This window comes from Triticum urartu, chromosome 2A, assembly GCF_056163025.1.
Source record: "Triticum urartu cultivar PI428250 chromosome 2A, HENAU_Tu73, whole genome shotgun sequence".
Taxonomy (NCBI): domain Eukaryota; kingdom Viridiplantae; phylum Streptophyta; class Magnoliopsida; order Poales; family Poaceae; genus Triticum; species Triticum urartu.
Window position 1 is genome coordinate 577,426,596 of NC_141874.1, and position 70,913 is coordinate 577,497,508.

Below are 70,913 nucleotides of genomic sequence, written 5' to 3' on the forward strand. Positions count from 1 at the left end.
AGTCCAAAACAAGGGCAAAAGTGTTTGGAAAAGTAGATATGACGGAGACGTATCAGTTTACATCATATTGCTTGAGTTTATTCCTCTACATCATATCATCTTACTTAATGCCTTACTCTGTTCTTCATGAACTTAATACTCTAGATGCAGGCAGGAGTAGGTCGATGTGTGGAGTAATAGTAGTAGATGCAGAATCATTTTGGTCTACTTGACACGGATGTGATGCCTATATTTCATAATCATTGCCTTAGATATCATCATAACTTTGCGCTTTTCTATCAATTGCTCGACAGTAATTTGTTCACCCACCGTATTATTTGCTATCTTGAGGTCTTATTCTTCAATCCCTAGCAAATCAACAAGTTTGAGTGGCTAGAGAGAGACCGGGCAAGAAAGCTTGAAGGGCATCAATGGAGGAGAGAGAGACAAGAGGTAAAAAGGAAGGGGGGAGAAACACCCCCTTATATAGGTTCCCCCAAATCGAACCATTGCAACAATTTTTATACTGCAGCGGTACAACCGCCTAAGTCATCGGTACAATCGGGAATCATGGGGTACACTGCAGAAATGTGCCAAGCGAAACAACCGCTGGTCGCACCGGTAGTACCGGCTGTTCGGAGTCACCCGGGAACAACCGGTCCACTACTGCCCAATAACCGCCTCATCGCCGAAGGGCATCACCTCCACAACGGTGGTTGGGGCGGTGCAACCTCCTGACCATGGTTTATGGGGTGGCTAAGTCTAGGGTGGTACAACCGCCACTGGACACTAGTTGTACTGGTTCATAAAAACTGTTCGGGAACTACCAGGCCACCACCGCGCAACAACTGCTCCACTGCAGAACGGAATTTGGTAGTTGAGCGGTGCTGGGTCGGAACTGTTGGAAATATGCCCTAGAGGCAATAATAAATTGGTTATTATTATATTTCCTTGTTCATGATAATCGTTTATTATCCATGCTAGAATTGTATTGATAGGAAACTCAGATACATGTGTGGATACATAGACAACACCATGTCCCTAGTAAGCCTCTAGTTGACTATCTCGTTGATCAATAGATGGTTGCGGTTTCCTGACCATGGACATTGGATGTCGTTGATAACGGGATCACATCATTAGGAGAATGATGTGATGGACAAGACCCAATCCTAAGCCTAGCACAAAGATCGTGTAGTTCGTATGCTAAAGCTTTTCTAAATGTCAAGTATCATTTCCTTAGACCATGAGATTGTGCAACTCCCGGATACCGTAGGAATACTTTGGGTGTACCAAACGTCACAATATAACTGGGTGGCTATAAAGGTGCACTACGGGTATCTCCGAAAGTGTCTGTTGGGTTGGCACGAATCGAGACTGGGATTTGTCACTCTGTGTGACGGAGAGGTATCTCTGGGCCCACTCGGTAGGACATCATCATAATGTGCACAATGTGATCAAGGAGTTGATCACGGGATGATGTGTTATGGAACGAGTAAAAGAGACTTGCCGGTAACGAGATTGAACAAGGTATCGAGATATCGATGGTCGAATCTCGGGCAAGTACAATACCGCTAGACAAAGGGAATTGTATACGGGATTGATCGAATCCTCGACATCATGGTTCATCCGATGAGATCATCGTGGAACATGTAGGAACCAACATGGGTATCCAGATCCCGCTGTTAGTTATTAACCGGAGAACGTCTCGGTCATGTCTGCATGGTTCCCGAACCCGTAGGGTCTACACACTTAAGGTTCGATGACGCTAGGGTTATAAGGAATAGATATACATGGTTACCGAATGTTGTTCGGAGTCCCGGATGAGATCCCGGACGTCACAAGGAGTTCCGGAATGGTCCGGAGGTAAAGATTTATATATGCGAAGTCCTGTTTTGGTCGCCGGAAAAGTTTCGGGGTTTATCGGTAACGTACCGGGACCACCGGGAGGGTCCCGGGGGTCCACCAAGTGGGGCCACCAGCCCCGGAGGGCTGCATGGGCCAAGTGTGGGAGGGGACCAGCCCCAGGTGGGCTGGTGCGCCCCCCACCAAGGCCCAAGGCGCCTCCAAGAGGGAAGGGGGGCAAACCCTAGGGCAGATGGGCCCTAAGGCCCACCCCAGGTGCGCCTCCCCCTCTCCCCCTTGTGGCTGCCACCCAGATGGGATTTGGGGGCTGCCGCCACCCGTAGGGAGGGAACCCTAGGTGGGGGCGCAGCCCCTCCCCTTCCCCTATATATACTTGAGGTATTGGAGGCTGCAAGACACACGAGTTCTTCTCCTTCTTGGCGCAGCCCTACCCCTCTCCCTCCTCGTCTCTTGCGGTGCTTGGCGAAGCCCTGCTGGAGTACCACGCTCCTCCACCACCACCACGCCGTTGTGCTGCTGCTGGATGGAGTCTTCCTCAACCTCCCCCTCTCTCCTTGCTGGATCAAGGCATGGGAGACGTCACCGGGCTGTACGTGTGTTGAACGCGAAGGTGCCGTCCGTTCGGCACTAGGATCTCCGGTGATTTGGATCACGACGAGTACGACTCCTTCAACCCCGTTCTCTTGAACGCTTCCGCTTAGCGATCTACAAGGGTATGTAGATGCACTCTCCTTCCCCTCGTTGCTGGTTTCTCCATAGATAGATCTTGGTGACACGTAGGAAAATTTTGAATTTATGCTACGTTCCCCAACAGGAACAACAGCCAAGCGCCAGATATAGGGAACAGCCAAGCACCTGGCGGTACAACCGCTTGACAATCTCCTGGAGGAGACAAACCCTAGGATGTCACCCATAGGGGCGGTGGTTGTGCTGGAACAACCAGTCAAGCGGTACAAACGCTTAGACATGCGGTACAACCGCTGGGCAATAAAAACCACTCTCACGGAAAGACATTGGGGGCCTCTCTCCTTAAACGGAAGGATGTATAGTGGTGCAAAGGAATGTGTACGTGCATTGATTCACCCAGTACCTTCCGATGCGGATTCCCTCTTAATAGTACGGGTTTCCTACGACTAAAGAAATAAAACACGTCGAAAACACCGTCTTCGATCTTTTCCGTCTAGAGGGAATGCCAGACCGTCTTGCACCAAACAAAGTGCACCTGAGTAACTTGGCACACGATTAGTCCGCAATGTAAGTTGTCATCATCACCAAAACACACTGAGGCAGGAAATGCCCTAACACGGGTCTGACCTCCCCGTCCCGCTGTTGGAGATATGCCTTAGAGGCAATCATGTATAATGGTATTTCCTATGTGTTTATGAATAAAGATAGTCCTTGAACATTGTCAATGATGTGTATCAGCAAGTACGTGACTTGTTTGTGGGACTATGCATTGTATGATGACTGTCCTAAAAGGTCCCTAGTCGAAAGGGCTATGTGGACGCGCAGCCAACTGGACTAGCATATGACACGGTCGATGGCTTGGTCTCACTAGCCATGGAGCATCGGATGCTAACCGGATAATATGGACTTGGAAGGATCTGGTCGGATTCGACGTAGTCGGATCCGAGTCAAGATAAGGTCCGAGTCGGACAGACCCAACTATGAGACGCAGTGATATGTCATCTGTGAGTCTCTAGTACAACATATGTTCTATGTCCTAAGACCTGAGCTGACGCATGTACTCGGGATGGTGACAGACTTGCTTTGGGCCGACCAAACGCTACTCCGTGACTGGGTAGTTACAAAGGTAGGTTTCAGGCTTGTCCAGACCCATGCTGCGAGACATGGTCGAGCAAGATGGGATTTGCCCCTCCGACCAGGAGAGATATACTCTGGGTCCCTCGTGTGATCCGATCAGGATAAGCATGGCCATGCGACAAGGATTATGAGATAATCCGGATAGTGGTCGGCATCACTGGAACGAGAAAGAGGTTGGGCTAGCACAAGGATGACAGACTCGCCTTGAGCTCGACAATATATATCCTGTGGCAAAAGGAATGGAAGTATGATGTACAGGTTCGCTAACCAGGTTCATAGTCTGCTTGGTGTTGGCATGCCTTGCTAGAGACCGCTACCAACCGTACAGTTCGGAGTTGATCCGAACTGCGACCAAGCCGACTAGAACCTAAGGGGTCACGCGCTTAAGGGAAGGAACCTAAGAGGTCAGATCCGAGGACACTGGTCGGATGTGATCTGAACTGTATTCGGATTGTGGCCGAGTAGACTTATGGGCTTTAGGGTCCATGCGAGGCCCAAGTGTTGAGCCCGCGACGGACGCCTATATATATAGTGGAGGTGCCGCACACTCACCAAGTTGATCGCTTGGGCGTTGTCACTAGGGTTTGCATGTGTTGCGAATAGACACCTCCACTCGCCGTCGATTGTGTGATCGGATCTAGCAGTCCGTCGCACGACGTTCCTCCTGCACGCGCGGATACCGTTAGAGGTGGTGCACTTGCGCCGCTCCGGCGAACCTGTACGTGGGAACCGACCACCGGTTGTACGAGGGAGATCGGACGAGGAGGAGACGATCCACGCGGACGCGCTGTCCCAACTCTTCTTCCGCTGCACGGCACTACGCGTCCAGTGGTAACGAACTGTAATCCTTTTCCCGTAGCATGTTCTTGATTGTTCTGTGCGTAGGAAATTTTAATTTGCAGTCGACGCACCCTACCGTAAATCCCAAAAGCCAACACCCGCATGGGCCAGCACGCGGGCGCGATCAAATCTGCGGCATGATGGTGGCCCCGCTCGCCCGTGGTCCTCCTGTCATGGACCGCCGAGGCGAGTCGCTCGGGTGTACGCCGTCCACCCCCGGAGGCAGCATGCTACCACGAAACATATGTCGTGTAGGGCATTCTCGCCCGTGAAGACTCGCACGAGGCGGGTACTCCAGCATCCTTTATAAGACTAATTCTCATAGTCAAAACTCTTGTAATGGCAAATTGTGGTAGACAAGGGCGAATTGTTTTATAGCTTGGGCATGGTCAAAGTGTGTTTTGGATATTGTCACGCGTGATTGTAACATTTGATTGAGTAATGCAAGAATTATTTCATAAAAAATAATCAGTTCGTGCACTTTTCCCACGCCCTGGTCCGCGGAAACACCTGCCGGAAGAAAACACTGCAGGCTACGGCTGCTGCACGCTGCATCGAAGCTGGCCCGGCTTCAGAGAACGGCATGATCTATCCAAACACTCCAAAAATGCTAAAAAAAACACTCCAGAAGGATTCTCAAAAGAACAGTCCAAAAGTTACTGAGATCCAGTTGACACATGCAAAACCATCGGTTTCCAATATTTAGGTCTAACTCAAATTCAAACTGCTTTATCACACCAAATTTTTATACTAAACAACATTAATGTGGCAAGAAAGAGTAAAGATAGAAATTTCACTGCACGAGCACACGCACTGACCGACAGACACAAAGGACACACGCAGCGCAATCCACCGACACACCACCAACTCCCGTACAGAGGTCCACCGCGAAGAAGGACTAAGCGGCTATGCCAGAGCGGCGGCCACGGCCACGGCGACAGGCAGGACTGCGGCCCATGGCAGACACGGGGCGGCGGACGCCGCGCTCTTCTTAGAGTTCTTCCTCTGGTCGGCGGGCGACGCGTCCTCGGCGGCCGGTCCGGGCGCGTCCGCTACAGGCCGGTGGCGCGCCTGCTTCTTGGGGGCCTTGGGCGCGTCCGCGACAGGGGCGGGAGCCGGCGCCGGCGCCGGGGAGTCCGCCGGCTCGAAGAGCTCCACCGGCTCGAGCACCGTGTCGACGGCGTAGATGGCGATGGGGTCCTTGTCGTAGACGGTGGACTTGACCCGCGCGGCGTGGTCAGAGGCGTCCGTCTTGATGGTCACCTGCTCGCCCTCGTTCTGCACCGTGAAGTTGAAGTTGTTGGCGGAGCCGTCGGTGGCGAGCGTGTTCATGACGCCGTTGTTGGACTTGAGGCTCCGCGGCGCGTAGTACACGGGCACGGCGTGGAACAGCAGCAGCGACGCCTTGCCGTCGGCGCTGAGGTTCTTGTACCTGGGCATGAAGGACCTCACGGCGTCGTCGCTGGGGCAGAAGGCCGTCACGCCGCCGTCCCCGGCCGACTGGAACGTGGAGTGCGCGTCCGGCGAGGCCGCCACCAGGGCCGCGAACGCCTTGCACCCGCCCTTGGCCATCGCCGCCGTGATGTTCGGCGGGGCCGGCGGGGCAACGGGCGCCTTAGCTGCCGCTGCCGCTGCCTTGCCCCCGGCCGCGGAGACGGCGAGGGGGAGGAAGACGGCGAGGACGGCGGCGGCGAGGTGGAGGCGGCGCATCATGGCGAGTGTCGGCGTGGGAGTGAGGGCAGTGGAGTGGCCGAGTGGGAGAGCTGTGCAGTGATGAACTATGACCACTGACGAGTGTCGAGTGTGATAGGGTGCGAGGTGAGCTGGCTTTGTGAGGGCCTGCCCTTGGGGTTTACCACCAATATCAGAGATTGCCATTCAGGTTAAAACATCGTGATTTTGTGGTGGTTACCATTTTTCCTTTTTGGCAAACTGTGGCGGTTGCTTGATCTCTTGTTTTCTTGTCCCCGGGTCCTGTTGTCCATTTCTTCAACTCCTTTGCCCATTTAATGTCCCCTTAATTCTACTTAAACAGCAATATGGTCAGAAGGAGTTGCCATCGGTAACCTACTCCCTCCGTCCTTTAAAGAGTATATTTTCAATTTTGTTGAAGGATCAAACTATCTCAAAATTTGATCGAGTTTATGCAAAAATATATCGATGCTTGTGAAACTAAATAGGTATATGACAAAAATATATTTTATCATGAATCTAATGCTACTAATTTGATGGCATAAATATTGGTTTATTATTGAATAAATACGGTCTAACATAAAAAAGTTTGACTTTCCAATAAAGTTCAAAGTACACTCTTTCTTCTTTCAAAGACGAAGGGAGTATAATGAAAGTTTAATTTTGTGAACCTAGATAGATATGCAGTAAATTTTGAGGTCCTCAAGTTATAACCATTGCAGGTACTCGTTTAGTACTAAGTGCAGGACTTACAAACCGACAATTCAAAATGCTGACATATTTACTGGGTTGGAGAGTGGAGTGAAAAATATGTAAGCATTGTGAGGTATCAATTACTGGTGCTCTTAAATACAATCACTGAGGAAACAGTACGTTCACGTGGCATTGATTGATACTAGTCCTTGTATACCACATCGATATAAGGTGATCTTCAGAATTTTTACCTTGTATGTTTTTGTAGTACCTATTTAATCATAGATTACATAACATGTATTATCCATGTACTTGAACATCAGCCAGAAGCGTGCCATTTTCCATGCCATCGAAACGTCTTATCAATTTATAGGATCTCGTGTTCAAAAGCTAGCAGAAATTAATCAACCACCGTCAGCATAGTGTAGCTTGTAGATTTTTATGACTCGTGTAGTAGAATAATGTTCAACAGTATGTTTCTGTTATAGCAAGACTAGTTCAGTTGTTTTTAGGAAGTTAGGTTAATTTATGGAGTAAATTGCAAAAAACCACTACATTAGAGGACGCTAAAACAGAAAACCACCACCTTTCGTTTTTTTTCTTCAAAAAACCACCACGTTTGAGCTATAGTTTTCAAAAAACACTGATCACACGGTTTGGTGCGTCTGAGTGAAAAACTGACCGGTTGGGCCCGCTGTCAGGTGCCACGTGGACAGGGGAGACGGCGCCCGTGACGTGCGCTGTTAGATGGCGTCGCACATGACCTAACGAGCCGGCCCGACCCAGCCATTTCTCCCGGATCGCATCTAGTCGTCCTAGCTCACTTCCCGCATGGCGACCGGCGGTGGCGGCGGCGGCGTTGCCGACGGAGGCGCATCCGGTGACGGTAGGGACGACCGCGACCTCGCCATCGTCGATGTTGGTGGCCGCCCCGTCCTTCCTCACTCTCCAACGACGCTCCCTGGTACGTTTGGCGCCTCTCGGTCCGCCGGCGTCGGCGGAGATGAGCGCGGCGAGGATTGCAACAGTTTCAAGTCCGACGACATTGAGGCACGTGCGGCCGTCAAACTGGCCTAGGTCTGGAAGGCCAATCCAGGGCGGAGCCACCACTTCACATCTGGCCTCGGCGGCGTGGAGTGAGTGTTTCCAAAATTCCCTTTTTGATTATGCCAGTGTAGTTGAACAATTTGAGTGATTATGCTAGTGTAGTTGAACACTTTGGGTGATTTGCTAGTGTAGCTATACTCTTTCCTCTATATGAATCTCAATTTAGGAATTAGGGTTTGAATCTCATTTTCAACAGTTGAACAGAATAATTGTGATGAAGTGAATGTACTATGAAGTGAATATGAGCTTAATTGTGGATAACTGAATTTAGTTTTAACTTAGCTCAGTTGTGTTAACTGAATTTCTGAATGATTTTTACTGTTAACTGAATATGAACTTAATTGTGGTTAACTGGATTGACTGTTAATTGAATTTACTGTTAACTGAGCTCAACTAACTGAACTGAATGCAATCTTCTGTTCACTTTGTTGTTTCTCTGAATGTAATCTTGACTGTTATCTGAATTTGTTGTTCACTGAATGGTGTTAACTGAATGTAATGCTAACTGAACTTGCAGTTGGAACCATCACCTGTAGCAAATGTGGGAAGCAATGGCATAGATACACAAGCTGTGGTGATCAATTGAAGCCAACCCTTGCTGCTAGGAAGAACAAGCACAAGGTATAATAATTAATTGTTGTGCTTGCCATGTTTAGTTTTGTCTATAATATTGTACTGAAAAAATAATGCAAATCCTTGACATGTTTTAGGAAGCAAGAACTGCCCCTCCATCTGGTGCAAGAGCAACTACTGCAGCTTCTGGTGCTCCTAGAACTGTTGTTGCTCCTTCTAGAACTGCTACTGCTCCAAGAACTGCTAATGCTGCTCCTAGAACTGCTGCAGCTCCCAGAGCTGCTACATCCTCATCTGCTCAAACAACTGCTGCTTCCTCATCTGCTCCAAGAACTGCTGCTGCCTTCACTGCTCCAAGAAGAGCTGGTTCTTCTTCATTTGCTCCTCCAAGGCCTGCTGCTGGTGGTGCATCTGGTTCCACAAGGGTCAGGAAGAAGCCAAGCAAGTTCAGAGACTACTTCTATGCTAGTGGCAATTAGTTAAGCTTGATATGTTCTGTATTTTGGGCAAAACTTGTGCTGTGGTAGCAAGTTAATCATGTTATGTTCTGTATTTTGGGCAAAACTTGTGCTATGGTAAGCTATGGTAGACTTGATATCTTGCTGTCATGTTGGCAAGCTATGGTAGACTGGACATGTTGAACTTGCTCTTGTTGATATCTTGTTGTCATGTTGGCAAGCTATGGTATTTGGGGCAAAACTTGTTGTGATGATTATGATCTTTTAATGATGTTGCTGTGATGATTATGCTCTTCTAATGATTATGCTCTTTTAATGATTATGATCTTCACAAAGTGGTTGGTTCCTCTTTAGGCTAACCCTATCCTCTCGACAACCGTCGACGAAAGGCACCAGACTTTTTAGGCTAACCCTATCCTCTCGACAACCGTCGACGAAAGGCACCAACCTTTTTAGGCTAACCCTATCCTCTCGACAACCACCGTCGAAAGGCACCAACCTTTTTAGGCTAATCCTAACCTCTCGACAACCGTTGACGAAAGGCATCAACCTCTTTAGGCTAACTCTATCCTCTCGACAACCGTCGACGAAAGGCATCAACCTTTTTAGGCTAACCCTATCCTCTCGACAACCGTCGACGAAAGGCACCAACCTCTTTAGGATAACCCTGTCCTCTCGAAAACCGTCGACGAAAGGCACCAACCTCTTTAGGCTAACCCTATCCTCTCGACAACCGTCGATGAAAGGCACCAACCTCTTTAGGCTAACCCTATCCTCTCGACAACCGTCGACGAAAGGCACCAACCTCTTTAGGATAACCCTATCCTCTTGACAACCGTCGACGAAAGGCAGCAACCTCTTTAGGCTAACCCTATCCTCTCGACAACCGTCGACTAAAGGCATCAACCTTTTTAGGCTAACCCTATCCTCTCGACAACCGTCGACGAAAGGCACCAATCTCTTTAGGCTAACCCTATCCTCTCGACAACCGTCGACGAAAGGCACCAACCTCTTTAGGCTAACCCTATCCTCTCGACAACCGTCGACGAAAGGCATCAACCTCTTTAGGCTAACCCTATCCTCTCGACAACCGTCGACGAAAGGCATCAATCTCTTTAGGCTAACCCTAAACATTTCATTCCATGACAATAGAAATTTAATCATTTCATTCCATCACAACAATAATTTATAAATAAAATTTCATCAACAAGATCAAACTAGACCACACCGATCACATCCAACAAACAACTTAGTGTTCACATCTTACATAATAATCCATTACAACTAAACAACATACTAATAAGATTTAGATTAACTCCATTACTGAAAACAGAGTACTTAGTTCAACAGAAACAACATAGTTCAACACAATACAACCAACCAAACTTAATTCAACCTTGTTGGCCTCATATATTATGCCAACAAATTACTCACTCATCACAGATTTCTTTGATTTTCCTCATCTTTATCTTGTTTGCCTCCCCATCCTTAAGCAAATCAGCTATGATATACTCTAGCTTCGTCTTCTCCTTCTTCATCCGTTCAATCTGTTGAGCACCTTCATCTGCTACATGTTGCTTCCAATTCCTAACAAGTTCATCATTACTCTGCTTAATCACTTGCAGTGTTGTCCTAAGCTCAATATTGCCTTTCTCAAGTTTAGTCTTCTCTTCCTAGGCTTGAACTACAACATTCTCTACATCACCATCCTGCATAATCTTCTGATAATTCTCTCTCATCACATTCTTGTGAATTGTAGCAAAAAAATTGCTTGCTTCTTTGATGTGGTTGTGGTGCTTCTTTTGGATTAGCTTCTTCTCTTCTCCTAGCTTGAGTATGAGCTTTTCTTTAGTATCATTCTCTTTGCTACTCTGCTCATACGTATCCCAAAGTTTGCGAAGTGCATTTTTCATGGGTTCTGGCCATTCTGGGTCAATCCATTGAACCAGACCACAATTGTCACCTTCCTATAATAATTCAGACAAAACCAGAGTTAACAGCCACATTCAGAGAAGTCAGTTAACACCATATTCAGTTAACAGCTACGTATATTCAGTTAAACAGCTACATACATTCAGTTAATAGCTACATATATTCAGTTAACTGAGCTCATTTAAAACCAGACACATTCAGTTAAGCATTGATTAAACTTGACACATTTCCCCCTCAAAACAGCTGATAAAACAACATCTTCAGAAAACTAAGTACACGACTATATTCAGTTAACAGACATATAAACCTATATTCACTTCACTGAGCAACAAAAAAGGATTTGTGTAATGTACATGTACAAGAGAGGACCTGCCACTAACCTGATTACCGCATCCATAAAACCTACGGCCAGTGTTGGTTCCTTGGAACACAACAGCCCTATGAACAGGAAGGTTGTGACAGCACATCGGTCCTCCGGCAACAATACCGCACCACTCCGGGTCAACAATGGTCTGTGGGATCTACAATATTGCAACAGTGCTCAAATCCCAACTCAAATCCGTGAAAACTAAGCTCAAATCGAAGAAAACCCTAACCCTAAGTCAAAGAGAAATGATACTCACGTAGGTCTCGTCCGCGTGCGAGTTGAAGAGGGGGGACATAGAATCTTCGCCGCTAGTTTCGCCGTCCTTCCAGGACACCATCGCTGCGGCGGCCGGCGGCGACAAATGGATGGCGGAGGCGGTGGCAAACGCGTCGCGGGCATAGAAGAAGGCGAGAGAGAGGCGAATGGACGAACGGGTCAGGCTGGGTCGGGCCGGCTCGTTAGGTCATGTGCGACGCCTCTAACGGCGCGCGTCACGGGCGCCGTCTCCCCCTGTCCACGTGGCGCCTGACAGCGGGCCCAACCGGTCAGTTTTTCACTCAGACGCGCCAAACCATGCGATCAGTGTTTTTTGAAAACTGTCAGCGCAAATGTGGTGGTTTTTTGAAAAAAAAACGAAAGGTGATGGTTTTCTGTTTTAGCGTCCCCTAATGTGGTGGTTTTTTGCAATTTACTCTTAATTTATGTTACTGAGAATGCTTAGCTAAATCAACTTTGGCAAGAATCTGGCGGAAATTATCCACCATAAGAACTCAGTGGTTGACTCCTGATATATGTATACTTTAGAAGTTGTTAAAATTGCTACAATTGATTTCCAGAGTTTTCATGAGAAGGTAGTGTTCACAAGAAATTTAGTTTTTATCCATAGGATGATAGGGATATCTAGGGAGTAATGGTCAGAAACATGGGAAAGGCTAGTGTACCACCTGATCCCTACGGGACCATCCTTTGTGCCTTATGATTCATCAATCAAAGACACCAGAAACTCGCAGAAAATAACTTACATTACAATTACCTTTCCTCGAGACGCTGACACTCTACGGAACAGTCTTGCGCACACCATCTGGGCAAACTATGCAGTTAGTTAATCTCAGCCCTTTGCGCAAAAAAAAAAACTCAGGCCCTTGGGCAAGCTTCAAGACATCAAACTGTGGCAGAGCCCAGAGCTTAAGAAGAGGGCACCAGTCTAAGACATGACTTCAAGGCCGTCGAAAAGAGCTTTATTGATTTGATTAAACAACAGTAACATCATTACAATCCACGGAGAGCCGGTTTATTTCTTCTCTAGCTAACTGAGCAAGTTCACGAGCCACTGTATTACACACTCTCCCCACTTGCATCACATTGACATCGGCTGACAACATCGCCTCCGGTTGCATACGCGCTCATTCAAATAGGCCTAAACTAAGCCAGGCACATCGATACCTTTATTCAGATCATTTGGATCAAAGGCCTGAATTTATTTCCCCATCCAGCCAATCTGTGGATCTCAACGGCGACCGGTTGAAACTTCAGTCGCCATTCACACCTTACCAATGGTCGGCGGCACCGGGGACTACAACTGTAGACGGTCACAAGAAAAATACTGACCGCTCCGCGCGTTTGCGCTGCCACGAACTGAAACTGGGAAAAGAATGAGCCGACGGTATATATAAAGTTATAAACAGATACGATAGAGAATGCTTCTTCTTCTTCTACCAATCAGCGCGCCGTTTCTTTCTGCTCGCAGTTTTCCTCCGTTTGCGACGCCATCTTCTTGATGTCTTCCACGAGGATGTTCCCTTCTGTAAGGCACATGAGCAGATAACATCTTAGATATAGGAGGAGCAAGGAAGATGGACAGTGATACTGATACGCTAGTACAGTAGATGCAAGTGTGTGTGCCAGGGCTGAACCTCTGTCTTTGGAAAGGTTGCTGATAAGCTCTTGGACACCTTCCTTCCCCATGGTGTCCTTGAGATAACCTGCGGCTGCTTCTACCTCTTCCGGAGTCACCTTGCCGTCACGGTCCCTGTAACAAGATCAGTTTATTATTGTTCAGCAAGGAAATATCAAACATATTCCCCTTGCAGTCCAGTTCCTTGGTTACTGGCATACGATATAAATGAGCGAATTATGCTTATAACCGAAAAATATGACCGTGCATAGTTTTTCTCCTCCCGAGTCGCCCCTGTGTGGCGGCCAGGAGGCTCCCAAATCCCGTCACCCGGCCTCCCCTTCTCCTCCTCCTCCCTCGCCGCCGCCCGAGGGCGCGGCAGGGCGAAGCCTTGCCATCGCCGGCGACGGCGGGGACTCGGGGCCCTCCCGCTCGTGAGGGGCTGGCGCGGGCCGGCGCCCCCAGGCCGGAGCGTGGCGTGCGGCCTGGCGTCACGGCGGGGGGTGGCGGTGCTCCGGCGATCCCATACCTCCACGGCAGGCGGCTTCAAGGTCTGGGGCGTCGCGATCGTCAGGGATGGCGGCGGCGCGGCCGGATCTGGGCCCAGGTGTGGGCTTGGTCTCCAGGTCGCGGTCGGCGCGGTGGCGGGTGCGACACGTCGGCAGCTGGGTGGATCTGCGGATTCCATCCTTGTTTGGTCCCTTGACAGCGCGGGCAACTCCGGGGGAAACCCTAGATCTCCTTGGGATCGAGCGATGGCAGTGCTTTTGCGTCGTAGCCCCTCTTCAGGGCATCGTTTTGGAGTTTGCTGCGGTTGAAGGGACCAGCGACGCCAGCGGCTCACGCCCGGTGGCGCAAGTGCCGATGAAAGTCGCGCCAACTATGGTCATGGCGGACGATGGCGGCGTCTTTGATGTCGTTTCCTTGTCGAGGCATCGTCGTTGCAGTTTGTGTCATCAGGCTCGGGATGCTCCGGGGGAAACCCTAGATCTAGGTCTCCCGGATCGGACGATGATGGCGTTCTCTGGATCGCTTTCCCTCCTGAGGGTATCGTTTTGGAGCAAGCGATGGCTGGAGGTGGCAAGAGGAGCAGCGGTGTTACATCTACCGCAAGGCCGACGGCAGATCGCGGCGGCATGGCATTGCGGAGTTTCGGCGATGGGCGCGCGTGGATGGACACGCGCAGGATGGTGGCGTTGTCTGACGCCATGGTGGCATCGACGGCAAGCCTGGCAAGGTTGGTGCGTCACGACCTGCTCTGGAGATGGATCGGTGGTTAGTGGTGGCGGCGGCCTCTGAGAGTGCGCCAGACCGGTGTGTGACCCAATCCCGGCATTGTGGCTTGGTTGGGGCATCCGGCTTTAGATGTTAGAATTTGGTGCGATGTCTGTTTGGTATTAGGCTCGGACATTTGGCACCCCTTCGTCAAGGGGATATGAGTAGCGACAGGTGTGTTGCTAAGATGGTGGCTTCAGGCATACTGATGTATTACTTTGTAAGGTCCTTGTGAATAATTAATAATATGGTTGCATGCATCGTCCAGATGCAGAGGCCGGGGGTATATCCTCCTTTTCGAAAAAAAAATTACCTATCAAGCACCTGCCAGCGGTTGCCTATTCGTGCATCAACATCATCAATCTCTTTCTCTAATTTCTGAAGCATAGCATCAACCTGAAAATGCAGCGAAACAGAATGTCAACAGTAGTCCCTTCGTTATCGAAGAGAAAGGGGAGACGCACAAACCTCGGATCTGAAAAATATAGGTTCCAGGTAGAAACCTACCCAGTATAACGTGATTACAGCTCCGAAACACATGGGTTTTGTTTTTGCATCCTTGTTTGGTTTTCTTGTCTTTCGTTCTACTACTCAGTTATGTACAACAACACAAGAGATTGCTTCAAAACTAGGTCAGAACTCAGAACAGTTCCTGTGATAATTCAAATGATACCTCTGTGCCATTTGGGACGAGGCCAGAATGTGCAGACAAGAAAGTTGAAATTAGTGATCACTAGTATATCTAAAGTAATTCTATCTCTTCTCCAACAAAGCACAAAATAATCCAACCATGTTCGCTTCTCTTTTAATTCGCACGGAGATGCTTTTGCGGGCAAAGGGCGTGGCATGTGTGGGGTTGTAATCACCTATTCATATGCTTGTAAATAAATTTGCTACTCCCTCCGTCCCATAATATAAGAGCGTTTTTGACACTTAGTGCTTTGTTGGATAAGCAAACATTTGCATCTTCTCAGAAAAAAAATGTTAGCTTCTTTTCTAGGCTTAGGTTTTCTGGTCATATTTTAGTGATTTCCAATAGCTACTTGCCGACAGCAAGAAGACCATACTATTAGTCTTGGAAATTGGAACAAACTTCTTAAGGTCTGGATGTAATGAACTATCCAACTATTATAACCTGCAAGCGAAAGATCACCAAAGCTCATTACTAGCTGAGCACAAATTGTCACTTATAAGTTATAACATCCTGTAAGCCAGTCAACAGTTCATGTATATCTGTTTGAGCTGCTACATACACTATATTGAACTTCAAATAAGGGATGCTTCTGAGTTGAAGTTCTAGTTGAACTTTAGACACGGAAATTTTTTCCTTACCTTCTCTATTAATGCTGAAGAAACTTTTTCTCCTGCAACTAATTCTGCAGCATGATCTGATTCCTCCCTGGCCACCCTATATGCTCTCCTAGCCTCTTCTTCATCCACTGTGCCCTCCTTTTCCAGCATGGTGTTATATAGTTCTATCTGAATTCCACCAAATAGGGTTTTCAATATTACATAATGCAAACTGGTAGCTCATAAAAGGGTAGTATATCTCCAACTCATACCTCTTTATTTACAAGGCTCAGAAACTCTTCTCGCTCTTTGGTAACAGACTGCAATGAAAGACAAAAATTAAACAGGTGCAGCAGAGCATTTATGTAAGTTTTTTGTTGAAATGCGCGTAACAAGTATTAACACGAAAATAAGTAGAGTCGTACAGAAGCAGATGCGAGCACAGCCAATGCTTGACTGATGTCACCAAGGTGGTCATTCTTCTCATGTTCTTTTGATTTCTTTAGTTCCTCTCCTTCCCTAGCAGTAGGCTCAGTCATTTCCTTCAAAGCCAAATCTTCCTTAGTAGCCTCTTGTTCGTCTAGCTTTGCCTTTTCTTCTTTCTCTTCCTCCTGGGTATATCATTTGTTGTGAAGAACACATGCATTAATAATCATTGCCGCTTAGTTGAAACATAAAACAGTAGAACTGAGAAAAACATATAGAAAACCATTGTTTCTCCATCCAGGTTGTTTACAAAGCAGCATAGGCAAAACATATTAGAATTGGGGTTACCAAGGAAATAGAAAGCCAGCTAGAAAAACTGCATCTTCAAATCAACAAAGTAATTACATGAAGAACTGATTTCTATTGCACTACTAAAGAATACAAAAATGAGTTTGTGTAAGATGGGATCTTATTGTGGTGGTATTTTTTATTTCATGTTCTTTCAATAGAACTTTCCTACTCTAAGTTTTAAAAAAGCAATAATTTACCAATCTTTTAAGTTCAGTAAATCTAAGTGAAACATAAACCAGGACAGAAGATATGATCCTTGTACAAGCGATATCACATTTCTATATTTCAAAAGCAAATAGTCTGAGAAAAACAATTAAATACTATAAAGCTATGGATTATCATCCTAAACTAGTTCAACATATTTATAACCTTGAGATGAGGTTCCAAACTAAGAATGGGGCCAGCTTTGGTGATACAACCAAGAATGTGAAAATAAGGGGAGATCTGTGTCTGGCAAGCCTACACAGAAGACAGCCAGGAATACATGTTTATAGCACATTAGTGTACCTTGATAAGTTCCTCCTGCATCTCTAGGAATTCCAATTTTCTCTTCCTTTCAGAAACAGAATCTTCAGAAGGCAATGCTGTTCCAACTGTACCCACAACTTCATCTGGCAGAGAAGATAACGTTGCTACAACAGCCTCCTCAGGTTTCATTTTCCCAGATACAGTAAAAGCTCTGACATTTTTTTAGCACAGGTTAAAATTTGAAGATAAGCATCCAGTCAACAGGACAATTATCACCAAAATTACCTTGATAGAATCAGAAGAGATGATGGCACAGACTGATTGAGTGATAAATCCAACCAGTCTTTGAGCTGAACGTAGAAGGAAATATTCAAATTCTTGGCCAAAATTGGTACTAGGCAACTATAATTAGCAAAAACTGAAAAAATAGCAGGATATATGGTGCGGGTGGCAAAACATTCACTAATAGAGTGCCAATACAATAACATATAAATCCCCAATAATAGGCACCTGATGTGCATTTTAATGCCATGACCTAGGCAACACCATGGATGACTCATCAGCAGTTTCCAAACAAACAAACCTGATGGCGCATCTCCTCTGTTGACAATAAATCAAGGTGGCCACGTTCGCGACAAGCGTGTTGGAGCTCCTCCTCAGAAAGAGACTCCACACCCTCAGCCTCAATCATCTTATCATCATTCATAATGCTGTGCATAAACACATAAACATTATATTATGGTTGAATACCAAAAATCTAAATTGGCACAGTGGATGAGCAAACTATAAAAAATAAAACATCCAGTTTTCTATGTTTTTTTTTCAAAAATCAGGTAGGCGAGCTGTCATTTCATTAAATAAAGAGTATGAAACACTACACCGGCGGACAAGGCCAAAAACCACAGGTTTACCGCATGCACACTCCTCCCCAACAAAAATAGCTCTAGTCCAGTATGAAAAAAAAGGGCAGCCCGGTGCACGTAGCTCCCGCTTGCGCAGGGTCCAGGGAAGGGTCCGACTACTTTGGGTCTATAGTACGCAGCCTTTCCCTACATTTCTGCAAGATGCTGTTTCCAGGACTCAAACCCATGACCTCATGGTCACAAGGCAACAGCTTTACCACTGCGCCAAGGCGCCCCTTCCACTAGTCCAGTATAAAATCATGCTTAAATGCTGAAGATGCAACTCTTAAATTGAACAACAGATTTGGATACAAGATATGTTCTACATCATCCACTGTATCATTTTTTTCTCTGATATCACAACATTTAGAAGCGATTTAAGGACATACTCTCGTAACTTCTTTCGAAGCATGAATCTCAAGTAGTTGTCTGTACCGAAAGGCTGAATTCCCATATATTTACACATGTTTACTAACCGTGATCTGCAGAAAAATGTAAGTGTGAGCTGGTAAAATCAAGGATTAAGTAAACATTCAATGAAACACCAACCTGTTAATGTTATCCAAAGTCAGCTCATCGTTAAACAACTTTGCAAAGCTCAAAATTTCTTCATTGGGGACATGTCCACCTTTCCTGACCTGGTTGCAGAGTACATCACCAAAAACCATTAATATGGCACACCTCTTTATCTATGCTTGCGAGATGACACGATAAATTGAGCAAATACCTTGTCCAAAAATTTATCCAGGTCTTCAGCTGTCTGTTTCATATCCCCACTACGTGATGTTTGCACTTCTTTTGCCATTTCCTTCGCTGTATCTTGCAAGAATTTTGCATATTCCATCCTTGCTTTCAATTTCCTCTTTAATGCCTCCTGTATGTAGGAAAATGAAATGCAGTCCTGAGCATGTATGTCTGGGTTTAATAATTTTGCTGCCAGGACAGTGTACAGAACCTAGGTCATTACCTCTTCTTTCATCTTGTCCTGGAAAGTGGATGGCAACATGTTTGGGAACAACTTCAGGAACACTGGCAGCAAGAGCTCCATGAACGGAATGATGATGAACACAGCAAACGGTACAAGCCTGAACATGTCTGCTGTTGTGCGTGTAAGCTGTTGCCTCTCTCTCCTTGTAAGGCTCTTTCCATCAGCAAGCTTCACCAACAATCTTGATGAAATTCTAACATCTGCCCACAGTAGCTTAGTGCCCAGCCAATAATGCTGCAGCGTAGAAACAAATTCTTCCTTCCAATGCTTCAACTTCGCAGCCCAGTCGGCTCTTAAACCCACAAAACGAAATATAAATTAAAACATCGAAGCAAAGAGCCATCCATGAAAATGAGCAAGGCAGCAGATATACTTCAATTCAAAGAAGGTAACAAAGACCTGCTCATTGAAGCAATAACACGCAGAGCAGGACCAATACCCAGAAGTGTTGCCCAGAATTTCTGTATGATCGATTGGTCAGTCTTTTGGACTTCCTGCACCATTGCTTTGGCTTTAGCCTTTGCAGTGCTTAAGCCTTCCACCGCCTGGTCACACTCTTCTGGAGACGCCTCCTTTTCTGGTTGGTTCTGGTCCTCACTCTTTCCATTCTTAATACCAGATTTCGGCTGCCCAGCTGTTTCTGACGCTGCGCGGACTGACTGCCGGAAATACCTGGCTCCCAAGGGGAATACAGAAATATGTGCTTTGGATTCATAAGAGGCAAGAGGAACGCCAAGGGCTGGGCGACGCAGGAACCCGTTACTAAGGCCCAAAAGGTATCTATTCCTTAAAGTAAATTGCTGCTTCTCATGGCTAGAATCCCCCGAATTCTGCTGCGGCACATGGGATACAGTGTTGTGCTCAACATCACATCCAAATGTTCCTTGGCCGGAAGTAAACTTAGATGAATGTAATAGGCGAGGCCCATTAGTATGCTCAAGAATATACTTCCTTCTCCTGATGATTGCCCTAGAAGCCATTCTTGATTGCTGCTTCCTTTTCTCACAAGAATGCCTGGTTCATGCTTCTCCGAGTAGAACCCTGAAACATGGCAAACATCTAGTTATGGGTGTTGCCACATCTGAAGTATATATACGCATGCAAAAAGAAAGAGATAACACAAAGTTTGCCAAAAACATAAATTGTACTAGCATTCATGGTCTATCGGTTTTTGCATAACAGCTATGAGAGTTCAACAATTCCTAAACAAACACGAAAACAGGATATTCCATGTCTGAAAATACCAGCATTGTTCAGGACTTGGTTATATACACTTGTCCAGAACCGGCATTGTAGAACTGCCAAAAGAATTGCCAGCCATAATTAGCTTACAAACAATACAACCCAAACAATGCACCCTGCGTATCAATCCATAATGGCAGCAAACATCTCCAAGTAGTGGACGGGAGGAAATCCAGACAGCGGCTTGTTTTGGGGATGTCCAAAAACGTTGCTGGGCATCTATAAATGTACATCGCCAACAACTTCACAATTTGGCCCAAATTGCAACAGCTAGACGAATTTGTTAACGCTAATTGAGTCATCTGATTCACATTGTTTATTACTATTATGATTTGGGACATTATTATTCATATGGTGTCATAATGTCCATCAATCCCAGTCACTGGATTCGAAATATCAGGCGAGGCCCGAAGAGTAATCGCATCTCACACCCATTGATGTCTGATGGATAAAAAATTCAAAACCTGTAAATTCCGCAATCACTTAAGCACCGGAGCCACTGCACTGCACTGCACACCCTGCCGGCAAGCAAGCTGGCGGGCGATCCATTTCCGCCAAATCGCCAGTCGAAATGCGCCCGAGCCGCGGTTACGGATACGCCCCCGAAAAGGGTGGAAACACCACCGCGCGCGCGGTCAAACGGGCCGCGCCGAGAGCCACGGGACTGGGAGTGGGAGGGACGGGGAGGACGGGCGCTCACCGGGGCAGTGGCGGCCGATCGGCCTGACGGCGGACCCCGTGGCGCGACGCCCGCGTTGGATCCGGGAGGGACGGAGGAGAGGGGGGGCGCGGGGCGGAGCGAAGGTGGTCAGGAAGCGTGGGAAACGAACGAACGAATTGGAAATGCTGGAAAAGAAAGAGAGATGTTGCGGTTTGGAGGAGGAAAGGGAAACGGGTATCCGCATCTCTGGTGGGAATCAGTGAAGTGGAGCACGGCGGAGGAGCAGTTGCCATGCCATGGGCTCGCGACCCCGAACTGCGGCAACCAGGCCGAGGGCCTCGCGCCTCGCGCCACTAGTGCATGGATATTGTTTTTTAATAAATTTTGTATTGTTTTTCTAGTTGATCCACGGCAGTCAGAGCTCGTTTTTATAAAACCAACATCACATGAACAGTGACAACAATCAAATACAGCACCCGACTTGTTTTAGGAAGTCACTCAAGTGGTGTAACCAGTTACAACACCGATTAAAACTAAAAGATTACATGGCTAAATTTGCATGTGAAAGATATTGTTGCCAAGAGTAAGCAGTCGCATTTATCGCTTGGTTCACTGAATTGATAAAGTCTGAAGAATGAGGTCGGAGACGATGCTCCTCAATTGTGTGTGTGTGTTGGGGGGGGGGGGGGGGGGGGTGGTTACGGTCGTCTTCATTTTGGAAGATCTTCGCATTCTAGCTTCCCATATTTGAGAGGATGGTAAGTAATTGAATCGATGGACAACTTAAATAGACGAGGTTGGTTGGAAATTGAAATTTCCCGAGCTTTTGAATGTCAAATCCGGAGATGGTGCTAATGTTTTGCTATATCCTTATCGTTAGGAGTCATCGAAATAGATGCGGTTGAAGTCTCCGATGTCGCTGGCAAGGTTTGTCTTGGAATAGAGAAATGGAGCTAAGATGGCAGTTGGTCCAAGGCAAAGACTAGACCGAAGAGCGCACACTATCTAAGGCTCTAAGCTAAGGCCAAACCAAAAAAATATACACCATAAAAAGAAATTTGTTATCTTCATCTTCCAGAGGACCGTCTTCAGAAAGGGGATAACACAAAAATACACATGCACATGCACCCTGCTTGAATCAGATCCATCAAGGCGAATTAACTTGTTAGCATATACATCCAAGTTTGCACGCATGAGGAAGGTAGCGACATCACACATAGCAGGTGCACCTGAAGAGCAGTGTCAAAGATCTTCGGGACCATCTTTGGTCCTAGCCCGGGTTTTAAAGAAGTTTACCAGAGGATTATAACACGTTACTTGGCCCGTGTAGGAGACTGTGATGGTATTTATTCTTTGACCCATGCAATAGCTCGGTCTTAGTCATGGATCATATTCCCCCACTACTGATAAGAGGGAGGTTGGGATCTGTGGAAACACACACGTGATTGGATGGTTGGGAATCTGAAACTATCCCTTGGTGGTAGAGTAACCAAAAGCAAAGCATGTTTCACTAACATTCCTGTGTATCATTCATCTATGTGTAGATTGCCTAAAACCAATGTTGGTGGAATGGATGAAGCTATTAGAAGGTTCTTTTGGCAGGGTAATGGGAAGAAAAGAAAATGTCATATGGTAAGATGCCATGTTATATGTAGACTAAAGGAAAAAAAGAGGCATCGGCATCCATGACCTAAAAAGATTCAATATTAACATGTTATGTAAATGGTGGTGGAACTTGGAGAATATGGAGGGATGTGGCAGGTGATTGTCATGAATAAGTATAACATAAAGCATAATATTTGCCAAAAAATGGGTTTGTGAATGATTCACCATGTTGAGCAGATCTGGTCAAACTTAAACAATTTTACATGAGGGGCAGGCAAGTGGTGGTTGGGGATGGGAAACAAATTGTCTTTTGGCAAGGTACTTGGTGTGGAGATACACCTTTGAAGGATCTGTTTCCTGAGCTCTTCTTGTTTTGTAATGAAACTAGGAAGAACTATGAGATAAATGGTTGTCTTGGCTTAGGACTAACTTTTAGGAGATAGCTGAATGATAACCAAATAAAACAATTTAATAGCTTGCATGGGATGGAAGTCTTTATGAATCTCTCTTAGTCCGTTGATGCTCCTAGATGGAAATGGAACAAACTGGCAAATTTATTTTCAAATCTCTTTATCTGATGTGGTCCCAAATTAGATTATTTAGAGACCTCTGGAAAGCTAAAATTCCCTTAAAATTTGGCTTCATTTGTGCCTCAATTGCAACTAAAGATAATATGATCAGAATGAACTAGGTGGTTGACCCTTTGTATCTCTTCTGCCCAGAACCTAAGGACATTCATCACATGTTCTTTCTCTGCTCTGCGGCCAAGTATATCTAGAGCATTATATCCAAACTCATTGCGGCCAGAGATAGGCATGGATGATCTATCCAATACTTCCGATGGATACCAAAGTTTATGCCTAATAGCATAAATCTACAGATTGTTGGGCTAGTTGCAGTTTGTTGGGCCGTGTGAAAATTACGTAAAAGAGCTTGTTTTGATCAGAAGTTAGTCAGGTCGCCTGCTGAACTGATATGCTATGCATGTTGTTTTATGTGTTATTGGGCAGGCCTGCAATATAAAGAGGATTGAATGATGATGGAGCAAGGTATTGAGCTGCTGCAAAGGGAGGCATTGACAGCTCGTGGTGATGGCCAGGGTCAGAGAAGAGGAAGAATCCTGCAGGTGGAGGCTGGTATAAATGAAGAAGATGAAGAGGCAAACAATGACGCCAACAATGTTATGGATGAAGACCGAAGGATAAGATAAAATGCTAGAGATATGTTTGGCCTCAAGACTTGTTTTTTTTTTTCTCTTCTGGGCAGATGTTTGGAGGTACGTTTGGGGGTGTCGTTTCCCCTCATGTAATATATACCATTTGTTGTCGTTACTTATCTAGCTTACTGTTAGCATTAGATGCGGCGGCGTTTGTTGAGATGATCATTGATCTTTTAACTTTATAGTTTACTTTCTGCACCAGGATGCTATATTATTTTTGTTTTTTGTCCTGCTATCTTTTGATAGTGGAACCCGGTCCATTTTTTGGTTCATGTGAAAAACACGTTATTTGAGTTCACATATTGTTATCGGGTCCAAGCAATGAACGCCAGACCACAACACCAAATAAAATGCCTTTTACAATGAGATGATGCATGTACCATGACAGTATCTGACCAATGATGGTTAAACTGTGTTTTCAATATGAAACAATGTTTGAAGCACCAAAAACCAGAGCAATATTTTTTGATATGTCTCAACCATGCCTATGCTAAAAATTACCATGATTTCCCCTTGGTCTAGTTGCCACATGGGCTAATAGGGTTGCGTCATCTCAGGCCGATCACTCCTACCAGATACCGCCACACAATTCATTGTCATTGCACATAGGCGAGAGAAATAAAGCCAACGGCTCCAACCATGATAAGGGAGGAGAAGCCTTGCCGTCGCATAGAGCAAGGCCACTCCCAAGGGTAGAGCAAGTGAGATAGGCGTAGAGAGATGACCAAACATATTGTAAACGTTCAATTTTTACCATAAATACCCCTCCCCCGTCAATAAAAAAGAAGAAGCCAATTCTCACATGGAAGGATGTAGTTAGAAATAACATCTAGACTATATTTTTAGGTGGCCTCGTATGGGGAATCCTATATAACTAGATAAAACAAGTAATACCTACTACTATCTCCGATCCATAATAAGTGTTACAATTTTGAACTAACGCCCACCGGGGGGGGGGGGGGTGTCATTCACATTGTATCATAATTATCGTAGTCATGTTAACAATTGAATATGTTTGTTGCAATGGGTTTCTTAGTTCCAGCAAACATCCATTTTCGTATTGTTGTTTGTACCGTATTTATTTCGGTCCATATTTGTTTCTATGGTTTTCTAAAAAAAATAGTTCCAAAAAATATGAAAAGCAATTAGTAGCACTCTGTTTCATGGAAAATGCATTGCAGCTCTCGGGTGCCACACACCCCTATATGAAAATAGCATTAAAAGAAATATCAGGAAATTTCAAAAAATTCTGAAATTTTGGGATATGAAACTATGAAACCTGAGTGCCCGTTGTACACCCATGTTCATTTGCATGGGGAATGGGAGCCCGTGGTATCCACGGCGTAGGAATTATGGTCTGACATACATTACATTAAAAAAAATCTACATATATGATTTTTTTTTTGTCTTTTTACCGGCATTACCACGGGCACTCATTCCCCACGAAACTGAACATGTGTGTACAACGGGCACCCAAATTTCATATCCTAAAATTTCAGAATTTTTTAAATTTTTCTAATATGTTTTAATGCTATTTTTATACAGGGGTGTATGGCACCCAAGAGCCACAAATCCTCATCCTCTGTTTCATCCATTTTTTTTATCTCTACCCCTAATCATCGAACCACTTCTTGGTAATTAGCTTATTTATAGTACTGAAGTATATGCACAATTATATTTAAATATATATCACTAGAAATAAGTGTGCACGCATAATTGAGATCTCATCATTAACAAAAGAAGAAAATTAAGATCTCATCATGGAGCAGTGCTAGTCCACCACTTCTGCACAACCGTGCTAATCCACCACCTCTGACATCACTATTCATAGCACTAAAACCTTTTAAACCCAACCTCCATCGAAGTTTCTCCATCGTATCTCTAGCTTGATGTGTCTTACAGAGGAAGACGAGCTTGGGGCAATTGGTTTTTGAAAGGGTCAACACCTTGACACCTCGCGAATTGTCCCTCTCCCCCGACAGTCCCAAAATAGGAGATCCATTGATTCTGGCGGCGCCCCTCCTCGGAGCCCGCCAAATTAGCTTGATCATCCACATTCGATTTTTGTATAGGTGTTTGCATCGTATTTATTTCCGTCCATATTTCTTTCAAGTTTTCTAAATTCTTTTTATCGTCAAAAAAATGAAAATGAAATGTAGTAGTAACACTCAGTTTCATCCTTTTTTTTATCCCTACCCCTAATCACCGAGCCACTCTCGTAATTAACTTATTTGGAGTAGTGAAGGGTATGCACAACTATATTTAAATACATATCATAAAAAATAAGTGTGCACGTATAATTGAGACCTCATCATTGGCTCATCGCAAAAAAAAAAAGACCTCATCATTTGCAGAAAAAAAGTGTTCTTTTAATCCAAGAAGAAGAGATTAAGATCTGATCATGCAAAGCATGTATGCAACGAACGTCTTCAACGACTGGTTTGGCTCGCTTAATGGCGCATATATCCCTTTCTTTAAGCATCGGAGAAAGAAGGGCAGGAGGTCGCTTTCTCGCATGTCGGGGGCTTGCTTTCGGTTGCCTGATGTGCTCCTCCGCACCCGCGCGTTGATGCATCCACGTCGCGCCTCCTCTCGTCGACCTCTTTGCCTATATACCACACAGATCATCACCGGCCGATGCACCCGCCGACCTCTCTTCCCCATCATACCACGCACTAACACCGATCGACACACGCCGAGGCGCAAAAGGATTCCATGATTGCTATTGCCGGCGCGGTGGTCGCCGGCGTGGCAGCCGCGGCCACGGCGGGGATTCTTGCCTTGGCGTCGTCGCGCGGCGACCGGCCCGAGGATGCCACGAGCGCCGTGGCGGCGGCGGCCGCGCCCCAGGAGTGCGCGGTGTGCCTGTCGGAGCTGGCCGGAGCGGCGGGATGCTCCGGCGACTCCGAGCCATCGGCGGTGCTGGTGCGCGTGCTGCCGGGCTGTGGCCACGGGTTCCACGACGAGTGCATCGGCAGGTGGCTGCTGCTGCGCCCAGAGTGCCCGCTCTGCCGCTGTCCCGTGGTCACCGCGGACAGTCGGCTAGCCAGGAAGGCCGTGCCGCTGGCGGAGGCCGCGCCTGCCTTGTCGCGGCCGGCTAGGATCGCGTGCGGCTTCGGCGACGGGAGGGTCGTGTGGACGCGTAGCCCACCCGTGGCATTGTGAGGAAGGTTATCTGATTACTCGAGGATTAGTGAAACCAAAGTGGAAGGAGCGCTTCAAGATTCGCATCGCCTTTGGCTGAGTGTGTGGAATCGGATTTATATGTGTTTATATCATGTGTTTTGTCCTTGTTTCATGTGCAAAATGCTTGCGGACATTATCTGATAGTTTGTCACTTTATCACACGGATGAATCGTGGGCTATTTTAAATAAAAATGTACTCCCCTCTAAACGCTTTTATATTCCTTTACGAAGGGAGTACAAGGAGCACGCATGTCTTATTGGCTTTTTTTGTTGTTGTTGAAAAAACACCCTTGAGACTATTTATTCATTAACGGACGAGTTCATATCTGATTGAACATACCTCAACCAGATAAACACGGATTACATCATACATAATGAAGCAAGGAGCAAAAAGAAGAGCCTCTCTAGCACACATGTGTTGCTACGTTGGCACTCATTCTGACAAAATGAAGATTAAACCGTCGCAAGGGCGAGACAAGTGAAGTCATCTCTCGAAATATATGAGGTGTCTATCAATTTATCATTCTTGAACTGTCACAGTGAAACCACTTCCTGGCAGTCCATCTCGATAACCATATCATGCAACCCATTTTCAATGGAGAAAAGCATTGCATCACGACATGCAAGAAGCTTGAGAACGAACAGATCAGAGATTGCTTCATAACTAATGCACTTACTTCGAACGAAATTTCCTGTAGAATCTCTTGTAATCAAACCTGCTCCCGCATGCCCTCACACCACATCAAGAGCTCCACCCGAGTTGATTTTATCCAGTTCAACTCTGGGGTTTTCCAATGTTCTTTGGTCTACATACCCAAAGTTTGTTCAATTCCTCTTTTATAATAACAAGAGGGTGAGCTGAGAGAAGATACGATAGCTAGCTTGGTTTTATTGAGAGTAATTATCTATAGGTCAACCCTTCTCACTCTCCCCTCTCCCTCGGCACCACCGAGGGACATTGTCGGCTGAAGTCTGGGCAGTGCCAGTGGTGGCGGCGCATCTCTCTCTCTCTCTCTCTCTCTCTCTCTCCTGGTGGCGGCGTGAGTTTTTTCGGCGACGATCTTGGTAGAAAGACGCGGCGAACCTACGATGGCGGTCGTGGAGGGTCACGCTCTGACCAGTAGTGTTGCCACGCCGGTAGTGGTCGAAGGCTCTAGAACCACTTGTGAGATCTAGATCTGGGTGGGCTTGCAGCGGCCAGTCCATGGGGGCGTCAGGCTTTAGTGGCAATTGGGCATCGTGGTGGTGCTGGCGGCGACAATGTGAGGCTGGTGTCGGTAGACCATGATGGCGAGGTCCTGCAGCGGCGGTAGAGTGAACCAACATGGAAAGTGTTGCCTCAATCTGGTGTGCAAGGATGAAGGTGTGCGATGATACAAATGAAATTCCTGCCCGTATTCGATCGGTGCCAAACCTGGATTCAAGTGCATCACTCGATTCTTTGGCATTGCACAAATGCAAATATGCATCAACTAACTTGTCACCTAGCACATTGAGGATGGTACCCCAAAGAATAGAGTGGCCTACGAGAACACTTTATCCTCTTCAAGAGTAAGCACCCTCTGAGAGGGCCGGCCAAAACCTGAGTAGGCTCGGTTTTGGTATGCCATTTTTGAAGCAAGTGATACGTCTTCAACGTATCTACTTTTCCTAACGCTTTTCCTCTTATTTTGGGTTCTAATTTGCATGATTTGATTGAAAACTAACCCCAGACTGATATTGTTTTCAGCAGAACTATCATGGTGTTGTTTTTGTGCAGAAATAAAAGTTCTCGGAATGGAACGAAATTTTGCGAGGATTTTTCATACAATAAACAAGAATTTCTGGAGCCAAGAACCACCGGAGGGGGGCACCTGGATGGGCACAACCCACCAAGGCGCCCCCCCTCCTAGCGCGCCCAGGTGGGTTGTCCCCACCAGGTGGCCCCGTAGACCCTGAAACCGACATTATAAAATCCTTTTTTTCAGGAAAAAAAATCAAGAAGAAAGAATTATCGCGATCCACGAGACGGAGCCGCCATCACCTCCCGTTCTTCATCGGGAGGCCAGATCTGGAGTCCGTTTGGGGCTCTGGAGAGGAGGATCTTCGTTCTTCGTCATCACCAACCCTTCTCCCTCGCCAATTCCATGATGCTCCCCACCGGGAGTGAGTAATTCCTTCGTAGGCTCGCTGGTCGGTGAGGAGTTGGATGAGATTCATCATGTAATCGAGTTAGTTTTGTTAGGGTTTGATCCCTAGTATTCACTATGTTCGAAGATTGATGTTGCTATGACTTTACCATGCTTAATGCTTGTCACTTTGGGTCCGTGTGCCATGATTTCAAATCTGAATCGTTTATATTATCACCATTACATCCATGTTCTAGATCTGATTGCAAGTTATAGTCACCTACTACGTGTTATGATCCGGCAACCCCGGAGTGACAATAGTCGGACCACTCCCGGTGATGACCGTAGTTTGAGGAGTTCATGTATTCACCGTGTGTTAATGCTTTGTTCCAGTTCTCTACTAAAAGGAGGCCTTAATATCCCTTAGTTTCCAATAGGACCCCGCTGCCACGGGAGGGTAGGACAAAAGATGTCATGCAAGTTCTTTTCATAAGCACGTATGACTATTTACGGAATACATGCCTACATTATATTGATGAATTGTATCTAGTGCCATATCGCCCTAAGTTATAACTGTCTCATGATGAATATCATCCAACAAGTCATCGATCCAATGCCTATGAATTTATCTTATATTGTTCTTGCTAAGTTACTACTGCTATCGCCACTAGTGTGCTTGCTACAAAACTACTGATATCACTGCTACCATTACTGTTACTGCTGTCACTATTATCAAAACTATCATATTACTTTGCTACTGATCACTTTGCTGCAGATAATTAATCTCCATGTGTGGTTGAATTGACAACTCAGCTGCTAATACCTTCAAATATTCTTTGGCTCCCCTTGTGTCGAATCTATAAATTTGGGTTGAATACTCTACCCTCGAAAACTGTTGCGATCTCCTGTACTCGTGGGTTATCAGCAAGCACCCATAAGTAGGCTCGGTTACAGAGCACCAGCAGAGTGTCAACGAAAATTGCCTAAACATATAAGATTTTTGAATTGTTAGGATATTAGGCAATTTTTTATTAATTTTAATCTAGATTAACATCATCACAGGAATACTAACATGGCAGGTCGCATACCACATACTAGGGACATCTAGCATGTATAGATATTAACCAAAGGCACATGTTAACGGAGAGAGGTTTAGAACATACGAGTTCACCAGAAACTCCGGTGCAATAGCATCGCCAACCATGGTGGTGAAGACCAAGTCATCGGCTGTCGTAGAGAAAGTAGTGGAAGCAGGCAGGTAGATGGGGCTCGAGGATGTAGTCGAACTTGAGTGAGAAGTCACGTCGTGACGTTTCCGAAAAACCTTATTGCCCCTCATCTCGGTGCATATTCTCATGGAACACACGGATTCAGAGGTCTTCTCTCCCGTACGTTCGTGCACGCAGTCGTCAGGATGGGATCGCCAAAAAAGCAACTCACCACAAGGAACTCTGCGAGAGTGTATGTTCTATCTACTGCTATCTGTTAGGTGTACTCTCCCTCCTTTGTATTTCTTTTATATGGAGAGGACCTGTGGGAGTGTGAAGAGATCCAACTGACATGTGGTGGGAAAAACTCTCTCAAAGTACAAAATGTGTCAATAGTGAGCTCGAGTGTTGCATACACCCATACACCCAAAATTAGGTAGTAGATTATCGTGCAAAATTTTAGTTCTTTCAACAAGGAACATAACATTAGCCTGAAAACGAACTCAATTCATGAGTCATGTCGCAACGCGCACGTGACATGACATGACGTGTTGTGAAGTGAAGTGAGTGAGTGAGCATACATGATGTTCCTCTTTTGAGGAGTCAAGCTTGAGGAGGCATATAAGGAGTTAAATTAGAAGGGGTCGGCTAAAGATGCTCTTAATTCCCTTTCCCCTTCTCTCGCTACTCAACCAAACAATGAATTACTTCCTCCGTTTCGAATTACTTGTCTTGGATTTGTCTAGATACGGAGGTATCTAGCACTAAAATGAGTCTAGATACAAATCCAAGACAAGTAATTCGGAACGGAGGGAGTATATGCCTTGTACTCCTTCCGTTTCACAATACATAACTTTTATTTGTCAAAATATAGATGTATCTAGACATGTTTTAGTATATAGGTACATCCATTTTAGACAAATGGAAGTCAAGTATTTTGGAACGGATGGAGTATTATACTCCTTATATTGTAATTTTCTTTCACTAGGTCTTATACCTTTCAAACTCTCATTCCCTGTCACTAATTCCCGCGAACCGATACTGCTAGATTCTTCAGATATTTATTTTGTTCACTGTAAGCGTCTAGAGAGTGATCGAGCATTGGAGATGGCATGATACATTGATAGTACTACTGTGAACACTTACTCCATTAGTTCTTCTCTGGGAATCAACAAGTATCCATTAATTGTCCATACCCAAATTGTGCACAAGAAACATCTACAGTAGTACAGGCCATGCGTGAGGCATGCCACCGTCGTATCGCGCGCCACGGTTAACGTGTGTACGTATAATAGTACAAAAGAATTTTACATGATGGCCAGAAAATTGCACTACCAACCGAACCTGATCGATCTGCTCAACGCCGGCGTAAAAACCGGCCGGCCGGGCAGAGCTCTCCTCACGGCTTCCACGTGGCCGGCGGCGGCGGAGCGGCGGGGAACATGGGCGGCACGGCGGAGAACATGGTGTTCTTGTCGACGGCGCCGACGCCCGTGCCGCGGCCGCTGTTGGTGATGGCGACGAGCGCGGCGACGAGCCCGGCGTTGCCGACGAGCGTGGGCTCGTTCTGCGCGTAGCTGATCCTCGCGTCCTTGAACTTGTCGTTCTTGTCCGGGCCGCCGACCATGGCGCCGACGAGCACGTGAGGGTCGGCCTTCTTGGAGTCGCGCCACTTGTTGCCGCCGGTGCACGAGTACTTGATCCCGTTCTTGGGCGTGGACGCCCCGCGGTGGTGCAGCCGCTTCGGGTACTTCTTGCCGTACCCCACCACGTAGCTCATCTTCATCGGGTTGTCCCCAAGAATGTAGTTCAGCTGCTCGACCACCATGACACACAGTTAAGCCACGCATTGCATAATTTACCAACGACGATAAGATCGGTTAAAAGAAGAAGAAATACCTGGGATTTGGCGAAGGAGCGGAGGTCGTCGACGGTCATGAAGTTGGGGCCGCAGTACCAGCCGGGGACGTTGACGGACTCCATGTAGTCGGCGTAGAGCGCGGCGAGGAAGGAGTTGGCGACGGCGTACTGCAGCGCCTGGCCCTGGCCGTGGTTGAACTGCGCGAGGCCGCCCTTGGTGAAGTTAAACGCATTGAACTTGGGAAAATACATGCACATGTTCATGCTGGTGACGTTGTGGTATCCCATGAGCGACTCCTCGTAGGGGTAGCCGGGGTTGAGGAACATGCGGAGGCGCGAGAGCAGCAGCGTGGCGCCGGGGAGCTTGTTGTCCCAGCTGAAGACGGAGAAGTCGAGGATGTTGAAGAAGGCCTTGGCGTTCTTGGGGAGACGCGGGTCGGTGGCGAAGCTGATGTAGCTGTTGTTGCCGGTGGCGTAGTACATCCAGGAGGCGCTCCACATGAACTCGTCCCAGTAGCTGGTGGAGTTGTAGTAGTACTCGATGGCCGGGTTGCCCCGCGAGTAGGGGGTGCGCTTCCCGTTGGCGCGCGCGAACTTGTACACCGTCGCCGCGCCCCTCACCAGCTTCTTGGAGTAGGCCGGGTTGTCGCGGAACACGATGGAGGCGGAGGCCAGCGCCGCCGCCACCTCGCCGCCCAGGTCCGGCGCCGCGCTCGCCTGCTGCACCGGCCGCGGGTACGCCATGTCCTCCGGCCGGTTCCAGCAGTAGTGGTCGTCCGGCGTGCTGCCGTTGATCTTGGCAGTACCCACCTGCAGGCACAAGCACGAACGTGTCAAAATTTTCCTTTGTATTTTGCTTTGTGATGGTGAACCGATCGGGTGTGACAAAAATGTGAACACAAGTTGGAGAGCATCTTCGGATCGGATCGTGAACAGCTACTCTACTACTTGGTACTCTGAATGAGCTGCAGTGAGGATAGTTAAATTGGCTTGGAGAGTTGGGGTAACATGGCATGCCCCGCTAAGCACATGTTAGCATGTACTCCCTTTGAACTAAAATTACGACGAGTAAATCGAAACGGAGGGAGTAGATAATTGGGGGTCGAACCCTAGATAGCCTACTGATCTCAAGTGATAAGAGTCAAAGGTTGTTGGCTGTGCCGCGTGCGTGCCCATCAACATTTCTTGCTGGAAAACAAGGCTAGCTGTTGGGCGGTGCACACTGAATCGGCCACGCCAGTCGCATTATTGCACACCCCCTTTCTCTATCTTTATGCCTTTTACATTCAACAGATGAAAAGCACCACTTTAAGCAAAGCTCTCCTCCATATATGCCTTTTCTAGTTAATGTTCTCAACTGAACTTACTTTCAAATATGATTTCCAAAAAAGTCTCGCTCTTTAAATGCTTGCTTGATGTTTTCACCGTGCGATTTTCAACGAACGGTCGAGATGGACGGACGGAGTGATGGGGAGAGCTCACCTGACTGTAGAGCTTGTTGATGGTGGAGGCGGAGGAGTTGAAGGTGAGCAGCAGGTAGTCGGTTCCCCACTTTATGAGCTCCCTCACGTGGTCGTACTCCCCGATCGCCTTGTACCTGTCGGCGTACTCCACCACCGACCAGCTCAGCAGCGTCATGGAGAAGGCCATCGGGAAGTGGAACTTGATGTTGTCGCCGGCGTCGTAGTACCCGCCCACCAGGCCGCCCTTCACGTCCGGCAGGTCCGCGCCGTCCTTCATCCCCGAGTTCCCGCGCCACGGGATGCCGTTGTTCTTAGGAAGCTTGCCGGCTGTCATATCACCACAAACAGCAAAATGTTCGTTAGATCCATGAACGGTACTACCGAATTCTGAATTTCTGATTACAGTAGACAAGATTAAGCTTGTAAAGCACTCCTAGTAAGAAGCTGACAATTCAACTTGCAAGGCAGATCAGGATCTAGAAATGCGGATGCTTTGCATCTGGCGAGATCCAGAAGCAGAGCATAGGCAAGATCTACCGCGACATCCATGTGCGGGGCTAAGCTAAAGAATGGATCAACTGGCTGGCCTACATGTGCGTGAACGTGCCGAGATTCGTACTTTGAAATTTCCAGAGATTTCTCTGAATATCAGCTTGTCACTTTCTGCGAGGGGGCAGGGACAGACCGTGAGCAGGACGGCATAACATTCCAAGCGTGGGGGTTGCCGTCGTACGCAGCTGTACCCAGCTCCCGATCACAGACTACGTGGTGGTCTCCCTTTCTTTCTCCCTTTTTGCTTGCCATCAAGATCAAGATTCAAGATCAAGGTGTAATTGCGCACTTAAGATCACAGATCAAAACTACGTACAATATTTAATGTTCTACTGTTACGCAGCGATTTCTACGCGAATTCTTGAGTTCAGACAGACTTGGGACTCGATCAAAGGCGGATCCGCAGAGCACTAGGAATCAGAGAATTGATCATCCATAAGCAGAGCAGAAGCAGAAGCAGAGGAGGTGGAGGAGTGAAGGAGGAGGAGGGGAGCTCACATTTCTGGGCGTTGAAGAAGAGGAGGGCCTTGTGGAGGGCGTCGGTGTACTTGTCGGGGGGCGGGGCATGGGGCTTCTTCTTGGGGATGTTCTTGGCGATGATGATGGGGAGGCCGATGAGGACGAAGGCGCCGAGGACGGCCCAGAGCATCCACCAGAGGAGCTTGCGCTTGACGACGACGCAGCCGAGGTCGACGTAGCGGTCCTTCTTCTTGGCCTCCGGCGGGCCGAGCAGCCAGCTCTGCTGCGTCTCGTCCAGCTGGTGCTGGTGCTGCAGCGCGCCGCGGTCGATGTCCATGTTGCGGCTCTGGTCGTCCTCCGCGCCGTCGATGTCGAACGCCCCGCCCCAGTGGTTCTGGGAGTGCATGGTGGCTCCCCCCCTCCTGGACGGCCGCCGGCCGCTGGGGCTTTCTTGGTCGGAGTTGGCTCGCGCGCGCGCGGTTTCGGGCGGTCGATCAGCGCATGAACGGCCGGAGCCGGACACCCAGCTGGGGAGTGTCTTACTGGCGGTGAGGTGCGGAGGCCGGAGGAAGCTGGGTGTGGTGCGGTGGCCGGGTGGGGAGTTTTGAAGGGGAGGGGAGGGGGGCGGTTGACTTGAGGAGCTGGGGGAGGCGTGCCACCGTCGCACCCGCGCCGTGTGGGGACTGGAAGCGAGTGGGAGTGGAGGTGGGGAACGAAGGGTTGTTGGGGTCTCTTCCAGAGTTACTACGCCTTTTTGCCGCGCTGATGTACCGCTTGTGCTGCACTGCTACGGCCACCAACCAAATGATGCGCACCTTTCTATTAGTGGTTTTATGATCTTTTGTGGCCAATGCTCTTGGCTCCGTAAGTCCATATAACGCAATATAATCTTAACGATCTACAGAGGCGATGCCACATCAACCCCTCCTCGGCTCCGCCTTCCCACAAGCGACCTTAATTCGCTATTCCGACAACACGATGCAAGGGGCTAGTTTCTCCGTATTGTGTTTTTTTTTTGCTATGTTTTTAGGTTTTGTTGTCCAAGCTGCAGTGCCATGGCGGTGGCGATGAATTAGTGTAGAAATAAGTTCCTTCGGCTCATTTTTCATTACAGTGGCATCTTCTTCTATGTCGACATAGAGCAAGTGAGAGTATACATTTACAAATAAGTTCCTTTGGCTCATTTTCCATTATGTATGTTTCAGCGAATTCAATCATCATCAAGAAACCCCAACTAAACCCTAAATATTTTCCCCCTTGAGAACAAGTATCACGATTAGTTTCCGGACACTAGTTGCTCTTGAAATTAATCTCGAACAATATTAATTGGGGAAATAGTTACGTGTCACTCGATAAGGAGTAGAAAGTGCCAGTATAACTTGGTTGTTTCAGAAGGCAAGATATGACATAAACGTTTTACTTATACTCAACCAATTCTGAAATGTCGCATTCTAGCCAACATGTTTCTAGTTATGAACCAATTGTCGTATATGGACCCAATGCAGCTCGTGCTATTCCTGTCTGTCTAATGTTGTCTAAGGAAATGTACTTTTAGTATGCACATCTTATTATTTTATGAAACTAGATATTATAGTATTTCCATTAATTTTCCAAGTAGGATATGTTGCCTTGCCAACTCCATTACTAGAGCATACGTTTCTATGTTCGTTAAAATCATCGGTGCACCCACATTAATAGCTCGAAGATTCATCCATGGGATAAGGAGTAGAAAGTGCCTAGCTATTTTTACTGATACAGAAGATAAAAATGATTACATGAATATTTACACTATATCCGCTGCAGGGCCAAACTCTAAAATGTCGGATCTTTTACCCCTTTCCTATTTATGAACTAATGGCTATATATATGGACTCAGCGTAGTTCGAGCTAATCTTGTTAGTCTTTTATTTTTCATAAAGGATGGATCTAATTTAATCGACTCGAAATAAATCATCAAGGGCCAACCTCTGCATAACTATGATGAACAAAATCAACATCAACACACACGCATAGAAAGATATGTCTATACAAAGGAAAAGAAAAAAAAAACCGAAAGCATTGAAAGCAACGATCTAGAAACAGCAACAACGATCATATCCGCACAAACCATATTCTCGTTTGTCTAGTTCTTTTTGTTTTTGCAAAAATGATCAAATCTCTTATAAAGATTCACCGGAAGTACAAAACACCTCAAACATAATAAAAAATTACATCATGATCCATGGACCACTGAACGACCACTGGCGCCGGCAGAACGAGCCGACACACGACACTGTCGCCGCTCCCATACGGGAGCCATCCTGACCTTGTCGATGACAGTCGGGAAGTCTTTAACGTGCGTCTTGTTAATTTTTGTGACTAGAAACGTATATAAGTCTCAATTAGTGCCTCCATTATTAGATCATGTGTGGTATTGTATGATGCCTATGTTAGTTAAAAATCATCACGGTATTGATTGGTATCGTTGGAAGATCCATGAGCATGCGCCATGCACGTACGTGGACGTAGCAACCTCCTCCCTTTTTTCGCGCGCACACGAGGTAGGCGTGCACGCTGTGTACCCGTTGCAGCGGCGCCCTTCCCTGACCGCGTTGGCGACGTCATTGGGATCCACCCGGGATCGAGCGACGCGACGTTGGCCAGTCTGAGCACGCACACTTTGGCGCATAGTAAAAGTGCAGCCGGCGCCGACAGGTCGCTTGACACCGAGACGCCCCCGAACCGCGAACCGGGCGAAAGATCGAACGGACAGGGGAGAAACCGATTTTTGTAATTGCTTTCCATGTGCGCGTTTGGTGGGGGCACATTCAGATATTCCGTTCCAGACGCTTCAGAGCAGAGCGGGACGGACGGAATGGTGGGGTGTCCTCCTCTGCTCGCGCATATCGGAATATTTATGGGATTGGGAACGAAAGAACAGATCTCCTGTTCTGTTCATGTTTATGCGCGCGATCGAGCGAGGAAGCTCGCTGCCAGTCCCAGCGATGATTTGGCACCCATCAATCGATCAATCAACAGCACATCATTATATAATCTAATAACATGGGGTGTGCTTGTTACTTTTGTCATGCGTGCGCATGTGTACAACATGCATGCAGCGATCCGTCCCCATCCATCGGCCGTTCGAGACGCCTGATTAACGTTAATATTCAGTTTTTTTAAAAGAAGACCTCCAGTTTGTTAACTTTTTTTTTGAGACAATCCAGTTTGTTAACATCTGCACTAGGGGAAAGGTGATCCGGTGAAAAGAGCTTCGTGTGACATCGAACTTCTGCGGGTTAATTAACAGAGCATTCATCTAAAAAAGGTACTAGAAAATTACGATTCAGTAGTTGGATGAAAGCTGCAATCTCAACCACCATGCGCGATGAGTGTCGGTCGCTCCAGGCTCAGTCAAAGGTGGAGGACACATGGAGCGCGCGAGCTCTTCTTGCTAGCCCATCGACGCGGCATTGTTTATTCCCAAGTGTCCGCATGCTCAGCCTGGCGAGAGGTTGGCATCACCATCAATTATTTACGCGTCGTTGATTTTCTATGATTTAGTGGTAGGTCCTGCTAGATGTGGGCGTATCCTCATCAGCTCGCTCCTTTCGTGTTGCAACTGGGCACGCAGGCCATGGATGCCCCGGTCGCCAAGCGACGGCTGGAGTACAGCGATCTTTCACCGGATTTCAGACCATGACAGGCAGGCCGGGAAAACAACTGTGGACGGACGGAAGGGAAGCTGCAGCAGTGCAGCTGGAAGACTAGCGACGTGTGTCAGCGTGTGGACTTGTGAAATTCAGAAGCAATCCTATTAATTAAGCCTATTTCTTAAGCAACGAATTTAATGTTCTGCGTCAAAAGAGGCAACACAAATTCGTGGAGAAACTTGGGACGGTGGCAATGTAACTTTTGATCAATGAATTTGGAGGACCAAGTGAGCTAGCCAGCGGCGTCGGTTAGGGCGAATATACAAATGGAGGATTGATTAGTGGAAGAAGCGGGGGGAAAGGGACATGCCACTGGCCAGGGGCTAAAAACTAATCCTGTCGAGTTGTTGGACCCATAAGAAATTCAGACACCGACAAATCGGCAAGATGGGCGAGCATATGTTGCATGGAGGGATTTTTATTCCTCACCGACAGTACCAAACTGCCATCATCAACGAACGCCCGGTCCTGGTTGTTTTGCAATACTAGTATGGAATCGTAGGCGGTGAAGCTCCTCGCCATCCAACTACAGCCGGTCAGCCCGCCGAGGCATTTGAGACGTGTTTGAGGCCTCCGGCTATAGATGCTTTTCATCACCAGTTTTGTGTTCTGGTTCGATATGAATTTGGTTACTTTTTTTTGAGTTGATGAATTCAGTTACCACCGTTGAACTAAAACCTTGACGCTTATTTTGAATCAAAGAGAGTATTATTTTTATAAAGGACGTTTTTATTAACTCAAAGTGAATTCAGTTACTTAGAGGGACGTTTTAGGTTTGTTATAGATGTTACTGTTTTTCATTTATTTTTTAAAATCAAAGCTAACGACATAATAATTTAAAGGATGGAGCTACACCTCGAGCTTTGTGTCTTCCATTTCCCCTCACTCTCAGTACGCGAGAGCTTTGCATGTTCCATCCCCCCTCTCATCTCTAACTGATCTTGCACCCCCCCTAGCCCCCTTTCTCCCTTACTGAAGTCTGCCCCCCAATTCCCTTCTTCATATTGCACCTTCGTCAATCTCCCTCGTCCACCCCAGTTACATCAAGGTACATCGTCGACCTTCTAATAAGGGTTCCATCTAATCTGTGGAGCATATTATTACCATGTTGATGAGCCTCCATAAGTTGCACTTCACTGTGAGGCTAGTTCCTTTTCTTTCTCTTCCTTGCAGTTATCCTTCCTCCTCCCACAGCTCATCTTAATAAGTAGAGAAAAGGAGGTTTGCCTTCACTTATCTAAGACATGATATCTTAGTAAGCAAGATAAGTTAATTCTCTGCATCGTACAAGATGTCATTTCTTAGTTACATATTTTCCAGTTTAATTTTAGTTATTTCATAATTTTAGAAGCATGCAAACATTAATTATTACTCCCTTTGATAGAGGCTATCATTTTCTGCGGGAGTCAACCTTGACGATCCGACTACGAACGTGCGAGACGTCGCGCCTTAGCAATCGCTAAACCAACTTCTGAGGGGTTATTGACCACGCCGGAGCACGATCAACCTGACCACGAGGGTCAGTTTCCTGCGAGCAAACAAAGAACAAGCAAGAAACTGAGATTGCAATCTGGATCAGAGGCGGAATCAGGATTTCTCAAAGCCTAGGGCTAAACTAACTGACTAAAAATCACGACAAATATCACGCACGCCAATGTGTGTTGGAGGTATGCCACAAGTTCACATTAAAAAATATAAGTTCACTATTTCACTAGAGGAAATTCTGTAAGACAAATAGTTTAATAAAGTGCATCATTGCAAACATTGTTTGGTACCAAATTATTGAAGATTTGCTTAATTCAAAGCCATCATTTCTTCACCAAAGATAGTAGAAGAACCGGGAGCTGCAAACATAAAATCGAGTATTTAAAGACCAGGTCAATTCTTCATATGAAATTTTACAAAAGAAGAGCATAATATACCATTATTGTGAAATGAAAGAGGTAGTAGCCCCTTGTGTTTCCTCATTTTTTGATGGCACAGAATAATCTTAATATCCTCAATCCTGAAAAAAAGATTTAATTGAACGAGTCCTCATCATCTTGGATTTCTAATCTCTTCATGACCATGAAATAAAACTGACTAAGTAATATAATTTAACAGCACAAATTCACTAAGTTTGCCTAATATAAAGAAACTAGGGAAAGAACTGGATGATACAGTGTACATATTACCTGTGCGCCAGAGTGTGTGTGCGCTGTAATTTCAATAGTTGGAGAAGATCAGAAGGAGAGGCGGATGGTTAGGACGCCGGACCCGGCGGCGGGGAATCGCGGTTTGTTAACTGACGAGGGCGGTAACATAGGCGTGCAACGCAGCCGAGCGAGGCTAGGGTTTCTCCGTTGCCGATCGGGAAAGGGATTTTCTTTTTCTTGATGAGCGAGCGACAGATCGAATGGTCAACTTGCAAACTTGCAATGCGCGATTGGTATGATCTGATCGATGGACTGGAATGGGGCTAATGGGCTGAAGCCTTGCAGGCCGATGCGAAAGCCTGGGGCTGGGCTTGTATGTATCACAAATTCTCAAATATTTGCAACTATGTGTTTATGTGCTAGTTGGGCCACGCCTAGGGCTACAGCCCCAGTTGCCCCAGGCCTGATTTCGCCCCTGATCTGGATAATGCGAATATAAGATGAAAGCTTTATTAGGTGGGGTTCTGTGATGCCTTTGTCTGGTCGTTGAACACAAACGAAGTACGTGAAATTACAGCTATGGCGAACTTTAATCTAAACAAAATCCGAAGTCTAAACGATGCCCTAAGGGCTGTATATATGGAGGAGAGAGGGGGAATTTCGTGGCCCTTGGAGGAGGGGTCCGAAACCAACCCTAACTCTTGTTTCCCCACACATACGGACTCTAAAAACGGTCTATAATCAAGTATTTCGAAATTACATGGGCCTGGCCCAAAAATAAGGTGACGCAACACCTAGAATAGCCTTTGAACGAAATTTATGAAGTGGCATCTTGTATATTTCGTTCAAGGCTTCATGCACTCATTATGGTGGCTTCAAAGTCCTGGAATCACCACTTGTAACTCCGTTCTTGTTCCCCTTGCGCATGCCATCATCTCCATGCTTGAACTTGCGTCAAGGTTCATCTTTCTTGTCCAAGCTAGGCCCTTCATTTCTAAGCAAAACAAATATATCCAATTTAGGCAGCATCATATTCTCATGAACATTAGAATCATTACCAAAAAACGAAAGTACCTGATAATTCAATTGGCGTGCACGAGCTCTAATAATTGGTCCAGTATGTATAGCAGCAGGGGCTGTGGGTGTAACAATGGTATTGATGTCCTCATCATCCTCCCCTTCTTGAAATGAAGTCGTCCTCGATGAAAGCTCATCTTCCTCACCCAAATAAGGGTTCAAATCTGCAATGTTAACTTATGCATTTTTAAAATCAATTCAGCATGTTTTTAGCATCAAAATTAACCTTCTTCAAAGATGGAAGAGGCAACAAATCAATAGGTGCATGATACGTCTCCAACGTATCTATAATTTTTGATTGTTCCATGCTATATTATATTCTGTTTTGGACATTATTGGGCTTTATTATACACTTTTATATTATTTTTGGGACTAACCTATTAACCGGAGGCCCAGCCTAGAATTGCTGTTTTTTTGCCTATTTCAGAGTTTCGCAGAAAAAGAATATCAAACGGAGTCCAAACGGAATGAAACCTTCGGGAACGTGATCCAGAGGACTTAGACCCTACGTCAAGATATCAACCAGGAGGCCACGAGGTAGGGGGCGCGCCTACCCCCCTGGGCGTGCCCTCCACCCTCGTGGGCCCCCTGTTGCTCCACCGACGTACTCCTTCCTTCAATATATACCTACGTACCCCCAAACTACCAGATACGGAGCCAAAACCCTAATTCCTGTTGGGGAACGTAGTAATTTTGTAAAAAAATCCTACGCACACGCAAGATCATGGTGATGCATAGCAACGAGGGGAGAGTGTGTCCACGTACCCTCATAGATCGAAAGCAGAAGCGTTAGCACAACGCGGTTGATGTAGTCGTACGTCTTCAAGATCCGACCGATCAAGTACCGAACGCACGGCACCTCCGAGTTCTGCACACGTTCAACTCGATGACGTCCCTCGAACTCCGATCCAGCCGAGTGTTGAGGGAGAGTTTCGTCAGCACGATGGCGTGGTGGCGATGATGATGTTCTACCGACGCAGGGCTTCGCCTAAGCACCGCTACGATATGATCGAGGTGGGTTATGGTGGACGGGGGCACCGCACACGGCTAAGAGATCAAGAGATCAATTGTTGTGTCTATGGGGTGCCCCCTCCTCCGTATATAAAGGGGGGAGGAGAGGGCCGGCCAAGGTGGTAGCGCGCCCTAGGAGGGGGAAACCTACTCCAAGTAGGTTTGCCCCTCCCTTTCCTAATCCAAGAAGGAGGGGGGAGGAAGGAGTGGGAGAGGGGAAAGGCAAGGTGGGCGCCGCCCCCCTTTCCTTGTCCTATTCGGACTCAAGCGGAGGGGGCGCGCCTCTTGCCTTGGCCGGCCCCTCTCTCTCTCCACTAAGGCCCAACAAGGACCATTAGTTCCCGGGGGGTGGTTCCGATAAGCTCCGGTACTCCGATAAATGTCCGAAACCTTTCCGGTGTCCAAACATAGTCGTCCAATATATCGATCTTTACGTCTCGAACATTTCGAGACTCCTCGTCATGTCCGTGATCACATCCGGGACTCCGAACTACCTTCGGTACATCAAAACATATAAACTCATAATATAACCGTCATCTAACTTTAAGCGTGCGGACCCTACGGGTTCGAGAACTATGTAGACATGACCGAGACACGTCTCCGGTCAATAACCAATAGCGGAACCTGGATGCTCATATTGGCTCCTACATATTCTACGAAGATCTTTATCGGTCAAACCGCATAACAACATACGTTGTTCCCTTTGTCATCGGTATGTTACTTGCCCGAGATTCGATCGTCGGTATTCCAATACCTAGTTCAATCTCGTTACCGGCAAGTCTCTTTACTCGTTCCGTAAGACATCATCCCGCAACTAACTCATTAGTTGCAATGCTTGCAAGGCTTATAGTGATGTGCATTACCGAGTGGGCCCAGAGATACCTCTCCGACAATCGGAGTGAAAAATCCTAATCTCGAAATACGCCAACCCAACAAGTACCTTTAGAGACACATGTAGAGCACCTTTATAATCACCCAGTTACGTTGTGACATTTGGTAGCACACAAAGTGTTCCTTCGGTAAACGGGAGTTGCATAATCTCATAGTCATAGGAACATGTATAAGTCATGAAGAAAGCAATAGCAACAAACTAAACGATCAAGTGTTAAGCTAACGAAATGGGTCAAGTCAATCACATCATTCTCCTAATGATGTGACCCCATTAATCAAATGACAACTCTTTGTCTATGGTCAGGAAACATAACCATCTTTGATCAATGAGCTAGTCAAGTAGAGGCATACTAGTGACATTCTGTTTGTCTATGTATTCACACATGTATCATGTTTCCGGTTAATACAATTCTAGCATGAATAATAAACATTTATCATGATATAAGGAAATAAACAATAACTTTATTATTGCCTCTAGGGCATATTTCCTTCAGTCTCCCACTTGCACTAGAGTCAATAACCTAGATTACACAATAATGATTCTAACACCCATGGAGCCTTGGTGCTGATCATGTTTTGCTCGTGGAAGAGGCTTAGTCAATGGGTCTACAACATTCAGATCCGTATGTATCTTGCAAATATCTATGCCTCCCACCTGGACTTGGTCCCGGATGGAGTTGAAGCGTCTCTTGATGTGCTTGGTTCTCTTGTGAAATCTGGATTCCTTTGCCAAAGCAATTGCACCAGTATTGTCACAAAAGATTTTCATTGGACCCGATGCACTAGGTATGACACCTAGATCGGATATGAACTCCTTCATCTAGACTCCTTCATTTGCTGCTTCTGAAGCAGCTATGTACTCCGCTTCACATGTAGATCCCGCTACGACGCTTTGTTCAGAACTGCACCAACTGATAGCTTTGCCGTTTAATAAAGACATGTATCCGGTTTGCGATTTAGAATCGTTCGGATCAGTTTCAAAGCTTGCATCGACGTAACCATTTACGACGAGCTCTTTGTCACCTCCATAAACGAGAAACATATCCTTCATCCTTTTTAGGTATTTCAGGATGTTCTTGACCGTTGTCCAGTGATCCACTCCTGGATTACTTTGGTACCTCCCTGCTAAACTAATAGCAAGGCACACATCAGGTCTGGTACACAACATTGCATACATCATAGAGCCTATGGCTGAAGCATAGGGAACATCTTTCATTTTCTCTCTATCTTCTACAGTGGTCGGGCATTGAGTCTTACTCAACTTCACACCTTGTAACACAGGAAAGAACCCTTTCTTTGCTTGATCCATTTTGAACTTCTTCAAAAATTTGTCAAGGTATGTGCTTTGTGAAAGTCCAATTAAGTGTCTCGATCTATCTCTATAGATCTTGATGCCCAATATATAAGCAGCTTCACCGAGGTCTTTCATTGAAAAACTTTTATTCGGATATCCTTTTATGCTATCCAGAAATTCTATATGATTTCCAATCAACAATATGTCATCCACATACAATATCAGAAATGCTACAGAGCTCCCACTCACTTTCTTATAAATACAGGCTTCTCGAAAAGTCTGTATAAAACCATAAGCTTTGATCACACTATCAAAACGTTTATTCCAACTCCGAGAGGCTTGCACCAGTCCATAAATGGATCGCTGGAGCTTGCACACTTTGTGACCTCCCTTTGGATCGACAAAACCTCCCGGTTGCATCATATACAACTCTTCTTCCAGAAATCCATTCAGGAATGCAGTTTTGACATCCATTTGCCAAATTTCATAATCATAAAATGCAGCAATTGCTAACATGATTCGGACAGGCTTAAGCATCGCTACGGGTGAGAAAGTCTCATCGTAGTCAATCCCTTGAACTTGTCGAAAACCTTTTGCAACAAGTCGAGCTTTATAGACAGTAACATTACCGTCAGCGTCAGTCTTCTTCTTGAAGATCCATTTATTTTCAATGGCTTACCGATCATTGGGTAAGTCAACCAAAGTCCATACTTTGTTCTCATACATGGATCCCATCTCGGATTTCACGGCTTCAAGCCATTTTGCAGAATCTGGGCTCACCATCGCTTCTTCATAGTTCGTAGGTTCATCATGGTCTAGCAACATAACCTCCAAAACAGGATTACCGTACCACACTGGTGCGGATCTCACTCTGGTTGACCTACGAGGTTCAGTAAAACTTGATCTGAAGTTTCATGATCATCATCATTAACTTCCTCACTAATTGGTGTAGGTGTCACAGGAACCGGTTTCTGTGATGAACTACTTTCCAATAAGGGAGCAGGTACAGTTACCTCATCAAGTTCTACTTTCCTCCCACTCACTTCTTTCGAGAGAAACTCCTTCTCTAGAAATATTCCAAATTTAGCAACAAAAGTCTTGCCTTCGGATCTGTGATAGAAGGTGTACCCAACAGTCTCTTTTGGGTATCCTATGAAGACACATTTCTCCGATTTGGGTTCGACCTTATCAGGTTGAAGATTTTTCACATGAGCATCGTATCCCCGAACTTTAAGAAACGACAACTTTGGTTTCTTGCCAAACCATAGTTCATAAGGCATCATCTCAACGGATTTTGATGGTGCCCTATTTAACGTGAATGCAGCTGTCTCCAGAGCATAACCCCAAAATGATAGCGGTAAATCAGTAAGAGACATCATAGATCGCACCATATCTAGTAAAGTACGATTACAACGTTCGGACACACCATTACGCTGTGGTGTTCCGTGTGGCGTGAGTTGCAAAACTATTCCGCATTGTTTCAAATGAAGACCAAACTCGTAACTCAAATATTCTCCTCCACGATCAGATCATAGGAACTTATTTTCTTGTTACGATGATTTTCAACTTCACTCTGAAATTCTTTGAAATTTTCAAATGTTTCAGACTTATGTTTCATTAAGTAGATATACCCATATCTGCTTAAATCATCTGTGAAGGTGAGAAAATAACGATACCCGCCGCGAGCCTCAATATTCATCGGACCACACACATCTGTATGTATGATTTCCAACAAATCTGTTGCTCGCTCCATAGTTCCGGAGAACGGCGTTTTAGTCATCTTGCCCATGAGGCACGGTTCGCAAGTACCAAGTGGTTCATAATCAAGTGGTTCCAAAAGTCCATCAATATGGAGTTTCTTCATGCGCTTTATTCCGATATGACCTAAACGGTAGTGCCACAAATAAGTTGCACTATCATTATCAACTCTGCATCTTTTGGCTTCAATATTATGAATATGTGTATCACTACTATCGAGATTCAGTAAGAATAGACCACTGTTCAAGGGTGCATGACCATAAAAGATATTACTCATATAAATAGAACAACCATTATTCTCTTATTTAAATGAATAACCGTCTCGCATCAAACAAGATCCAGATATAATGTTCATGCTCAACGCTGGCACCAAATAACAATTATTCAGGTCTAAAACTAATCCCGAAGGTAGATGTAGAGGTAGTGGGCCGACTGCGATCACATCGACTTTGGAACCATTTCCCACGCGCATCGTCACCTCGTCCTTAGCCAATCTTCGCTTAATCCGTAGCCCCTGTTTCGAGTTGCAAATGTTAGCAACAGAACTGATACGTCTCCAACGTATCTACTTTTCCAAACACTTTTGCCCTTGTTTTGGACTCTAACTTGCATGATTTTAATGGAACTAACCCGGACTGACGCTGTTTTCAGCAGAATTACCATGGTGTTATTTATGTGCAGAAACAAACGTTCTCGGAATGACCTGAAATTTCACGGAGCAACTTTTTGGAAAATATAAAAAATACCTGCAAAAGATGAAGGCCAAGGGCCCACCACCTCTCCACGAGGGTGGGGGCACGCCTGCCCTCCTAGGGCGCGCCCCCTACCTTGTGGGCCCCCTGGTGCTTCTCCGACTCCAACTCCAACTCCATATATTGTGTTTCGGGGAGAAAAAACCAGAGAGAAGAATTCATCGCGTTTTACGATACGGAGCCGCCGCCAAGCCCTAAAACCTCCCGGGAGGGCTGATCTGGAGTCCGTTCGGGGCTCCGGAGAGGGGAATCCGTCGCCATCGTCATCATCAACCATCCTCCATCACCAATTTCATGATGCTCACCGCCGTGCATGAGTAATTCCATCATAGGCTTGCTAGAGTGATGGGTTGGACGGGATCTATCATGTAATTGAGTTAGTTTTGTTAGGGTTTGATCCCTAGTATCCACTATGTTCTGAGATTGATGTTGCTATGACTTTGTTATGCTTAATGCTTGTCACTAGGGCCCGAGTGCCATGATTTCAGATCTGAACCTATTATGTTTTCATCAATATATGAGTGTTCTTGATCCTATCTTGCAAGTCTATGGTCACCTATTATGTGTTATGATCCGTTAACCCCGAAGTGACAATAATCGGGATACTTACCGGTGATGACCGTAGTTTGAGGAGTTCATGTATTCACTATGTGTTAATGATTTGTTCCAGTACTCTATTAAAAGGAGGCCTTAATATCCCTTAGTTTCCGTAAGGACCCCGCTGCCATGGGAGGGTAGGACAAAAGATGTCATGCAAGTTCTTTTCCATAAGCACGTATGACTATGTTCGAAATACATGCCTACATTATATCAATGAACTGGAGCTAGTTCTGTGTCACCCTAGGTTATGACTGTTACATGATGAACCACATCCAGCATAATTCTCCATCACTGATCCATTGCCTACGAGCTTTCCATATATTGTTCTTCGCTTATTTACTTTCCCGTTGCTATTGCTATCATCACTACAAAATACCAAAAACATTACTTTTACTACTGTTACCTTTTGCTACCGTTACCACTACTATCATATTACTTTGCTAGTAAATACTTTGTTGCAGATATTAAGTTTCCAGGTATGGTTGAATTGACAACTTAGCTGCTAATACTTGAGAGTATTCTTTGGCTCCCCTTGTGTCGAATCAATAAATTTGGGTTGAATACTTTACCCTCGAAAACTGTTGCGATCCCCTATACTTGTGGGTTATCAAGACTATTTTCTGGCGCCGTTGCCAGGGAGCATAGCTCTATTCTTTGAGTCACTTGGGATTTATATCTGCTTATCATTATGAATAACTTGAGAGATCCAAAAACCAAGATTTATCCCTCAACTACGAGGGGAGGTAAGGAACTGCCATCTAGCTCTGCACTTGATTCACCTTCTGTTATGAGTAAGCTTGCAACACCTAAACCTGCTTCTGCTATTCGTTCTGATATGTCGCGTGTTATTGATGATGCTACTTCTACTATGCATGATACTTATGATGAAACTACTTCTATGCTTGATACTACTGTGCCACTTGGTGATTTTCTTGATGAAAAACTTGCTAGGGCTAGAGAGATTGAAAATATTGAATCTGATAATACTGATGAAAGTGATGATGAAGAATCACTTGTTATTCCTGAGGATTATGTTTTTGATCAAGAAGCCTCTTTAGCTATTTTAGCTTGCAAAGATAGATACGAACTTAAGAGGTTATTAGCTAAATGGAACAAGCAATCTATAAATGTGTAACATCCCAAATTTTCAATTTGGAATGTTATACACTAGATCATATGCATATCATATTTTCTTGCATTTTGGTTGATCCTAGAAATTTCACGCAACTTAAGGACCCTCGGAGAGAGTTGGAGATTTCGTTATTTTCATATTTGAGAGTTCTCTCGAATTTTGAAAATAGGATCATTTGATTTATTTATTTTATCTTCAATAATTTTTCCGGTGTCAAAATATATGAGAGAGGGAATAATATGACTTTCCCAAATTTAGGAAAATGAAGATTTAATAAATAGATCAATTTTGTTGCTGGAGTTTTATTTGCATTTTATTTGGATAGGGAAAAATGCGCGTTTTCAAAAATTGCATTTTAGGTCCGGAGAAAAGTTCATTTTGTTCGGCTCATTTTTAGGAGTCGGGGAAAATTTACTTTAGATTTTTCGGAGTTCGTTTAGATCCCTTTTTTGTTTTTTTTTCTGCGCGAGGAAACTATTTAAAAAAAAATTGAGCAGCGCCTTGGGCCAAAGACCAAGGCCCAGCCGGGCCAAAGGCCACCGCCCAGGGAGCCGCGCGTGCGCTTGCCAGGCGCAAGGCCGCCGCCGCCTCTGCCTCTTAGCCGAATCCTTTATGGATTCTAGGCTTTAGCCCTTCCCTTTCCTTATTCCGTTTATTTTCTAGATCTTTCCTACTCCTATTCTAATTCCTTGTCCTCTACCCCAAGTAAACCCTTCCCCTCACCCATATAAATACCCAAGCACCCCCCCTCTAAAACACATCAAATCAAAGCTCTCCTCCACACCGCCGCCGCGCCGCCTCACCCGCGCCGCATCACACCGCGCCCTGCGTCACCGCCGCCGCGCCGCCTCACCCGCGCCGCCACCCCACACCCGCGCCACCGCCGCGCCGCCTCACCCACGCCGCGCCGCCACACCACCTCACCAGCGCCGCCGCCGCACCTTGCCCACGCCGCCGCCCTACGCCGACGCCGCCGGAGCCCGTTCACCGGAGACCTCGCCAAGGTTGCCCCGCGCTACATCTATTCTTTTCCTCGGATCGTTTTCTTCTAATCGTTCCGATTCTTTTCTTCTCTAAACCGTTCCGGTTTTCTAGATCAGTTTTTCGATCGGTTTTTCTTCTCCGAAACCCTAGATCGGATTCGTTTTCTTCTCCGATTTAGTTGCCTTTGGACCGTTCGCCGGACCGTTCATCCTAACGAACGTGATCACCGGATTCTTCTAGGTTAACGAACGTCCATTCGTTTAACCGTTCTTCTTTTTCTTTTCGTCGGATTTATTCCGCGATCGCGATCTCAGATCCGATCTTCTTCCTAGTCTATTTTTCCGCTCGTTTATCGGAATCAGGTGATTCAAGCGCCTGGAGTTTCGTCTGGAAACCGCCGTTCCGTCTAATCAACTTGAACAAGCTTTTGTTACAGTAAAATTTTGACCTAGCTTCAACTTGCTAGAACCGAGTTGTTTTCTTCCGCCGTTTGTTTTTCGTTCTTTCTTGCAACCGGAGTTCTTAAGTTGAACTACCTGGTTCGATCTCTTGTTCGAGTTTTACCTGTGCATTAGTTGAGTACTTATTGTATGCTTGTTGTTTGTCTGCGATAGATTACCCGGATTGCGCCGCTTGTTACTTCGAAACCCTAGGACTCGCGGATCATCAGCAAGGCAAGTAACACTTTGATCATACCTTTTCTACAACCCAGTTTTATTGCATTAGATCAATCCTCACACATTGCATGATTAGGATCTAATTAAATTGTGGGATGGGAAGTAGATGAGGTAGTACCTATTACCTGTATTATTATTAAACCTTTGGGAGTTACTTCTACGTTTGCTTATTATGCCATGCTTTGCTAGTAGACGTGGATTGGGTGAGTGATATCCATGACAGATGTGAGATTGATAATTTTAATGGTTTATCTAAGGTGGAAACTTAAACACACATCTGGGTGGATTGAGGCACCTGATGTCTATCAGGACTTGCCTGTTTTTTTTGGACCACCACCCAGGCTCAAAGGGATCATAAGATAATTCATGCTAGAAACTTCCGTGTGCAGCCACATGCTACTATGGGCTCTGGCATAGTTGACTAAGTTGTGCGAACTCTTACGGGGTGGACTAGCAGATGTAGGGGATGTAGGTGTACCGGTCTACCCCACATGTAAGGTGCTAGTGCTTCTGAAAGACTATGTCTCGGTCATCCGTTTCTCAAACACCATGTAGTGCGAGAAAACAAACGGAGGCGATCGAGTCATGTGGGGAAAAGTGCGCAACCTCTGCAGAGTAACAAACTAATCATGATTAGCCGTGTCCCCGGTTATGGACAACTTGAGTATCTAGTACTTGAATATCATTGTGAATCTCAACATGTTACTTCTAATTAATGTTATTGGGTTTTAATTACTTTTAATTGGGATTGAGAATGCTGTCAACCATTCTCAATGTTTCACAACCACCATGATAGTAAATAAAATTTATTCCTTTGCAGTAGGGAAAAACTGGCTTTACGCAAAACTGTAACCATAGAGCTTTCCACCAGCCATATATGCATGTAGTATAGCTGTTTCATTCCATTACTCTCTATGTGTTACTTTGCCAGCATATTCCATGTGCTGACCCGTTTTCGGGCTGCAACGTTAATGTTGCAGACTTTTCAGACGACGATTGAGGTGTTTAGGTCGTGGTTCTATACTCAGTGATGCCGCTGGAGTTGATGGACCCATTTATCTTCCGAGTCTTCCGCTGTTATCGATATTATATGGCCTTCTGCCATATTTATTGTAATAAGTTCTTTTTGAGCCATCGATGTAATAAGTGTGTGATTGAAACTCTGCTATAAAACCTCGATGTACTGTGTGGTGTCAGCATTACTGATCCAGGGATGACACCGTAGCACAGTAGACGTGATCCATTCGGGTCAGGTCACTACAGAGATGGTATCAGAGAACACGTTGACTGTAGGACACGACCACTAAGTTAAAGCCATAGATCACCCTTCTCTTCTCATTTTCTAACTCCTCATCTTTTCTACTCTATTAGGATGACGCACGCGAAGATTAAGTACGCTCAACCGGATGAAGGCACACAATTTGGATTTCACCTGAAGGAAGTCACCAAGTACCTGAACATTGGATTACCAAGCGTCACGGGAACCTTCAACGCCACTCTACCTGAAGAGGAGCGCTGGAAGATTCAAGCTCACGTTCCGGGAAGAACATTCGCGCCAATCACGAAGCCCATAGATAGTGTTTTCAATGCACCAACCTGGAGTCTAGGAAGGAGCATGGCAGCTCATATCACCATAGGACGCATTGGAGAAGTTTATCAAGAAGACCTCAAGGATACTATCTACCGGATTTGCGGACGCCGTGATGAACAATGGGAGTTAGTCAGCACCAAGAAGGATAGATCCATTGCATCTTTCATCCAGGAGTTAAACCAGCACATTCGACGCCACGAGAACCAGATGTGCAATGATATGGTAGAGTTGAAGAATGCGAAGGCAAGGATCATCGAGCTAGAAGGAGAACTAAAGTCTACACGCAAGGACTACATGGACGAGATCGTAGCTCTAGCAAGGCACAATTGCGATCTTAAGCAGGAGATTGAAGAACTCAAGAGCAAGTTAGCATCCCAGGAGGACGACGGGTACGTCGCATGTCCAGACAACTACATCATCATCGACGACACCGATTCGGATCCAAGTGAACCCGACTTTGAAGACGAAGCTGGAGTAGATATCATGGAGTCTTCCACCGGTTCACATTTCTAGATGACCACCAGATAGTAGTAGTATTCCCCCATGTAAACATTATAGTCGAGCACTTTTGCGATAGTTAGACCGTTTGTAAGCCCTTGTTTGATTGATTGAAGTGAATTGTGTGCTTTTGCCTCATGTGCATATGGGTAGTGTTTTCCCTTTAGACCCCCTCTATTCTTAATTCTCGTCTTTTCTAAACCCTCAAATGCCTCCGAGACGTGACAATGGATTTTCACCGGAGCTCACTCAGTTGATCCAGCAGCAGAATCAATTGATGCAGATGTTAGTTCAGAATCAGCAGAACAACAACAACAACCCACCACCACCACCACCTGTTGACCACTTAGCCCGTTTCCTTAGGCTGAATCCGCCGGTGTTTTCCAGTAGCACCGAGCCAATAGTAGCAGACGATTGGCTCCGCAATATAGGAAGGGAGTTGACCACTGCAGGATGCAAGGATGGTGAGAAAGTGAAGTTTGCCGCACACCAGCTTGACGGACCCGTGGCAGCATGGTGGGAGAATTTCACAGCCACTTACCCAGTTGACACTGTCACATGGGATCAGTTTCAGCAAGCTTTCCGCACTGCCCATGTTTCAGCAGGAGCTATGGCCATAAAGAAGCGTGAGTTTCGCAACTTACGCCAAGGAGGAAGGACTGTTGGCCAGTATGTGGAAGAGTTTAGTAAGCTAGCCCGTTATGCCCCAGATGACGTTGCTACGGATGCAGCCAAGCAGGAGAAGTTTCTGGAAGGATTGAATGATGAACTAAGCATGCAGTTGATGGTAGCAAGTTTCAACAACTACCAGGAGTTGGTAGATCGTGCCATCATGATTGAAGGGAAGCAACAGCAGATTGAGAACCGTAAGAGGAAGTATGGACATGGGAAGTATAACTCTGGAGCCCAGCAGAAGCCCCGTTTTACCCCTAAACCGGGATTTAAGTTTCAGCACACCCATGGAGGAGGTAGCTCGCACAACCATAATGGCCACAAGAATGGTAATGGGAATGGAGGAAGCAACGGCCAGAACCGAACAACCCCATCAACCCCAACCAAGAGAGACCTGAGTCAAGTCACCTGTTTCAAGTGTTCGAAGACCGGACATTATGCCAATGAATGTCCTGAAGGCCAGAATGGAAATGGCAATGGAAGCTCTGGGAAGAAGCCGAACCCTTTCAATAGGGGACAGGTGAACCACGTTAATGTGGAGGAGATTGAAGATCAGCCCGATGCAGTAATCGGTAAGTTTTGGTTAAGTCATTTACTGCACTCGTTCTTTTTGATACTGGTGCATCGCATTCATACATATCAAGGGGATTTGTGGAAAAGTATAGCCTGCCCACTAGGATTCTTAAAACACCTATGCTAGTAAGCTCGCCAGGAGCAGAATACATGGCCAGACAAGGATGTTTTCAAGTACCATTGAGTATAGGAAGGCATGTATTCCAAACGGATTTAATTATTCTGGAATCCCAAGGTCTGGATGTGATTCTTGGTATGGATTGGCTGTCGATGTATGGAGGAAACATCGATTGCGCCAGTAAGACAATTTTGCTTACCACACCAGAAGGAAGAAGGATCAAGTATGTATCCCGGCATGTGCCAAACAGGACACAAGTGAATTGCTTATCAGGAGTTGTGCAGGAGGAAGTACCAGTGGTAAAGGATTTTCCTGATGTATTTCCTGAGGAATTACCAGGCATGCCACCGGATAGAGACATTGAGTTTTTGATTGAGTTATTGCCAGGTACAGGCCCAATATCAAAGCGACCGTACCGGATGCCAGCAAAGGATTTGGTGGAAATTAAGAATCAGATTAAGGAGTTATTGGATAAAGGTTACATTCGCCCAAGTTCTTCACCTTGGGGATCACCCGTACTTCTAGTGGAAAAGAAGGATGGATCATTAAGGATGGTTGTAGATTATCGGGGATTGAATGAAGTAACCATCAAGAATAAGTACCCACTGCCAATGATCAACAATCTGTTTGATCGATTGCAAGGAGCTAAAGTGTTTTCCAAGATCGATTTGCGATCAGGGTACCATCAGTTGAAGATTCGAGAGCAGGACATACCTAAGACAGCATTCACCACAAGATATGGACTGTATGAGTATACCGTTATGTCATTTGGATTGACTAACGCACCTGCCTATTTTATGAACCTGATGAACAAAGTGTTTATGGAGTTTTTGGATAAGTTCGTCGTAGTGTTCATTGATGACATCCTAGTTTATTCAAAGAATGAAGCGGAGCATAAGGAACATTTGCGTTTGGTTTTGGAGAAACTAAGGGAACATCAGTTATATGCCAAATTCAGCAAATGTGAGTTTTGGTTGAAGGAAGTTGGATTCCTCGGACATGTTATATCCGGAGAAGGTATAGCAGTTGACCCCACAAAGGTTGAGACCGTAACCGAATGGGAAGCACCAACAACAGTTGGAGAGATCCGGAGTTTTCTTGGACTCGCAGGATACTACCGGAGATTTATTGAGAATTTCTCAAAAATTGCGAAGCCTATGACGGAGTTGTTGAAGAAGGATACTAAGTTCAAATGGACTGAGGAGTGTGAGGCTAGTTTCCAGGAGTTGAAGAAACGATTGGTTACCTCACCGGTATTGATTTTGCCAGATCAAACCAAGGATTATGAGGTGTATTGCGACGCTTCACGTCGAGGACTTGGAGCAGTGCTTATGCAGGAAGGGAGAGTTGTTTCGTATGCATCACGACAACTGAAGCCTCATGAGTTGAGTTATGCCACGCATGATTTGGAGTTAGCAGCCGTAGTGCATGCATTGAAGACGTGGAGACATTTCCTCATTGGAAATCATTGTGAGGTGTACACGGATCATAAGAGTTTGAAGTACATTTTCACTCAGAAGGAGTTGAACCTCCGACAGAGGAGATGGTTGGAGCTCATCAAGGATTATGACATGAGATTGCATTACCATCCCGGAAAGGCTAATGTAGTAGCTGACGCATTGAGCCGTAAGAGCCATGTCAATACGATAATGACGGGAAGTATACCCAAGGAGTTAGCAGAAAACCTTCGTGAACTAAGCTTAGAGATAGTTCCGAAAGGCTATGTAGCAGCATTGGAGATTCAATCAACATTGATGGATAAGATCAGAGAAGCTCAGAAATCTGACAAAGAGATTGCTGCTATAAAAGAGAAATTGAGCGAAGGAAAAGCAAAGGGATTTCGTGAGGATGAGCACGATACCTTATGGTTTGAGGACCGTGTTTATGTGCCCAATGACCCGGAGATCAGGAAGTTGATTTTGCAGGAGGCACATAATTCACCATATTTGATTCACCCAGGGAATACCAAGATGTATTTGGATTTCAAGGAAACATTCTGGTGGACCGGAATGAAGAAGGATATTGCAGCGTATGTAGCAGTTTGTGACGTATGTCAGAGAGTAAAGGCAGAGCATCAGAAGCCAGCAGGATTGTTACAACCACTGCCGATACCCGAATGGAAGTGGGATAAGATAGGCATGGATTTTATCACAGGACTACCCAGGACGAAAGCAGGATATGACTCGATATGGGTAGTAGTTGATCGTTTAACGAAGGTAGCACATTTCATTCCAGTTAAGACCACTTACACCAGTGCTAAGTTGGCAAAGATATACATGACTAGAATCGTTTGTTTGCATGGAGTTCCGAGGAGTATCGTATCAGATAACAGTTTCGTTCCATGACAACAGTAACGAAGTTGGAGACCGTCAATTCTTTGGACCAGATTTGATTAAGGAGTCAGAACGGAAGGTTAAGTTGATTCGCGATAGGCTCAAGGTAGCCCAGTCCAGGCAGAAGAGCTATGCAGATTCTAAACGCAAGGAGACAGTTTACGAAACCGGAGACAGAGTTTACCTTCGAGTATCCCCACTTCGAGGAGTTAAGCGCTTTGGAGTTAAGGGAAAGTTAGCACCGCGTTTCGTTGGACCGTTTAAGATCGTGAAACGTATGGGAGAAGTCGCGTATAAGTTGGAACTACCAGAAGGACTGTCAGGAGTTCATGATGTATTCCATGTTTCTCAGCTGAAGAGATGTCACGCCGAGATGGCGGAGGTACCGCTAAGAGATACAGTACCATTAGAAGCGATTCAGTTAAAGGATGACCTAACATATGAGGAGAAGCCAGTCAAGATTCTCGATGTTGCCAGAAGAGTTACTCGCAGCAAGGTTATCAAGTTTTGCAAAGTTCAGTGGAACCACCACTCAGAAGATGAAGCCACCTGGGAGAGAGAAGAAGATTTGCTCAAATACCACCCTCACCTATTTTCTAGCCAACCCGAATCTCGAGGGCGAGATTCATCTTAAGGGGGGTAGGTTTGTAACATCCCAAATTTTCAATTTGGAATGTTATACACTAGATCATATGCATATCATATTTTCTTGCATTTTGGTTGATCCTAGAAATTTCACGCAACTCAAGGACCCTCGGAGAGAGTTGGAGATTTCGTTATTTTCATATTTGAGAGTTCTCTCGAATTTTGAAAATAGGATCATTTGATTTATTTATTTTATCTTCAATAATTTTTCCGGTGTCAAAATATATGAGAGAGGGAATAATATGACTTTCCCAAATTTAGGAAAATGAAGATTTAATAAATAGATCAATTTTGTTGCTGGAGTTTTATTTGCATTTTATTTGGATAGGGAAAAATGCGCGTTTTCAAAAATTGCATTTTAGGTCCGGAGAAAAGTTCATTTTGTTCGGCTCATTTTTAGGAGTCGGGGAAAATTTACTTTAGATTTTTCGGAGTTCGTTTAGATCCCTTTTTTTTTCTGCGCGAGGAAACTATTTAAAAAAAAATTGAGCAGCGCCTTGGGCCAAAGGCCACCGCCCAGGGAGCCGCGCGTGCGCTTGCCAGGCGCAAGGCCGCCGCCGCCTCTGCCTCTTAGTCGAATCCTTTATGGATTCTAGGCTTTAGCCCCTCCCCTTTCTTTATACTCCTATTCTAATTCCTTGTCCTCTACCCCAAGTAAACCCCTCCCCTCACTCATATAAATACCCAAGCACCCCCCCTCTAAAACACATCAAATCAAAGCTCTCCTCCACACCGCCGCCGCGCCGCATCACACCGCGCCCTGCGTCACCGCCGCCGCGCCGCCTCACCCGCGCCGCCACCCCACACCCGCGCCGCCGCCGCGCCGCCTCACCCACGCCGCGCCGCCACACCACCTCACCAGCGCCGCCGCCGCACCTTGCCCACGCCGCCGCCCTACGCCGACGCCGCCGGAGCCCGTTCACCGGAGACCTCGCCAAGGTTGCCCCGCGCTACATCTATTCTTTTCCTCGGATCGTTTTCTTCTAATTGTTCCGATTCTTTTCTTCTCTAAACCGTTCCGGTTTTCTAGATCAGTTTTTCGATCGGTTTTTCTTCTCCGAAACCCTAGATCGGATTCGTTTTCTTCTCCGATTTAGTTGCCTTTGGACCGTTCGCCGGACCGTTCGTCCTAACGAACGTGATCACCGGATTCTTCTAGGTTAACGAACGTCCGTTCGTTTAACCGTTCTTCTTTTTCTTTTCGTCGGATTTATTCCGCGATCGCGATCTCAGATCCGATCTTCTTCCTAGTCTATTTTTCCGCTCGTTTATCGGAATCAGGTGATTCAAGCGCCTGGAGTTTTGTCTCGAAACCGCCGTTCCGTCTAATCAACTTGAACAAGCTTTTGTTACAGTAAAATTTTGACCTAGCTTCAACTTGCTAGAACCGAGTTGTTTTCTTCCGCCGTTTGTTTTTCGTTCTTTCTTGCAACCGGAGTTCTTAAGTTGAACTACCTGGTTCGATCTCTTGTTCGAGTTTTACCTGTGCATTAGTTGAGTACTTATTGTATGCTTGTTGTTTGTCTGCGATAGATTACCCGGATTGCGCCGCTTGTTACTTCGAAACCCTAGGACTCGCGGATCATCAGCAAGGCAAGTAACACTTTGATCATACCTTTTCTACAACCCAGTTTTATTGCATTAGATCAATCCTCACACATTGCATGATTAGGATCTAATTAAATTGTGGGATGGGAAGTAGATGAGGTAGTACCTATTACCTGTATTATTATCAAACCTTTGGGAGTTACTTCTACGTTTGCTTATTATGCCATGCTTTGCTAGTAGACGTGGATTGGGTGAGTGATATCCATGACAGATGTGAGATTGATAATTTTAATGGTTTATCTAAGGTGGAAACTTAAACACACATCTGGGTGGATTGAGGCACCTGATGTCTATCAGGACTTGCCTGTTTTTTTGGACCGCCACCCTGGCTCAAAGGGATCATAAGATAATTCATGCTAGAAACTTCCGTGTGCAGCCACATGCTACTATGGGCTCTGGCATAGTTGACTAAGTTGTGCGAACTCTTACGGGGTGGACTAGCAGATGTAGGGGATGTAGGTGTACCGGTCTACCCCACATGTAAGGTGCTAGTGCTTCTGAAAGACTATGTCTCGGTCATCCGTTTCTCAAACACCATGTAGTGCGAGAAAACAAACGGAGGCGATCGAGTCATGTGGGGAAAAGTGCGCAACCTCTGCAGAGTAACAAACTAATCATGATTAGCTGTGTCCCCGGTTATGGACAACTTGAGTATCTAGTACTTGAATATCATTGTGAATCTCAACATGTTACTTCTAATTAATGTTATTGGGTTTTAATTACTTTTAATTGGGATTGAGAATGCTGTCAACCATTCTCAATGTTTCACAACCACCATGATAGTAAATAAAATTTATTCCTTTGCAGTAGGGAAAAACTGGCTTTATGCAAAACTGTAACCATAGAGCTTTCCACCAGCCATATATGCATGTAGTATAGCTGTTTCATTCCATTACTCTCTATGTGTTACTTTGCCAGCATATTCCATGTGCTGACCCGTTTTCGGGCTGCAATGTTAATGTTGCAGACTTTTCAGACGACGATTGAGGTGTTTAGGTCGTGGTTCTATACTCAGTGATGCCGCTGGAGTTGATGGACCCATTTATCTTCCGAGTCTTCCGCTCTTATCGATATTATATGGCCTTCTGCCATATTTATTGTAATAAGTTCTTTTTGAGCCATCGATGTAATAAGTGTGTGATTGAAACTCTGCTATAAAACCTCGATGTACTGTGTGGTGTCAGCATTACTGATCCAGGGATGACACCGTAGCACAGTAGACGTGATCCATTCGGGTCAGGTCGCTACAAAATGCTAGAATGAAACTTGACCCTGCTTTTGCTACTTCACCTACCGATAAGGATTATGAATTCTCTGTTGATCCTGATATAATTACTTTGGTTGAATCTGATCCTTTTCATGGCTATGAATCTGAAACTGTTGTGGCACATCTTACTAAATTAAATGATATAGCCACCCTGTTCACTACTGATGAGAGAACTCGTTACTTTTATATCCTTAAAATATTTCCGTTCTCCTTAAAGGGTGATTCTAAGATATGGTTTAATTCTCTTGATCCTGGTTGTGTGCGTAGTCCCCAGGATATGATTTATTACTTCTCTGCGAAATATTTCCCTGCTCATAAGAAACAAGCTGCTTTAAGGGATATATATAATTTTGTGCAAATTGAAGAAAAGAGTCTCCCACAAGCTTGGGGGAGGCTTCTCCAATTACTTAATGCTTTGCCTGATCATCCTCTTAAGAAAAATGAAATACTTGATATCTTTTATAATGGACTAACCGATGCCTCCAGAGATTACCTGGATAGTTGTGCTGGTTCTGTTTTCAGGGAAAGAACACCGGATGAAGCTGAAATTCTATTGAATAATATGTTGACAAATGAAAATAATTGGACACCTCCGGAGCCAATTCCTGAGCCTATTCCTAAACCAACTCCGAAGAAGAGGGCTATTCTATTTCTCAGTCCTGAAGATATGCAAGAGGCAAAGAAATCTATGAAAGAATAGGGTATTAAAGCTGAATATGTTAAGAATTTACCTCCTATTGAAGAAATACATGGTCTTAAATTACCGCCTGTTGAAGAAACATATGATCTTAATCCATTACCTATTGAATAAACTCATGGTCTTGATAACCTAACACAGGTAGTGTCGTGGAATTGTCACGGCAGATGTCCTAGAACAAGGACTTAGTCGTAGGGCCATCGCACTAGGAAGCTTAAAGGGGTTAATCGGGACAAAGGACATGAGAGAGTTTTTATACTAGTTCGGCCCCTTACGATGAAGGTAAAGGCCTACGTCTAGTTGGTATTGGTATTGCTGGGGTTTCGATCTCCAAGAGGCTCAACTCGCCGACTTGGTTATCGATTTTGTTGTTTCTTGCCCTAAGCCGCCACCGGGTCATCCCCTTATATACATGGGTTGACGCCTGGTGGCCTACAGAGTCCCGGCCGGCTCATAATCGTGTCCGGCTCGGTGACTTTCTTTACATGTCACAAGTCTTTCCTTACATATGGTGGTTCATAATATCAGGCCTTAAACCGCCTTCAGGCCCTTGGGCCTTCTATAATACTTAATAAACTACAATATTGGATGTTTACTGGGCTTCTTGAGTGACCCGCCATTGGGGCTGACCCGGCCCCTCCCGGGCGGGTCTCAGCTGATAGTAATATCCCCAACATTAGGCCCGTCTGTTCGCATCCTTCCTTATAAATAGGCTCGCCCCGGCCTTCCTCATTCTTCTCTCTCTCTCTCTCTCTCTGTGTGTGTGTGTGTGTGTGTGTCTTCTTCCTCTCGCGACTCTGCTACTGCTCGAGCTTCGCCGCAGCCGCGCCTCATCTTCGTCGTCGACTCTGGCCGCTGCATCGACCTGAACCGATTCAGTGAACCCGCGGCGACCTCCGCAGTAGACCTGCAACCGTAAGTTTTCTTTCCTTCATGTCTCAGATCTTCATTAGGGTTTCCAAGCTCCTGCGTGTTCTTTGTAGTTCATCATAGTTCTTCATAGTTCTTCCACTGCCTCCTCTTTCTGATCCAAAAGAGATGTATGTTCATGCAATAACTGTTTGTTGCCTCCTTTTGATATTAGCAGACTCCTTTTTCTGGTACAAGAGCTATGTTTAGATCTGATGAACTCATCTGGACTGTATTTTTAGGTCTAGAAATTTTTCATTTTGAACATCCATTTGATCTGAAATAATATCAACCATTTTGGGAAACTTGTTTGTCCCAATACTTAGCTGAATCCACTTTCTGAAAGAATCTATAGTCATGGCGGCTTACTGCACCGGCTTTCTTTTCCTTATATGTCATTAGCCCTTAGTTAAGCCGCCATTACTTGTTTTGCATATTCATCCCTTAACTGTTAATCTTACCGTTAAACTGAACCGGCATGTTGCTTTTTTCAGTTCCTTGCACATCATGCCGTCCAAAACGCCAACCATCTGTAACTGGGTTCCCTCAACCATAACTAAGGAATGTTTAAAAGAGTTCTTCACCATAGGATTTCTGCCATCAAAAGCTGTCATGTCTTACCGTGCCCCTGACCCGGGAGAAGAACGACCCAATCCAAGAGACAGCGAAGTGATTGTTTTTACTGACCACATGAACCGTGGCTTCTCACCGCCCGGCTCAAAATTCTTCAGAGAGGTCCTTCACTTTTTCAAACTCCATCCTCAGGACATCGGGGCCAATTCCATATCTAATATTTGTATCTTCCAAGTGCTGTGTGAGGTGTATCTTCAGCAAGAGCCGACCGTAGAGCTGTGTAGAGAATACTTTTATCTGAACTGGCAGAACGAGTGCACCAACGGCCTTAGCTTAGAGCTTGGAGGCATCTCAATTCAGCGCCGGCAGGGTGCTGTCTTCCCTCTCATAGTCTTACCTAGTCACCCAAAAGACTGGAACCAAACTTGGTTCTACTATTAGGACATCTCACCAGCAAACGAGAAGCCACTGCCGGGTTACCGCCCCGATCGTCTTGACTCCAAGTTCGCGCTTCCAGATAAACTCACTGCTGGTGAACACAAGAGATTGATGCCATCCATCAAAAAGATCAATGCTCTGTTTGGGAATGGGTTGACTGGAGTTGATCTGGCCCGCTGCTGGATCTCATGGCGGGTTATTCCTTTAAGCCGTCGGTCAAAGTTGATGTATGAATATGGTGGAGGCCCAGACGACTCTCTTCGCCATAGCCCGATTCAACTAACCGAAGAAGACATTGTCTCAATGTCAAACCTTTTGGTGAATGGGAAATATGAAGACTGCAGTATTGTTGGGTTAAATCCCTTCTGTAAGCTTAACCCGGTGCCAGAAGTAAGGATATTTTGATCTCTTTTCTTTTGTATTTTGCCCAGCCGTATTGTTTAGCACTGATCTTTCATCTTGTCTTTGCCTGTCTGCAGGCCAACTCTGACTTTTGGAAAGTGAAATATGACCACGAGGCTGCCAAGAAGGCGAAAGCCGCCGCCATGAACGCCAAGAAAACGACCCGGAAGTCGAAAAATAAAAGGAAGAACACTGCTGAAGATTTGATGAAGCTTGATGACACGTCTGATTTGGAGGTAGCCCTTGATTCCCTTGGCTAATTTTTTAACAATCTTATTGACACTGATCATTACCAAGATGCCACTGGGGCCAGTCAGGCCGGGGAAGCAGAGGTAACTATCATTTCCTCCAACTCAGAGCCCTTACCAAGACACAAAGTTCGACGAGTGATCCGTAAAGTAAGGTTTTCTAACCCTTTAGCTCACTTGGATCCCAACCTTAGTTTGAAAAAGCAGCAACATGAAAGCCGCCGTCAAGCTGGGATTGAAGATGAACCGGCTGTCGTTCTTCAACAAACTCCTCGGAAACGTCCGAATGAGGTTTACTTATTTCTATCTTTAACTCTGTTTAATGGATCCTTCTCCTTGTATTTCTTTTTAATTCTTTTTTATCCTTTCAGGAGGTGTCTCGCTCTTCTGGCAACTCATCGCAAACGCAATTCCCGTCTTTCAAGACTACTCCCGGGTAATCAGAAATCCTCCTTTCTTTCGGGTTGTTCAATTGTACCTTTATACTGACAATCCTGCAACATTTTTTCCTTAGTGGCCAAGCTAAATCCAAAAAAGCAAAGGCAGCTAAACCGGCGGAAGACCCGCCGGTGTTGGCATCTGACCCGGCTAGGCCGCCTTCTCCATTAGTTGACGCTCCAGAAGACCCGCCTGTTGACACCGAAGCAAATCCTCCTGAGCCGTCATTTGACGAAACCACTGTGAACCCTTCTACAACCGGACCATCAAGCTCAGCCAACCCGCCGTCTCCGCCTGCACAAGATGTTCAAATTACCGAGAGCCGCTTTATTGATCCGGGGAACCCAACCGTGCTGGCTCGGTGTACAGCAAAACAAGAGGCGTTGGAGAGGCAAAAAGTTCGCTTTGACGTTGCCAACTATGACCGTCTCAATGCCAATGATATTTTGTCCGGTTATCTTAATCATGTACACTCTAGCCGTGACTCTGAGATTGAAATGGTCAAACAACTTCAGTTGAAATACAAGGTATGTTATTCCGGTTTATCTGTATTCCTTCAGCCCCCAAGTCTTCGGATTATGAGAGAAACGGAATGATCTGTAGACTTGAAAAGATAGGTTGAAACCTTTACTCTTGAAATGTTTCTTGAAGTCACAACTTCACCTGTAGTCCCCAAGGGCCGGTTCATTTTGATCATAAATGAATCAGTACTTTAAAATTGTTTTGAGATCATCTTCAAAGTACTTAATACTCCGGCTTAACCTTGATAAACTTTCTGAACTGCATACATTAGCCCCCAAGGGCCAAGTGCTGTTACTTTGTAAGGTACTTGGGACTTAAATATGTGTGTAGAGTCGTAGAAATTTGATTTGGCATACATTAGCCCCCAAGTGTCAAGTGGTTTTTTGTAAAGTAGTTGAGACTTGAATCTTGATTTATGAACTTGAAACCAAACCTTGACTTATCTGAATGTTTTGCAGAATGCCTTATCTGAATTGAATTCTGAATTGTTTGACGCGAAGACCCGGCTAGCAAATCAAGAGGCAAAAATCAAATCCGCTAACTCCAAATTGCAAATAAGTCTCTCTGCAACAGAAAATTTAAAGACCAGCTTTGCTGCCAAGAAGAAAACTTGGGAAGAGGAAAAATGCTTCTGACCCAACGTGTTGAGACGGCCGAAACAACTCTGAAAGAGATTTCAGCAGAGTTGAACGGGTTAAAGGGTGCCATCTTTGGTAAGCCGTCTGACTTTAACTTTTGTGTGCTTTTTGCTGATCCGGAGTATAATCCGCCAACTGACTTTGCGTATAAAATTTATGCAAGCCCTCGAAGCAAAAACCTGAGCCAAGACCCATTGATTAAGCTGAAGGCAGTATATACTTTGGTTGAACAACTGTATATCGGCGCACAGCGGGCTCTGGCCGCCATCTCTCCTGCTAATCAAGGACCCAACCGGCTCAGCGACGTCCTGAAGAAACTGTCAATCCTTCCTGTCAGGTTTTAAGAAGTAAAACTCTCCTGCGCGCGAGCCGGAGCTTTGACTGCCCTGAGCCGCTCCAAGGCTTGGGTGCCAGACCTAGACCCGGCGTATGTGGCCAGAGGCTATCCCACCGTGAAGGAAGACATGTCTCCTTTTGATCAGGATGACTTCATGGCTTGCGTACTCGGAGTCCGGCCTCAGGCAACTACCCTTGGAGATGATACCAATGTCGATAAATACCAGCCGGGTTTTGATAGTGAGAATTAGAAGATGGCCACTCCCTCATACAAGGTAATAGATTTGATCCCACCAGTGAGAGAAAACACATTTGCCCCAGAAGTTGACCTGGTCGGCCTGATCGACGACGAAGCCGAATTTGTCGCCGTGAATGGTTTTGATTGGTCAAAACCCAACTTCCAGCCAACAGAAGGTGGTGAACCGGCGAGGGAGGAACAATGATCATCTTCATGGGCTTATAAAGCCTTGTAATGATTTAGTTGTGAAAACACTGTATGCTTTGCTTATGCCATCACGCATAAAACACTTTTATGTGAGCCTGTGTTTCCTGATGCTAATGTATGCATCATATTTAATGTTTGTTTCTGCAATGTTTGAACTTTGTTCCTGCAAATACAAAGAAAATACTGGCTTGGCGGCTTAGAACCAAACATGTTAAAACACCCAGTTTATAGCCAATATGTTTACCATAATAGGAACCAGAGACAGATATAAATAAAGGACAAGGGATGAGACTAACTCTTTTAGTTAATGCAGTAGGTAAGTGCGTATAAGTAATAACCATACGTTGTCCCTTTTGATCCTTAGACCGCCGGTTCAAATAACCCGGGCGATGAATTTGATAATTCAATCTTTATGAGAAGCCAATGCTTTTTGGAATACTCAATGATTACTATACCTTGGTAGGTTACACCTTTTGATTCGTAAGCCGCCGGTGTGAATGACCCGGGCGGCTGTGTTGTCAAATAGTCGAGCCGGTAAAGAAGACCAGGCTAATTGTTTGTAATATTGAAACAACAAAAAACTAAAAGGCAAGCAACAGATAACAAGCATAATTTAATCATGTTTTCAAAAGGTAGGGGTTTCTGATTCGAATACGATCAGTAAACCGGACCAAAGGGGTTAAGCTAAGGTTCGAATACGACCATATAGCCCCCAGTGGCTTTGGCGTTGCGCCGATCAAGAGGGTATCGATAGCTATGTTCTCTTTGGTTCGAATACGACCTATGTTTGAACAGGAAGCCCCCAAATGACCTTGAGAGGTTTTTAACGACCCTGATTCAAATACGATCCAAGTCGGACTCAAAAGGGATTAAGCTATGATTCAGATATGATCAAGAAGCCCCCGAGTGAGTTTGGCCTTGAGCCGATCAAGAGGGTTATGATAGCTATGTTCTCTTTGGTTCGAATACGACCTATGTTTGAATAGGAAGCCCCCAAGTGACCATGAGATTTGCAACTAGATTCGGATACGATCATGAGCTGGACCAAAAAAGGTTAAACTTGATTCAAATATGATCAGCTCCTTAATAGTCATTTGAAAATAAGAAATAACAAAGATGCATAGTATTTGAAAAGGAAAGAGACTGATGGTCTTACTTTATTGCTTATCATGGTATACACAATGTTAAAGTATGTACATGATGAGAGCTGGCGGCTCAGGTGTAGTATGGCCGAAGTTGAGCAATGTTCCACGGCCGACGGGTCTCCTCCTCCGACTTACGTGAGTCTTTGTGGTCTCGAATGTCAATGAGGTAATATGACCCGTTATTTAAGTTCTTACTGACCACAAAGGGTCCTTCCCAAGGTGGGGATAACTTGTGTGCATCTGACAGATCCTGGATGAGCCGGAGCACTAAGTCACCTTCCTGAAAGGTCCTGGACTTAACCCGACGGCTGTGATAACGGTGCAGGTCCTGTTGGTAAATTGCTGACCGGGCTGCTGCTAAGTCTCTTTCTTCATCCAACAAGTCAAGTGCATCCTGTCTGACTTGTTCATTATCAGCTTCAACATAAGCCGCCACACGGGGCGAGTCATGATGGATGTCACTAGGCAACACTGTTTCTGCTCCATAAACCATGAAGAAAGGTGTGTAACCTGTAGACCTGTTGGGCATGGTGTTGATACTCCACAACACCAAGGGCAACTCCTCTACCCAACAACCTGGCATTCGTTGTAAAGGAACCATAAGCCGGGGTTTGAGCCCTTTCAAAATTTCCTGATTGGCTCTCTCAGCTTGACCATTGGATTGAGGATGAGCTACAGAAGAAACGTCAAGCCGCATGTGCTCTCGTTGACAAAACTCCTCCATAGCCCCTTTGGACAGATTCGTGCCATTGTCAGTGATAATACTGTGTGGAAAACCAAAACGGAAGATCACCTTTTTCATGAACTGAACCGCCGTGGCCGCGTCACACTTACTCACAGGTTTCGCCTCAACCCATTTTGTGAAATTATCAACTGCCACCAAGAGATGTGTCTTTTTATCCTTAGACCTTTTGAAAGGTCCCACCATGTCAAGCCCCCAGACCGCAAACGGCCAAGTGATTGGAATCATCTGGAGCTCTTGAGCCGGCACGTGCGCTCGTCGTGCAAACTTTTGACATCCATCACATCTACTGACCAGATCTTCTGCGTCAGCGTGAGCCGTCAACCAGTAAAAACCGTGACGAAACGCCTTTGCCACCAAAGATTTTGACCCGGCGTGATGACCACAATCGCCTTCATGGATCTCACGAAGGATTTCTTGACCTTCTTCGGGGGAAACACACCGCTGAAACGCTCCGGAAACCTGCGATGATATAACTCTCCATCCGAAATCGTCATTGACTTAGACCGCCGGGTTATCTGTCGAGCCCGGGTCTCATCTGCTGGAAACTCTCCCTGGGTCATGTAAGCCAAGAACGGTACTATCCAATCTGGGATGACATGAAGAGCCGCCACCAACTGCGCTTTCGGGTCAGGAACAACTAAATCTTCTTCTGTAGGCAACTTGACAGAGGGGTTATGCAAAACATCCAAAAAGGTGTGAGGTGGCACCGACTTATGCTGAGACCCCAATCGGCTTAAGGCATCAGCCGCTTCGTTCTTTCGACGGTCAATGTGCTCCACCTGATAACCTTTAAACTGCCCTACAACGGCATCAACCTCCCGACGATAAGCCGCCATGAGAGGGTCCTTGGAATCCCACTTGCCAGATACCTATTGAGCCACTAGATCTGAGTCGCCAAGACATCTGACCCAGCTCAAATTCATCTCTTTCGCCACTCGAAGACCATGAAGCAAGGCTTCATACTCTGTTGCATTATTAGTGCAAGGAAACATCAACCGTAACACATAACAAAATTTGTCACCTCATGGAGAAGTTAACACAACTCCAGCCCCCGAGCCTTCCAACTATTTGGACCCATCAAAATGAATAGTCCAATACGTGTTGTCTGGTTTCTCTTCTGGCATCTGTATCTCTGTCCAGTCATTGATGAAGTCAACCATTGCTTGAGATTTGATCGTAGTACGTGGCACATACTTCAACCCATGAGATCCAAGCTCAATTGCCCACTTGGCGACTCGCCCAGTGGCTTCTCTGTTTTGAATGATGTCTCCCAAAGGAGCAGAACTGACCACAGTGATCGGGTGACCCTGGAAATAATGTTTAAGTTTTCGGATTGCCATGAATACCCCATATACGAGTTTCTGCCAATGCGGATATCGTTGCTTGGATTCAATCAACACCTCGCTGACGTAGTAAACCGGCTGTTGAACCGGATGTTCCTTGCCGGCCTCCTTACGCTCCACCACAATAGCCACACTAATAGCCCGTGAGTTGGCGGCCACATATAATAACAACGGTTCTTTTTCAACTGGAGCAGCAAGAACCGGCGGCTCAGCCAGCTGTGTCTTTAGATCCTCAAAAGCAGAGTTCGCAGCATCGCTCCAAACAAAAGTATCCATTTTCTTCATCATCTGATACAGAGGCATTGCCTTTTCCCCTAACCGGCTTATGAACCGGCTCAAAGCAGCAATTCGACCCGCCAGCCGCTGAACATCATTGATGCATGTTGGTTTGGCTAGGGATGTAATTGCCTTGATTTTCTCTGGGTTAGCTTCAATACCTCGGTTAGACACCAAAAAACCCAAGAGCTTGCTGGCTGGGACTCCAAAAACACACTTGGCCGGGTTAAGCATCATTTTGTAGACCCGGAGATTATCAAAAGTCTCTTTCAGATCTGTGACCAAGCTTTCCTCTTTCCTGGATTTTACCACTATATCATCCACATAAGCATGAACATTACGCCCAATTTGATCGTGAAGACAATTCTGCACACACCGCTGGTAAGTCGCCTGGGCACTCTTAAGCCCAAAAGGCATAGACACATAGCAGAAGGCTCCGAAAGGAGTAATGAAAGCTGTCTTCTCCTGATCCTTGACCGCCATCTTAATCTGATGATAACCGGAATAAGCATCCAAGAAACTCAAACGTGCGCAACCCGCCGTAGCATCAATGATCTGATCAATACGGGGGAGAGCAAAAGGATCAGCCGGACAAGCCTTGTTCAGATCGGTGTAATCTACACACATACGCCAGGTGCCATTCTTTTTTAGTACAAGCACCGGGTTAGCTAACCACTCTGGGTGAAAGACCTCCACAATGAACCCGGCCGCCAAGAGCCGGGCTACCTCTTCTCCAATGGCCTTGCGCCTTTCTTCATTGAACCGTCAGAGAAACTGTCTGACAGGTTTGAACTTTGGATCAATATTAAGAGTGTGCTCAGCGAGTTCCCTCGGGACACCCGACATGTCAGAAGGTTTCCATGCAAAGATGTCCCGGTTCTCACGGATGAACTCGATGAGCGCGCTTTCCTATTTCGGATCCAAGTTCGCACTGATGATAAACTGCTTGGATGAGTCGCCAGGCACAAAGTCAACCATCTTAGTATCATCAGTTGATTTGAATTTCAACGCCGACTCATGCTCTGTTGTTGGTTTCTTTAATGACATCATGTCTGCCAGGTCAACATGATCCTTGTAAAATTTTAACTCCTCTGTTGCACAAACAGATTCAGCATAGGCAGCATCACCTTCTTCACACTCCAAGGCTATCTTCCGGCTTCCATGTACCGTAATGGTACCCTTATGACCCGGCATCTTGAGTTGCAAATACACATAACACGGCTGAGCCATGAACTTGGCATAAGCCGTCCGCCCAAACAGAGCATGATATGGACTTTTGATCTTAACCACCTCAAAGGTTAACTTTTCTGCTCTGGAGTCATACTCATCCCCGAAGGCTACTTCTAGTTCAATCTTACCAACTGGGTATGCCGACTTACCAGGTACCACGCCGTGAAAAACAATGTTAGATTGTTTAAGATTTTTTATCAGTCAATCCCATCCGGCGGAACGTCTCATAGTAGAGAATGTTGATGCTGCTACCTCCATCCATGAGCACCTTAGTGAACTTGTATCCACCAACCTGAGGTGCCACTACCAAGGCCAAGTGACTCGGATTATCAACCCGGGGCGGGTGATCCTCTCTGCTCCACACAATAGGCTGCTCTGACCAACGCAGATAACGTGGAATCACCGACTCAACATCATTAACGGCCCTCTTATGAAGTTTCTGGTCCCTCTTACATAAACTGGTGGTAAATACATGGTATTGCCCACTACACAGCTGCTTCGGGTTGCTCTGATAACTGGATTGCTGCTGCTGATTACCCTGGCCGGGTTGCTGATTATATCCTCCTTGGTGACCAGGATAACCTTGACCGTGAAAACCTCCACCGCCTGAACCGGCGCCCGGGCCGTGAAAACCGCCTCCACCTGAACCACCACCTGGGCCGTGACCTCCATCAAACGCATTTGAATTTTTAAACGCCTTCATGATCGTACAATCTTTCCACAGGTGGGTGGCTG

At 45.8% G+C, this 70,913-nt stretch overlaps 5 protein-coding genes across 6 annotated transcripts; 1 reads left to right on the top strand and 4 right to left on the bottom strand.

Moving 5' to 3' along the window:
- Nucleotides 1-5,176: 5,176 nt before the first annotated feature.
- Nucleotides 5,177-6,320, bottom strand: LOC147986003 (fasciclin-like arabinogalactan protein 1). Its single transcript, XM_087544407.1, has one exon. The coding sequence runs from the start codon at nt 6,217-6,219 to the stop codon at nt 5,413-5,415; it is 807 nt and encodes a 268-aa protein (XP_087400533.1). The 5' UTR covers nt 6,220-6,320; the 3' UTR covers nt 5,177-5,412.
- Nucleotides 6,321-10,459: 4,139 nt separating this feature from the next.
- LOC147986004 (uncharacterized) lies at nt 10,460-11,665 on the bottom strand. Its single transcript, XM_087541829.1, has 4 exons — nt 11,585-11,665; nt 11,342-11,482; nt 10,721-10,996; nt 10,460-10,636 (listed from the first exon to the last, which is right to left on the bottom strand). The coding sequence occupies exons 1-4, from the start codon at nt 11,663-11,665 to the stop codon at nt 10,460-10,462; spliced, it is 675 nt and encodes a 224-aa protein (XP_087397955.1).
- Nucleotides 11,666-12,734: 1,069 nt separating this feature from the next.
- LOC125538872 (uncharacterized) lies at nt 12,735-21,163 on the bottom strand. 2 transcript variants are annotated; one of them, XM_048702179.2, is made up of 15 exons: nt 20,865-21,163; nt 19,322-19,963; nt 18,902-19,214; nt 18,662-18,808; nt 18,484-18,572; nt 18,324-18,416; nt 17,616-17,742; nt 17,318-17,382; nt 17,072-17,243; nt 16,213-16,398; nt 16,060-16,107; nt 15,830-15,976; nt 14,811-14,893; nt 13,242-13,357; nt 12,735-13,130 (listed from the first exon to the last, which is right to left on the bottom strand). In XM_048702179.2, exons 2-15 carry the CDS (start codon nt 19,900-19,902, stop codon nt 13,048-13,050), a joined length of 2,250 nt encoding a protein of 749 aa, XP_048558136.2. In that variant the 5' UTR covers nt 19,903-19,963; nt 20,865-21,163; the 3' UTR covers nt 12,735-13,047. The 2 variants fall into 2 exon arrangements, with proteins under 2 accessions (XP_048558136.2, XP_087400534.1); XM_087544408.1 differs by lacking the exon at nt 20,865-21,163 and adding an exon at nt 20,629-20,845.
- Nucleotides 21,164-26,008: 4,845 nt separating this feature from the next.
- LOC125533671 (uncharacterized) lies at nt 26,009-27,061 on the top strand. Its single transcript, XM_048697045.2, has one exon. The coding sequence runs from the start codon at nt 26,365-26,367 to the stop codon at nt 26,812-26,814; it is 450 nt and encodes a 149-aa protein (XP_048553002.1). The 5' UTR covers nt 26,009-26,364; the 3' UTR covers nt 26,815-27,061.
- Nucleotides 27,062-31,281: 4,220 nt separating this feature from the next.
- On the bottom strand, nt 31,282-35,092 carry LOC125538871 (endoglucanase 12). The gene is made up of 4 exons (XM_048702178.2): nt 34,525-35,092; nt 33,494-33,801; nt 32,051-32,821; nt 31,282-31,964 (listed from the first exon to the last, which is right to left on the bottom strand). Exons 1-4 carry the CDS (start codon nt 34,889-34,891, stop codon nt 31,551-31,553), a joined length of 1,860 nt encoding a protein of 619 aa, XP_048558135.1. The 5' UTR covers nt 34,892-35,092; the 3' UTR covers nt 31,282-31,550.
- Between the last annotated feature and the right edge of the window lie 35,821 nt (nt 35,093-70,913).

What these genes read in the sequence shown, in the direction of transcription:
- LOC125538871 (XM_048702178.2), bottom strand. Translation starts at nt 34,891, where the DNA reads ATGCACTCCCAGAACCACTGGGGCGGGGCGTTCGACATCGACGGCGCG. An exon ending in CTTCTTCAACGCCCAGAAAT is followed by an intron (nt 33,802 to 34,524) that starts GTGAGCTCCCCT and finishes GTGATATGACAG; the next exon opens with CCGGCAAGCTTCCTAAGAAC. An exon ending in GCTCCTTCGCCAAATCCCAG is followed by an intron (nt 31,965 to 32,050) that starts GTATTTCTTCTT and finishes GTGGTCGAGCAG; the next exon opens with CTGAACTACATTCTTGGGGA.
- LOC125533671 (XM_048697045.2), top strand. Translation starts at nt 26,365, where the DNA reads ATGATTGCTATTGCCGGCGCGGTGGTCGCCGGCGTGGCAGCCGCGGCC.
- LOC147986004 (XM_087541829.1), bottom strand. Translation starts at nt 11,665, where the DNA reads ATGGTGTCCTGGAAGGACGGCGAAACTAGCGGCGAAGATTCTATGTCC. An exon ending in CGCACGCGGACGAGACCTAC is followed by an intron (nt 11,483 to 11,584) that starts GTGAGTATCATT and finishes GCAATATTGTAG; the next exon opens with ATCCCACAGACCATTGTTGA. An exon ending in TTTATGGATGCGGTAATCAG is followed by an intron (nt 10,997 to 11,341) that starts GTTAGTGGCAGG and finishes GAATTATTATAG; the next exon opens with GAAGGTGACAATTGTGGTCT.
- LOC147986003 (XM_087544407.1), bottom strand. Translation starts at nt 6,219, where the DNA reads ATGATGCGCCGCCTCCACCTCGCCGCCGCCGTCCTCGCCGTCTTCCTC.
- LOC125538872 (XM_048702179.2), bottom strand. Translation starts at nt 19,902, where the DNA reads ATGGCTTCTAGGGCAATCATCAGGAGAAGGAAGTATATTCTTGAGCAT. An exon ending in ACTTTGGATAACATTAACAG is followed by an intron (nt 18,417 to 18,483) that starts GTTGGTGTTTCA and finishes ATTTTTCTGCAG; the next exon opens with ATCACGGTTAGTAAACATGT. An exon ending in TGCAGGAGGAACTTATCAAG is followed by an intron (nt 16,399 to 17,071) that starts GTACACTAATGT and finishes TGATATACCCAG; the next exon opens with GAGGAAGAGAAAGAAGAAAA.